The sequence below is a fragment of the Microcebus murinus genome, chromosome 1 (assembly GCF_040939455.1).
Source record: "Microcebus murinus isolate Inina chromosome 1, M.murinus_Inina_mat1.0, whole genome shotgun sequence".
Taxonomy (NCBI): Eukaryota; Metazoa; Chordata; class Mammalia; order Primates; family Cheirogaleidae; genus Microcebus; species Microcebus murinus.
In genome coordinates this window covers 160321083-160384672 of record NC_134104.1, presented here as the reverse complement: position 1 = coordinate 160384672, position 63590 = coordinate 160321083, and the positions used below count along the sequence as shown (strand labels likewise).

The 63590-nt window shown below is 46.3% G+C and overlaps 2 protein-coding genes and 1 long non-coding RNA gene across 5 annotated transcripts; 2 read left to right on the top strand and 1 right to left on the bottom strand.

The window, feature by feature from the left end:
* Nucleotides 1–7582: 7582 nt before the first annotated feature.
* On the bottom strand, nt 7583–18657 carry LOC142874280 (uncharacterized). Its single transcript, XR_012922095.1, has 2 exons — nt 18230–18657; nt 7583–7788 (listed from the first exon to the last, which is right to left on the bottom strand). It is a non-coding gene; the product is annotated as an uncharacterized LOC142874280 (long non-coding RNA).
* Nucleotides 12595–33993, top strand: WNT5A (Wnt family member 5A). 3 transcript variants are annotated; one of them, XM_012753028.2, is made up of 5 exons: nt 12595–14004; nt 19652–19785; nt 20990–21240; nt 25593–25885; nt 29174–33993. In XM_012753028.2, exons 1-5 carry the CDS (start codon nt 13999–14001, stop codon nt 29630–29632), a joined length of 1143 nt encoding a protein of 380 aa, XP_012608482.1. In that variant the 5' UTR covers nt 12595–13998; the 3' UTR covers nt 29633–33993. The 3 variants fall into 3 exon arrangements, with proteins under 3 accessions (XP_012608482.1, XP_012608483.1, XP_075864778.1); XM_012753029.2 differs by lacking the exon at nt 12595–14004 and adding an exon at nt 15398–15945; XM_076008663.1 differs by lacking the exon at nt 12595–14004 and adding an exon at nt 18687–19463.
* Nucleotides 33994–43520: 9527 nt separating this feature from the next.
* On the top strand, nt 43521–44063 carry LOC105861123 (large ribosomal subunit protein eL32). The gene has a single exon (XM_012746454.2). The coding sequence runs from the start codon at nt 43596–43598 to the stop codon at nt 44001–44003; it is 408 nt and encodes a 135-aa protein (XP_012601908.2). The 5' UTR covers nt 43521–43595; the 3' UTR covers nt 44004–44063.
* The last annotated feature ends 19527 nt before the right edge of the window (nt 44064–63590 follow it).

Genomic DNA, 63590 nt, shown 5'->3' with positions numbered 1-63590 from the left:
GGCTTTGGTTTTTAATGCTCCTTTTGTAACGCAGTTGCCTTTCTTGGTTGATTTTATGGCATGATACTATTCAACATCCTTCAAACAAGGTAGCTTAGTGGCTTCTGTGGAAATATCTCAAGCAACATACTAGGACTTTTGGAAATATTAATACACCATAATTCCATCTGGAGATACTCAAGCTAGTCCTTTGCAAGGTGTTAGATTTGGGCCCCAAACCCTAGTTGATTATGCTCTGGTTTCTGAGCATAATGTTTTCAGTTTACAAGAAAGGAGGTGGAAGAAGGTTGCAGGAAAGGAATTGTCTTGCCTTTGGATTCCTCCAAAGTGTTTGATTTTTAGAAAGAAGAAAATCAATAAGCTTTTATTTATTTTTTTCCCCTCGTAGGGTCAGTGCGTTGGCAAGATATCATTCCTGCAGTAGGTTTGGTGCTTCTGGAAGAAGCTGACCACATCAGAACTGGACCAAAGGGGGTGGAGAACAGGTTGAGCAGATTGAGCAGTGATATGGGATAGAACTGGAATTTCTTAGGGCAACCAGTCCTAAATCTCCTGTTCTTCCAGAAATTATGAAGTCATGGGAAAAGAATTTCTCCAAGAGTCTGATTTGGCTGTTCAAAGAAACTGAAATTCAATAAATCCAGAAGTGGCCACTGTGAATTCTTAAAGAACAAGCTCATAGCATGACATGTGGCCATTTGTAAAAGTGTGGATGTCCTCCCACCAAGCTAATGAAATGGGGCATTATTTTCCTTCTGAGAATAAAAGTTTCACCAAAATCTTACTTTGCCCCAAACCAGTCAAAATAGATAACAGAGTAGTTGATTTTAAATCACCAAAGACTGAAGTATGTAGAAAGGAATAAAAATTTGCTCCAGGTATTTGGAGGGGCAGGGCCTTTTGCAAAATTGGACAAGAGAGATCATTAGCAGAATTTTCTCCAGTAGACCAATTTTCTGTGCATATGCCCTTGGAATTGTTAGCTCAAAGCATAGATTTCTTCTGGCTCACCTAGAAGTCTTCTCTTTTCCTAACCTATGATTTTAGATCATGCAATTTTACCTACTGTCAAAAGTATACAGCTGAAACGAGTAAAGAATATTTGACTAAAGAGTGATGGTGAGCTCAAAGGTGAGTAATTGGATTCCAGATTTTGTACAATTCAAAGAGAGTTTATGTTCATCTTTTCTCAGTCTCAACATCAGAGAAATTGCAAGATGCTCCCTAAATCTTTTTATGTTCTACAAATTATCTGAAGAAAAGAACACATAAGCAGCACTTCTTCTTAGAACAATCCTCCCTTTATCCCCCAAAACTGTGTCTGTAGGCATGATTAAATGTAACAGAGCTAGGTAAAATGGATACCACATTTGGAGCAAGAAACAAGGAGCTTTATTTTTTTCAGCCAGCACTTTGGAAAAATCTAATGCCGGTTTGGACATTGATATTAAACCAATGCGTATAAATCTACTCAAATGCAACTGCAGAAATTTCATTCAAGGCTGGTTGCTTCATGCTAAGGACATATAATTGGATATTAGCACATGGTGTTAGCTGGCCAATCAGTTTGTGCATTTGATTGGAATTTCAGAAGATAACTATTTCATTCCCAGGTCTGTCTGTGGCTCACCATTTGACCTCTGACTAATTGCTTAATCTCTCTTGGCTTCAGATTTTCTATCTCAAAAATGAGAATAATAATAACTTCCAACTACCTGTCTCATCCGGGTATTGAGTGCATTAATGGGGTCATGTTTGTAAAGTCCTGGAAAATTCTCAAGAGAGAAAACGTTCCACCTCCTTTGTGATTCTGGTTGGTAATGTTTTAGGGCCATAGGTGGGTAGGGCTGCCTTTAATGGAGGCATTATTACAGAAGAATGTTCTCTGCTTCCTTATAACCAAGGAATGGCTCCTTTCAAAAGCAGAGTTTTTCATCACTGTGAAATCTCTAATTCTCTTTGTTGGTGCAACAATCTGGAACTCCTGTGATAAACCAAGCTTTCTCTTCTGTCTAAACACACGTGGAGCTCTGAGGAAGTAACTACGATTTCAGGGCCACAGGGAATTAATTCAGTAATTCATAGACTTTTGGGGTCAAACAGACTTGAGTTGAGCCCTGTCTCTGCCACTTCCTGGCTGGGTGACCCTGAGCAAACCGCTCAACATTCCTGCACTACCTTTATACTTAGCACAATGTCCGACACATGAAAAGCTGCCGGGAAATATTATCCACTTGAATAGTACGTGTCGTGGTAACGGCATTTATTCTCTAGTGACATGAAGAATTATAATGAGTACTTGTTCTTAGTTAACCCAAACTTAACTCACTAGTGCTTGTGCTTAACCAGAACCTAGCACAGCCATCCATTCATGATAACTTCATTTTGTGAGCACTTTGGATTTAGGACAATGGCAAATCAAAGGAGACAACTTTGTGTCAGGGACTTATGCAAATTCCCAGAGTGCATTTTTCCATCATCACTGATTTAGCCCAGTCTTCTGGCTTTCCAGGTGTAGCACTGCAGAGCAGCTCCGAAGAGTGACATTTACTGAGAACAAATTACATGCCAAGCATTATGCTAAACACTGAATATCTTCTCATCTTGTAGTCCCAACAGCTCAGTGAAGTGGGTACTATTGGCGATCCCTTTTACAGAAGGGAAAACCAAAGTTTGGTGACTTTAAGTCATTTATGCAGTGCCACATGGTTATTAGACAGAGAAACTGGGTTTTAATCCTCACTCTGGCTCCAGTGTTCTGTCCTAACCCAGTGCTGTCCAGTAGAAAATAATGCATGCCATGGATGTAATTTTACATTTGCTAGTAGTCATAGTTTTCAAGAAAGGAAAAAGAAGCAGGAGAAATTAATTACGATAATATATTTCCTTTTATATATCCAAAATATTGTCATTTCCACACATATTCAGTATAGAAATTGTTAGTGAGATACTCGATTTTGGTGCCATCTTTGAAAGCTGGTTTATGTTTACACGGTGGCCCACCTAGACGTGGACTAGCCGCACGCTTCTGGTGCTCGCAGTCGTGTGCGGATCGCGATCACTGCGCTGGGCAGCACAGCTCTGACCCAGGTGCCATTTCTGAAGACTGTGGCAACTGGGTTTACCAGACTCTATTTACTGAGGGAAAACCACTAGATTTTCCATTTTCCACAGAAATGATACAAAGAGGATGTTTAGATACGTAATAGGAGTTTAACGTGTTAATTTTTACATTCTGGAGTTACCGAACAATTCACTGTCTAAGGATAGCTCTTTCCTAGAACATGCTGCTGCTGAGCTCTTACTTTGTCGTATGTCCTATGTCTATTTGTACAAGTTTTTGCCTGTGACAATTGAATGAATGAATATATTTGCTACTGTGGGGGAGGAAGATCTGTCAGGCAGGGAAGATGTGGAAGCTCCAGAAGGGCAGGAATTTTATTTAGTTTTTGCACAGCCCTGTAGCCCTGCCTGGTACATCGGAGGCCTGCAATAAGTATATTTTTGTGAAATAAATTGCTGAATCCACATAGAGAAATTAGCTATTTTAGATTTTATTGCTAACAAGCATAGGGAATCTCAAACCCTTCTTTCTCCCCTGTGAGAATTTAGAGAATTTAGATTTTAAGACCCAAAGTGAAACCCTAATGGATTTAGTTTACTTAAACCATTTAATTTATGTTTCCAAATGAAATAGCATCAGAAAGACCACAAAATTCAGGTCTATTTTTAAAAGCCAGTTGCTGGCTTGCCCACTTGCAGTCCCCAGTGTTGAAGCCAGCTGTCCTGTCGAGGCGGGCATGTCACAGACTAGATCACTCATCTCTCGGGCCAGAGTGCCTGTCTCAAGAGAGAACCTTCACAGACGGTCTTCCCGGCCTGGACTAGCTGCGTTAGTCTGTGTCACATGACTCTTTTCAGATGGCCAGACCTGAGTCACATGCCCTTACCATGAGTCAGCGGGTAGAGCTGGCCCCACCAAATCCCCTAACCTGGAAGGAGAGTATAGGTGAGTCCTCAATGGAGAATCAGATGTTCTGACAGGGGAAGGAGGAATTGGTGTTGGACAGGTGTCCAGACTGGATGTCCTGTCTCCGCAGCTGACGTGATCCTTTGCCTTCTTTCTTTAGTAGTGGGTCTGCTTTTCCTCCTTGCTGTGTCTCACATACCTCATTGTGTAGCATTAACAGTGTTACTCTTATCATCTTTATTGCACGTGCTTGGATACCCTGCTTTATCGTAAGCCCTCGAGAGCAGAGCTATCGCTCATTTATTTCTGCGTCCCCAATGCTTAGCATAACTCCCAGCACATGGCAGAAAATCTGGGGAAGTTTGCCAAAAAGGAAGAAATGGATGAGCTACTTGGGAATCAAGTCCCTGGCGTGGGTGACACTGTTCAAAGGTATGGACATGGCGCCGAGGCCCAAATAAAAACTCCATCCTGAATAGCGACAAATGTCACATGAGGAATATGCCTGAAAGCACAGTGAAGAATGCACCATTGTGAAACTGCACATCCGGGTTCAAAACAAGACAAAGAAGCAATCTAATTTTGGCCTTGTGAACACTTCATCAAGTGCACGGCAACATGCAAACGATTATAATTTTGATTTAAACACGAGTATGGTATTTGATATCCTACAGACTCAATCTCTGTAGACCAAGAGTAGAGAGCAAATGCAATTCTTTGTCAGTACTCTTCTGGGAGAGTTGTCCCGGCACCTTTCTTTCTCCCTGATTCCCTTCTCCACCCCTTCCTCTGTCCTTCCCACCTCTCTGCTATCATCTCTCCCATCTCTCTCCTCTGCTTTCTTCCCCTTGTTTCTCCTCCTCTTTTTCTACATCTTCTCTCTGCTTTTGTTGTTAGAAATCAGCATTGATTTACAGAGCTCATTTAAATTCTGCCTATGTGACCTTGTTTCACATTTTTGAGCTTACTTTTCTTACCTGTAACATTGGGATAATAATATCCCTTACTAATATTCCAGTCAGATTCAGTGATATCATCTATATAAAATGCTCAGCACAGACTAAAGTGAACTCTTTGGGAGAGAAGTGGGGGAAATTTTTATTTTCTTTAGGGTAGTCAAGACTGTAAAAGAGAGACTATTTTGGTTATAAATTCCCCCCCTTTCAAATCAGAGTCCAAAGTTCTTCTGTCCCCGGAGCGTCACATTCGATGTCAGTGCTTGGAAGCCCCAGCAGTGACTGCGGCGTGTTTGTCTTCTAACGCTGACTGACCCACTCTGCTGCTGGACCCCCTTTGGACAGACATCTAGAGTTAGCCAGCAGCACAGGCGGTATCCCCACTGTGGCACTTGGGCTTTAAGCCCTGTCAGCTCTGTTCCAGAACTACTTGGGTAAGAGGCCACAGATCCAATGACTTTGTGCACACAGCTATAACATCCAGCATATGCTTACAGTCACATTTTGGGAGCTCCCACCTCACATGTACCTTTGAGAATTTCTTCTAGAGCCTGTTCAAGTCTGGCACTTAGCAAGTGTTCAACAAGTATCTATCTATTGACTAAAAACAATGGACATACCAAAATGATCTGGCATGTCGAATACTAATTTGATGGGTGAATGAATGAGTGTGCCATAAATGCTTGTGAAATGAATGGTTGATGATCCACAGTAGGTGATTATAAATACTTGTTGAATGAACAGACGAGTGAATGAATGAATAGCGTATCAGTCATGTCTGTGGCCATTCTTTCCATACGTTTTTAACTGCCCTTTGATTTATTTTTTGCAGTTATAATTTAGTCCCAATAAACTGACTCTCTAAATTTATGATTTGTTTTTATTTTCTGTTGGTGAATTTTGAAATAGATTCTGATGTCCTCTGGATTAAGTCCCATTTTCAAATAGCCAAGAGATATTTCCAAACTTCCTTGAATTGAGCATGCCTGCAGAACAAGGGCGGGCGGCGCTTATGTGCCAACTAATCTCTGTTATGACATGTCTGCATGACTGAGGGCCGAGGGCTGTGGGGGAAGACCGCACTCCTGGGTTGAGCAGAAGAGGGTTGTCCACAAATGACTCGTGAGCGGAGCCATCGTGTTCCTGTATATACTCAGTAGATATATGTACCTGCTGGAATAGGTGAATTTAATCCTTTGCCATTATTCATTTCACTTTTCTGAATTCTGTGGTATTTCCAAAGAGTGACTGCTTTTCTTCTGGGTTAAGTAGAAATCTTTGCTTAAGTCAAAATCACTTACTTTAAATACATTCAGTGACATTGAGATCTTTTACCCTGGGAGTGTTTCTCATATTTTTTCAAAGTCAATGAATTGTTATTTGACCTTAATGAACACTTATAGATCACTGAATTGAGGATTAAACTGAGTAGAGAAAAAAAAAAGCTTTTATCTGAAATTCACTGATTTACTGAGAAATATTTGGGAAGTCATAACAGAGTCCTTTTATTTGGCATTGATGATGACAGCAGCAAAGTATACAAAATTAAAAGGGCTTGGGATTTAATTCTGCTATTTAGAATTATTTGAGGTCCTTTTAAGGAGTTTTGGAATATTTGCATAGGAGAAAAAATCATATTAGGGTAGCTCAAGTTAAAATTGAATAAGATGTAAAATTGCTATGTTAAGTGAGAATATTCTCAAAAATTTAAAAAATGAAGTAAGCTTCCTGGGTGTTTTGTGTACAGCTTGGTGTCAGTAATACCAAGTAATTTAATGAATGGCTGAACTCTGTCCTTTCCATTTAGAAAGGTTGCTATTGTGTTGCTCTCTTAAAATTTTTCTCCATCATTGGTTTGTTATTAAAAATCGTGTCACATCTATTGGTGGGAATGTAAATTAATATATCCATTAAGGAAAACAGTATGGTAGTTTCTCAAAAAACTAAAATATGGAACTACCATATGATCCAGTGATTCCACTTCTAGGTATATATCCAAAAGAAATCAGTATATCAAAGAGATAGCTACACTCCCATGTTCACTGAAGCGTTATTTACATAGTAAATATTGAGATCAATTTAAAAGTGTCCATGAATGGGTGAATTGATAAAGAAAATGCGTTATATTAATATATACACAATGGAATACTATTCAGCCTTAACAAAGAAGAAAATCTTGTCATTTGGGACAACATGGATGAACCTAGAGAACATTAAGTTAAGCGAAATAAGCCAGCCACAGAAAGACGAATGCATGGATGAATCTAGAGAACATTAAGTCAAATAAGCCAGCCACAGAAAGACAAATACTACATGATCTCATTTATATGTGAGATGTAAAAAGGTCGGACTTATAGAAAGAGAGAGTAGAATGGTGGTCAGCAAGGCCGGGGGGAGTTTGAGGTGATGTTGGTCAAATGATAAAAAATTTCAGTTAGGAGGAATAAGTTCAAGAGATCTATTGTGTAATATGGTGACTATAGTTAGTAACAAGGTATTGTATACTCAAAGATTGCTAAGAGAACAGATTTTAAATGTTCTCATAGCAAAAATATGTTAACTATGTGAGGAAATGGATATGTTAATTAGCTTAATTTAGCTTTTCCAAAATGTATACATATATCAAAACATCATGTTGTACACCACAAGTATGGGCAATTTTTGTCAATTCAAAACAAATTTTATTTATAAAAGTTGTTTTACATGGGTGAAATTGACAAAGAGATGTTTATATTCTTAGGTAGTCTTGAGATTCAAGGATGCACTTTTCTTTGGGAAAGTCTCTTTTAACACTCATCCAGATGTGTGCCCAGGTCAGCTTTCCGGGTGGCCATAAAAGGAGGACTGCTCATTGTTTCTTATCTGGAAGGGACAGATTTGATCTGTGTTAGGATCTAGTTAGAATCAAGTCTGAGCTTTAGCCAGCTGCTTTTTAATGAGCCCTTATACTTCGCCAGCTGGTTTCACAGCATGCTTAAACCCGAAAAATTAGAAAAATATTCTAATTTTCTAGATTTCCCTTCCAGAAAATGAAACTAAGCTGAACAGCTTAAAAGTTTGTTATTACATACCTAAGAGTATGGCTGTGTAATGAGTTGTTTGAGAACAAAAGTTATCATTGAGAATAGTACAATCAGATTTCCAAAGCCCTAATACACAGATTTAGACACACAATATTGACAAATGAGAGCAGGGAATTTCAATGACACTGCCCAATACGAGGTAAGATTCAAGGTGAATCACTGAGTATGCATGCTGTCATTCTTGCTGGTGGTGGTGGTGGGGGCTAGGGCAGGGAACTCATGGCTTCAAAGCCAGCTAATTAACGAAGTAAGAGCAACTCTGAGAGCTGTGTTGCACTGGACTTGAATCCCGGCTTTCCTGGTGGTATGCAGGTTTGGTGCTTAGTGGAGTGAATCAGAAGCTGTCAGGATTCACAACTCCTGCCCTGCTAGAACAGCTTGGGTTTATCAAAATTGTGACCTCTTTGAACCTTTCCTTTTCTCCATATAGTGCAGGTAATAATAGGATCTAGCTTCTGAAGTGGTGAGGACAAAACAAGGCAGTAGATGCATGTAAAGAGTTAGGAAGAGCTCAGAAAATGTCGGCAGCAATTATTATTATTATTATTTATTAGCCATTATTATCTCAGCACTTATCTGTCTCTTCCTTATTGAATTCTATCGTGTAGACATGACGATAAATCATATAATCGCCTCTCACATTTTTCTCTTCTTCCATGCCCTGCCCCTACCCTCCTCAGCCTCCTTCTTTTTCTCAGGATTTTACCTGGGGCCCCAGGGACTGACATTTCTGGTGCAGAAACAATCACAGTAGCTGCCTTTCATTGAGCTACCCCACGGGTGGCACTGAACCAAGGTCTTTGGTACATTATCTCAATTGTTAGAACAACCTTACTATGTTTTTTTCATATCTTCACTTTACAGGTGAGGAAATTGAGGCTCAAAAGGGTAAGTGACTGCTGTAGGGTCACTCGGTCAGCAACAGGCAGAGCTGGGATTCAAACTCACATCTGTCTGACGCTCATCTCCCTGAAAGCAAAACAAAACAAAACAAAACAAAACAAAATCCAAGCATCCATTCAGCACCCCCAAGCACCATGAACTGTGGAAGAGAGGGAGTGTCTGAGTCGGAGGCCCAGAGAGCAGGCCTGGGGCAGGGAGAGCTGGAGGTTCTCAAGGGGCCTCCTTGGATCAGCACAGAGTCCAGAAATGTCCTGGGAGCTCAAGGGAGCCTTTGCCCCCACAGCGCAGCGCAGCACAGTGTGACCCGTTACTTTGACTGTGGCCATGTGGTGGCGAGGAAGCCCCGGACCCCTTTCCGGCCTCTTTGTCCTGTTTAGTGCTCCTTTTGTGGCCCCACTCTCCCATGCAGCCCTGCTGGTCTTGACTCTGAGGCGAAGAAGTAAACATCTTGGGGCTCTTTATTAGTTTATTTCAGAAGATGGAGCCTGTTTGTCCCTGGGGCCCGCCCCTCTTTTATGGCCTCCAGCCCTCCTTGACAAATTCTAGTGGCTGGAGAGAAAACCCGCTTTCTACAGCAGATCATTAAAACACCACCATAAACCCAGGGCCATAAAATATTATTTGCTGGGCATAAAGGGGGGGTAGATTTTCCCAGAATAACAACACAGGGCCTGCTTTCTCCCGCTGGGAAAGGCGGCACACGGATGCAATCGTTCATGAATTCCTTATCTTGCACTCTGCTTTGTGAAATAACCCTGTTGGGAGAGCAGCCAAAAATATTGATTTATTTGTTCCGCAGAATCAAAGGCATTTTTAATGAGCAGAGCACAGCGATGCCTTGCCAGTGTGCCTTCGGATGACTCAATCTGAGCACACCCAGGTGCTCACACGTGAGCAAGGGGGAGTGGTGCTCCACAAAGCGGAGGTCTGTGGAGCACACACCTTAGCAGATGGACAGGCATTGGTCTCTCTCCTTCCAACTGCTCATTTTCCAGCCAAACCGATCAACACCGCAATGAGACTAGTTCTTACAACTGAGCCTGGCTTTCCATGGCAGCCCCCACCCCTACCTCCCGTTGAAAGCTCAAAGGGGGTTTCTAGTTGGTCCCCCTTGACCCTGTCCTCTGAATTAATTCTTTCACCCATTCACTTGGTTTTCGCTGAGCACCTACTAAGTGCTGGGCACTGTTCTGAGGACTGGGGTTACAGCTGTGAAAAACACAGATGAGGTCTTGCTGACATAGAGTTTAATGATCATGGGGCATAATCTCAGCACATCCATTTTTGAAATCAGATAAAATGTACAACCCTTTATCTGAAATCCTTAGGACTAGATGGATTTGTTGAAAATTGTGAAAGTTTTTGGAAAAATAAAATGGAATGTATGACTATTAGTTCTCAAGCAGCCCTGGTGAGATCTGGGGAATTACCCAGTAATCAAATGCATTTATATTTCTTCAGTGAAAAGTGTTTGCCCCAAGTGGAATGAACCAAGACTATATACATGGTCTTGTCATGTGAGATCCAGTTTTGCCACCACAGGAGTTTGGAAACCTCTGCTTTCAGAGCTGTTTTCTCAAGAAGAGCAGGTATTGAGTGCCAGGTAAATGCCTGACCCAAGTGAGTTCCTGGATATCATGGTTTGGTGTCACCACTTCCCTAATTTCCAAGGTCATCCCACTTCATTCTCCTTGCAAGTCTACGGGATCCATCATGCTATTCCTGTTAAGAGGATTCTGAGGTGCTGAGAGGCTAAATGACTTGTCCAAGGTTTCACAGCTAGAAAGTGGCAGGGCAGGGACTGGAACTCCAGACTCCAGAGCTGGCACTCTCAACCCGGGCCTGACAACGCCTGCCACTCAGGGAGAGACTGCAAAACAGGAAGCAGAAATGCTGGGGCTGTGTCTACAAGCAAAGGCAATTGGAGAGAAGCCGGAGATTATCCAGATAACTCAGAAAATAGCAATTAAAAAAAACGTTTTGTAGTTAGGTAAGCCAGTGTTTCTAGACTGGCCGTATGGGTGGAGAAAATTCTCAGGTTAATGCCCCTTCTCTTCATGGAATATGATCCTCTATGCAAACTCCCTCTGGATCCTGGGACACTCTGGGTGGGAGCTCTTCCTTCCTTTGGGAGCGCCCCTTGGGAGCTCCATTCATAGTCAACTTATATCTTGGCTCTTCTCAGTGCTGCTGTACTTGGGCCGGATCCCTGAGATCCACAAAGCCCATGGGCAGGGCTGGGGTGCCTGCTCGGCAGACAGTGCTCTCCCGTGGGCCAGGGGAGTCTGTCTGCAGCCACGGGGCAGAACAGCAGATCACAGAAGGAAGCACCGAGGGACGCTGCCCAGGGCGATTCGCCCGAGACCCCTCTTTTAAAGCCCCCTAACCCCTCCGCGCGAGCAGAGCTCAGGCTAGTTTAGAAAATTGTAAATGCCCACTGCTCCATACGTAGTCCAGGCCTAAAGAGAGTTAGAGGAAAGGGTCCTCAGGGGGTGAAGGGGAGACGTCTGTCCCAAGGGGAGCTTCCTTGGAGAACCTTGGGCTACTCCCTCCTTAAGGCCGCCTTTGCCCTTGATGAAAGAAAGCCAGGCGAGGCCAGACTGAGCAGGGCACCCATCTCCCGGAGTTTGTGGGAGCTCGCCCCGCCGTCTGTGCGCGCCGGAAAGGCCGGGCAGGGAAGGGTCCGGCCCGCTAGGACAAGTAAGGACTGGGAAGGAGGTGTGGAGGACGGGACAGCGTCGCTGAAGCCTCTGCCTCTGCTTCCTGTGGTGGTCAGCTGAGGGTGGGGGTGGGGAAGGAAGGAACAAAACACAGCTATCACCTCAGAGTACCTAGGCCACGGATTTGCCACGTTAAGGTCAAGTGTATGCCAGTGCACGGCGGAAATGGAAACGTACGTGTGTGTGTGTGTGTGTGTGTGTGTGTGTGTGTGTGTGTGTGTGTGTGTGTGTGTGTTCAACCTTTGCCGGCCGGGGAAGGGGACGACGGAAAACAAGGACAACATTCCTGCGTGAGGCACTGTTTGGGGGTGGCGCCGGGAGTGCCGGAGGTGGAGGGGGCGCATATCCACCGAACCCTGCCCCGCCCATGCTCCCCAAACCACAGGCATCTACAAGTGTATGCAACTTTGGGCGCTCCGAACCCGGCTGTGCCGAACCTCACGGCCTTTTCACCGCAGGCTGCTGCCGAGAGCCGCGCGCAGGGCCTCGCAGGGCGCCCGGAGCCGGGTCCGAGCCAGGCCGGGCAGTCGCGTACCCCGGTACTGGAGCCCCTAACACGCGGGGCGCTGCAGGGCGCGCGGCTGCCTACCCTCCAGCCTCCGGGCTTAAGTGCTCCCCCCGTAAGAATGAAGAGGGGGACCCCACGGGGTTCGATGTCAGGGCTGCAGTCCCCCCAGAGCCCCAGCGGAGCCGTCTGGGGCGAGCGAGCCAGGCCTCCTGCGACCCGCGGCTTTCGGAGGAGCGCAGACACCCGGCGGCGGGCGGGCAGCGCCGCGAGCGGGCCTCTCTTTTTCAGCAGATGCCTGGGGTGCGGGGAGGTGTACCCCGCCTCCCCCGGCACCCCAGCCCGTAGTACTGCTTTAAAATCCTGCGGAGTTTGTCATAGGCCGGCTTCAACACGCATGCGCACAGGCAAAGTTGAGGTTTTTTTTCTTTCTTCCCCCCCACCCCCCTTTCCAGCCGCCTTTGGTTCTGAAACTTTAAAGATTTTCTTTTCTTTTCTTCTTCTTTTTTATTTCCTGAGAACGCCAGGGGAAAGAGGAGTCCGGAGAGAGGGAGGGGGAGAGTCAGGCAGTTGGCCCGAGGGCCGGGTGGGGACGCGGTCCCGGCGGCCGGCCGCCGCGTCTGCGGGCAAGGGTCGCGGGGACCTCTGCGGCGAGCTCGGCGGCGCCGCCTCGGTCGCCGGAGCCGGTTCGGGGCGGCAGCTGCCCGGCAAGCCCTTCCGCCGCCGCCGCGCTGGGGCCGCCGGCTCTCCCGCCCCTCGGACCCGGGCGCCAAACGAGGAGGCGGGCAGCCCGGCTGGCCGCGGACCCCGAGTCTCGCCTTGCCCAGCCCCGCGTCCGCGGCGCCCTCTCTTTTTCGCCCTTCGCCCAGGATAGAAGGGGAAAGAGGGAGATTAACCCGGAGGACAAGAAGGGGGCAAAGAGAGGGGGAGCTGGCATCTCCCCTGGGACAGTCGCCCATCGCCACCTCAACCTACCACACAGCAAAAAGTTCGGGGGCGACTTTCACCCTTTTAGCGCCCCATTTTTGCCAAACCCTAAAATGAAAGGACAAAATTTGGCGCTGACTCTTGCAACTCAGATGGCGACTCGTGCGTTTCCAGCGGCATCTCCCGGAGAAAAACGCATGTGCGCCTGATTGTTCTGTGGCCCCACGGCTGCAGTGTGTGGGGGGTGTCTGGGTGTGTGTCTGTGTGTACACAGACGTCCACACTAACTCGCGGCTGCAAGATCGGCGGCTGGAAGCAGACGTTTCGGCCACAGACCCGGAGAGGAGGAGCTGGAGATCAGAAGGCGTGAGCCGTCCAGAGTTTGCAGGATCTGCGGTGTGAATGAACTGGGGGCACCTGGGCTCACGGATCGCCCCCCTTCCTCCGCCCCAGGCCAGAGTTGAGTAGTGGGCCTTTTTTTTTTTCACCCTCTTGTGAAGAATTTTTTTATTATTTGTTGTAAAGTCTTTTGCACAATCACGCCCACATTTGGGGTTGGAAAGCCCTAATTACCGCCGTCGCTGATGGACGTTGGAAAGGGAGCGCCTCGCCGTGGAATAGTCGCCTGCGCGCCTTCGCTGGACCCGCGGTTCCCCAATTGCGCCCTGGCCGGGCCCTGCTCTTGCTGCCAGTCTGCGTGCTCCGGAGCCCCCTCGGTTCCTGGGCGCATCCCAGCGCTGCCCCAACTCGGGAGCCCAGGCCCGGGCGCCAGAGCCTGCTGCGGCTCCGGTTCCCTGCGCCCGCCCGACGCGCCCCGGAGGACTTCGCAGCCCTGCTCCCGATCGTCCCCGCAGGCTTCGCCCGCCGCTCCGCTCGGATTCCTAGGCTGCCCTCGCAGGGGTGGCGACTTCCTCCCCTGCCCCTCCCCCTCGCCATGAAGGTAGGTGTTCAGAGCGCTACCGCCGCTCGCCACTTTTTTTCTTTACATTTTTTTTCTTTTGGAAGTTAACTGAGTTCCCTCCACTTCTTCCTATCCCTCCCTCCATTTCTCCGGCCGCCTCAAGAGGCTGGAACTCCAGCGTCGCCGGCAGGGACCCCTACCCATTCGCCCCCACCCCCGATGCTCTGCCTCTGCGTCCCAGGAGGTCTATTCTCGTCTCACAGACCGTTCTGCACCTTTTAGACTTTGGAGAAAAGTCGGGAAGAGTGATGGCAGAAAACCGAGTGGGGTCCACGGACGACTTTCCTTTTACCCCGAGAACTTCGAGTGTAATTTACTATGTATATTTCAGTAACAGGATAATGATTCAATTCAACAAATATTTACCAAGCGCCCACTGCGCAGGCACCAGGAGGGTGTGTGGCCAGGCCTCGGAAAGGGGAAAGAGACTCCTTGGTTGGAAGAACTGGCAGAGGAACTAGGGGCCAACCACCACAGAGCAACGCACTTTCCCCTCGCTCCTCGGCCGAGGCCAGGTTGCAGGCTAGTCCGGGCCGGGCGAACCGAGCGCTGCAGGCCCCTGTGCCTTTAAGAGTGCCTGGCGGGGGGCCAGCGCGCACCCCGGCGCGGGGAGCGGGCCGCGCGATTAGCATTATTAGCGGGCGCTGGGCGAGCGCGGGCCCTGCGCGGCGGCGGGGCGGCGGGGCGGCAATCCTGCCCGGGAGAGCGCGGGCCCGAGCGCAGCCGCCGGGTCCTGCGAGACGCTGGGCCTCCGCGTGCGGAGAGCGGGCGGGGGCCGCCGTGCGGACTCGTGTTTGTTTTAATTGTCAGTTGCATGTTAAAGCCGAGTCACACACTCCGAGGGTCACCGAGAGTTCACTTTTACGGAAAGTTAACGTTTCTTTCTGCCTTATAACTCACTGTTTTCTAAACAACTTTTCTTCTCTGTCCTCCAAACTCCGATCCTTATTTCATTTTTCTTGGTCTTTCCCATTTTCAGTTTACTAGAGAACATGTTTCTGAAGAGCAAACAACCCCTCTTCCCTCCCCCGAAAAGTTTTTTTTTAACCCAAATCTGGAGACTCCACGGAAACTCGCCGAGCCCGTCTGGCACGGGGCCTCCTCTCTCGCCGCTCGGGGCGGCCCGGGCCGGCGGGGGTCGCGGCCGCAGCCCCGGCCTCCCGCCGCGTGCGCGCTCGCCGCCCTGCCGGCCGGCGCGGAGACGCGTCCCGGGCAGCCTCGGCGGCGCTCCCCGGCGGCGCGGGAGTGCGCGCCAGCCGGCTGCGGCGTGCGCCGAGTGCGCGGCTCCTCGCCCCGCGTGCGCCAGGGGCCGGCGTTCCGGTCTCGTGCCTGCCGGCCTCAGTCTCCCGCCCCGCCCCACCCGCGACCTTCCCGGCGTAGGGCCCTCCCCCGGGGGCGCAGCCCAAGAGCGCCCCAGGGATGGTCCGCTCCCGCCCCGCCCGAGCTCCGGCGCACAAGGGGTTAGCCCGTGCGCGCACGGCTCCGCGCCCGTGCGCCTCCCGGCCCGGGGTGCGGCGCCGGCTGCCCCCTGTTGGCCGCCTCGAGGGAGGACGCCTGTGAGCCGCCGTCCTGGGGCGGGCGGGCGGCGGCCCCTCTCCCTCCCACCTCTGCGCGGGTCGTCCCTCGGGCCCGCCAGACCCCACGCTCCCAGCAGGCCCGCCGAGGCCCCAGAGGACGGGCGACACCGCTGCGATGCGGAAGGGGCCGCGGGCCGGACCCGACACCGGCCCGGCTGACCGGACGCAGGGTTGGAACCTCTCCTGCGCGCGGGAGGGGAGTGTCGCCGCAGGGGCCTCGGTCGGCCTCCTGCCTCACCAGTTCTCTGCGGTTGAGGACTACGTTGCTTTCTCTCTCGGCTTCAGTTTCTTTGTCTATTAAAAATTGGGGGTGGAACTACCTTTGAGGAGCGGAGGTTGGACTGTAAGTGTCTTGCTCGGTTCAGCAGCACTGCTCCGTCTCTGGACAAAGTCGAGCCTGTGCCAAGAGAGTTAGACGTCCCGTGTGCAAAGGTGTGCGTGCGTGTGCGTGTGTGCGTGTTGGTGTCTGCAGAGCCCCGTGTCGGGGCTCGATGGGGGCAGGAAGCAGACGGGAGCCAGGCCAGACCCTTCCTCCCTCGGAGCCTCTCTGTTCGAGGACCGGCCGTCGGTGGCGAGGCCGCGCGGTCAGAGGCAGCCTTCGTCTTAGCTCCCCGGCCACCCCTGCACCCCAGCCCTGCTCCGCGCGCCCGCACAGCCCAGGCGCTTGCAGTGGGGAGCTGCGGTCCTCCGTCTGCTCCCCAGCCGACCTCCTGCCGCCTCGGCCGGCCCTTCTCCTCCTCCTGCCGCTCCCTGCGTGCGCCGGCGAAGGACGTCGGAGTTTGTGGCTGCAACAGTTTCTCCCGCTAGTTTCTCCATCTCTTTCCTTGCTTTAGGGTGAGATCCACGCGGGAAAATCAGTTTATTTTCCACCAAGAGCGGAGGAGATTTTTCTTGGAGTTTCCTATTCTCTTTTTCGCCGCCGCGAGTCTGGGTCAAACTCTTCTTCCGCCTAGTTGGCGTCCCTCGTCATTTCCCTCCCAGAGACCCGGGCCCTAGACGAAGAGAGTCTAGCAGAAGGGATGCCTATGCTGAGTGGTCGAGGGCCCGGGATCTCCGCCCGGCCTTCTCGTCGTGTCTCCTAAGTGGCCGCCGGCCAAGGACCCGGGGCTGCTCAGGCTTGCGTGCGCGCCCCTGAGGCTCCCCGCGGCCCCAAACGTGCGGTTTCCTCTCTCTCACCCTCATCACCCACCGCCAGGCTGCCCCGGTACAGGATTAGGAGCACCTTCGACCCAGCGCGAAGGCTCCGCGGGGAGAGAGACAATGAAGCTAGCCTCGGTGGCGCTGAGCTGCTCGGGATGGAAAACCGGGGCGAGAGAGCGCCCTCCCCACTGCACCCCTCCCCTGCGCCGAACCTCTCCGATGCCCCAGCCTCCTCCCTGGGGCAGGAGGGGAATAGACCCCCAGGTCCTTAAAGAGCTGGCTTCCCTGGGCCCCGAAAGTGTTGGAAAACATTTAGCTCGCTCTTCGGGAAATTCGGCTTCTGACCAGAACTTTCGTGTTGCCCCTGGTGTGACTGTCTCCCGAGAGGTCTCATCTCGCACTGTCTTTCGGATCGGATCTCTTGGTGAACAGACGGGGACGTTTCACGCTAGAGTCGATGTGTTTATCAGTGAGTGCGCTGTGGGTCCCTTTAGTCTCTCAAACTTAGGAGGCCTTTTCTGGGTTGCACCAGGATGGAAGAAGGCCAAGGTGTTTCCGGGCAAGCGCGCGAGGTTAAGTGGAGACGCGACTCGTGGGGCTCTCCTAGCCCATCGCTTGGGGACACCTCTGCCTACCTCTGCCCTGGAGCCAGGGAGACCCGAGTCGCAGAGACCGGTTGGCCCCACTCCCAGTTGGCCCCGGGCTCTGGGAAGTGGTAGACTCTCCCTGGGGGCGTCGGGCCGGGAATGGGTTCGGTTTGTGTGGTTTCGGCTCTAACAAAGAGATCCGCTGTAATCCGCCGAATCTGTTATCAATTTCTCCGCAGCCGGCGCCCCGCCCCGCGCGCCCCGCCCGCAGCCAAGCTCCGAAAGTGCGCGCGGCGGCTGCGATCTGGGCCGGCGACTCGGAAGCACGTCGGAGCGTGTGTGTCTGTGCACGCATGTGAGTGTGCAAATGCGCACGGTGTGAGTGTGTGTGAATGCGTGCGCGCGGCGTCCGCCGCCGTTGGGGAGAGTTGCCTTTGCTGCCTGGGCCGTGCGCGAAGGCAGATCTTGCAGCCCACCCCTCCCCTGGAGGAAACTTGACACTTAAGGGCGGGGGTGGGGAGAGAGACAGCCTTTTCGCTCCGAAGTTGGGGAAACCCCAGATTTCCATTCTCTGGGGTGCACCCCCAGCTTTGCAGAGCTTTGGGGACAGCTGGGCCAAGGGCGCGGAGCCCTGATTAGCCGGCGCTGGGGACCACATAAGCATTTCCTCTCCGAGAAGCCCTGTCAGGGCCAAAGGGGCGGCTCGCAGGGAAACGCCGTGGCATGCTCCTGAGCCCCTCAGCCTTTCCACGGCTGCCTGGGTTCCCTCTGTCCCTTTTACGGCGCAGGGTCCAGGCCTGGTCCTGCTGCCCGCTGGAGGAGGTTCACCTTCCTTTCCTTTTCTGAGGAAGGGACTCCCCTATGGGCTAAAGGAGAGGGGCGCGGCAGGGTTACACTTACCAGAGATGGGAAGGGGGATTTTGGAAACGCGCTCCTCCCACGCGCACCCGCCACCGCCCGGCTCCGCGGCTGCCTGCAGGTGGAGAAGTCACCAGTGGGGAGGAACGGCAGCGGAAGCGTCCAGGCCAACTCCTGCCCCCGAAATACTTCAGGAAGGGAACTTTCGCCGCCCGGGGCCCCCTGCTCTCTGGAGTCCAGGGGCCCAGCTGGGCTCGGGAGCCAGCGCATCGCTGACTTCGCCCGGGACTCTTCCGCGCCCCCGGCGGTGGCCTCGCCCGGCACCCCAACCTTTCAGAACTGATGGAACCGAGTCTGAGCTGGGCTGGAGAGGCCGGGCTGGAGGCGGGGTGGCGGTACTCCAGAGCCAAGCTCGCAGTGCGGCGATGGCGAAGTGGCTGACAACTCCAGACCGGGACGGGGAAACTGGAGTCCCGCTCCGCTTCCCGTCTCCTCCCTCCGAGACAGCTGCCAGGCGTGGGGGCGGGAGCGAGAGTGAAAATCAGAATTTGGGAGAAAGCTGAAGGGAGGACAGGGAAGGGATCCTCTCCCGGTCAGTGGACCCAGACTCCCTTCCTTCCTCTGGGATTCGACAGGCCGCAGGCGGAACAGGGGGACACTCTTTTCCGGCTCTTTGGGTTTGGAGAGCAGACCTCTCTTTCCAGTATCCGCTAGGCCCCCATCCCCGTCTCCCCGCCCCATTCTGGCTGAAGAGCGTCCTGAAGGAAACCCGGCTGCTCTTCCCCATCTGGAAATGGCTTTCCCCAAATCGGCCCGTAAACTGATTATGAAACATACGATGTTAATTCGGAGTTGCATTTCCCAGCTGGGCACTCTCCCGCGCGTTGGTCCCCCGGGCCTCGCCCCCATCCCCTGCCCTTCCCTCCTGCGTCCTGCCCCCACCCTCCACCCCCGCGCTGGCCACCCCGCCTCCTCCGCAGCCGCCGGCGGCGCGCTCCCCTCGCCTCGCGCTCCTCTCGCCCTGGAATTAATTCCGGCTCCACTTGTTGCTCGGCCCAGGTCCGGGAGAGGACGAGGGTGGCGGCGGGTTCCCGAGTGGATTACCGAGGAGGGACCCGGCGCGGCGCTGACTAGAGGGGAGCCAGGGGGTGCGGGACTCCAGCAAGCAGGAAGGAGGCAGCGCCTGGCACCAGGGCTTTGACTCGACAGCATCGAGACATGTTTGTAATCGCTGGCGCGCCCCGCGCACAGGATCCCAGCGAAATCAGATTTCCTGGTGAGGTTGCGTGGGTGGATTAATTTGGAAAAAGCAACTGCCTATATCTTGCCATCAAAAACTCGGAGGAGAAGCGCAGTCAATCAACAGTAAACTTGAGAGACCTCGGATGCTTCCGTTGTTTAAACTTGTATGCTTGAAAATTATCTGAGAGGCAATAAACATCTGCTCCTTTCTTCCTTCTCCAGAAGTCCATTGGAATATTAAGCCCAGGAGTTGCTTTGGGGATGGCTGGAAGCACAATGTCTTCCAAGTTCTTCCTAATGGCTTTGGCCATATTTTTCTCCTTCGCCCAAGTTGTAATAGAAGCCAATTCTTGGTGGTAAGTTCATTCTATGTGCATATTCTTTTTTTTGGGGGGGGAGGGCAGATTCGTTTGTGTGCTGCTGCAATATTTAAAGCTTAACAGTGAATGTGGGTCCATTTATCTAATACATATGTATGCAAAATATTTTATGTATCTTTTTAAGTCAAAATTTTCTTTTATAAAAATTTGCTAGTATTGTAAAGCTTATCTTCAGCTCCATAGGAAATGGGTACCTATAAATCTAGGCCTTTTTCTATGAGGCCCTTGTTCGGATGTGTGCTTGTAGTACATCATGTAATAAAAGGAACAGAAATTCACTTCTATAATAATTGTAAGCCCATCTATAAAATTTACTTTTTGCCACCTCTAGGTAGTAAAAGTGAGTTTCAATTTTTATTTTCTGTCACTTGAGGTTATTAACCTACAGAGTCTGAAGTAGGCAGAGTTCTAAGAGGACAGCTAAACTCCAAGTGGAGAAGTATTTGGGCTTGAAATTTGATCAAAAGGGAGTTAACTTAAATGTCTCTAAATAGGGGTTTCTCTCTGGTGGGCCTTGTAGATAGACTGCAATATATCCAGAGGATTATTTTTGACGGTGTTCTGGGCATTTTTTCCCTGCAGATGAACAGCATTTTTCTGACTGTCAAACATGACTTCTGTTCACTGGATAGCCTGTCTTGGGTCCCTCACAATTACAGAAGGAGCCCTTTTAAGATGTCCAGAAACATGGTCAATTTTCTTCAGTCTGTATACTTGTCCCTGTGTTCTTCCACCAGTCAAAAGGAACTGCTATCTGCTACCCGTGTCTAATTGTGTCTACTTTCAGCATTCATATGGTTTCCAAGCAGATCGGTCTAATTTGTGGGGCAAAGTGAGTCACTTTCTCTAATGTCAGAGGCCCATCCCCAAAACCACTGTTTCCCCCTTTTCTGAGTGGGTTTTGGAAATAATTGCTTCAGGTATATGGCAGCAACAGGGGCAAGGGAGTGAAAAGGCTAACTGAGGAGCCAGATGGCAGGAGGGGGACTGCACAATACCTCCGTTTTCTGAGTGGAGTTTAAACAGAGGAGTTTTATGAAGCCCTTCTCATACTTTGTCGTGAGGAAAGCAGGAGAGAAAAAGCATCTGTGTGCTGAAAACTATGTATTGCTGACATGCTTTCTGGGGGCCCACCTCGAGAGTCCGCGTAAATCTTGAATGCACATCTCCCCCCTTGCAGGTCGCTAGGCATGAATAACCCTGTTCAGATGTCAGAAGTATATATCATAGGAGCACAGCCTCTCTGCAGCCAACTGGCAGGACTTTCTCAAGGACAGAAGAAACTGTGCCACTTGTATCAGGACCACATGCAGTACATCGGAGAAGGCGCGAAGACAGGCATCAAAGAATGCCAGTATCAATTCCGACATCGAAGGTGGAACTGCAGTACCGTGGATAACACCTCTGTTTTTGGCAGGGTTATGCAGATAGGTAGGAAATCATTTAACATACTTTAAAATATGTATTAACTTTTTTCCTAGAAAAAGTCTTTAGTGTTTGCTGACATGCTTGATAAGGAGGGCACCTTCCAGCTTGGGTGATGGCTTAGGGATTTTTGTCATTATAGCAGTTAATCCCTGTCCCCTCACCTGATTACAAATTTTAGACTTCTTTAATCAAATCAGGAGGGGCATATCATAGATACCTTCATTTTTCTGAACACTTAATTCTTCCAGAAAGCATTTTGTTTAAAATAGAAGCAGAACACTTATTTTGGTTTCTCGTGAGTAGGCGGGGGAAGCCAAGTCATTTATACCCTTTACTCTTCAAAACTCTTGTCTGTTAAAAGTTTTCTAAGCCACAATTCAAATGGCCCAAGTATCAAACTAAAAATTATCATCTTTCAGAACCCTGGATATGTTAGAAGTGAACAGGTTTTAATTTTCCTAATGTAGATATTTCCTGAGACTATAAAGATATATATGTTAAAAGCATCATCTTTAGTTCCAGAAAGAATTTTAATTAAAAGTGATCCTATTTATGTTTGTGATTTTGGCAATTGATAAAAAAGCACATACTTGGGGTTTCAACCTAGAAACTTAAAAAAATTGAGTATTGCTCGTAGGTAGTCCAATTCTTAAATTTTAAATATGTCATTGAACTTGTTACTCTATTCAAGGAGGAGATGACATTTAAACTGGGCTATAGTCAAAGATTTTGAAAAATCTGTTTACCTCTTGTTTGGTTTAAATAATGTAGGATATTTGACAGATATGCTCCTATGTCTGTTTTCTAGTGTGAATATTTTAGGTTTATTTATTTTTATGCAAACAAGTCCTTATAATTAATATGCCTGTAGTGACTTCTAAAATAAGAAGCAATTTATCAAAGCAATTAACTGAAGATAAAAGTTGGCAAGGATGGATAAAAGACTTTTTTTAAAACACCCTGAAAATCGCATTCATTGAGAACAAAAAAAGAGTTGTTAGTGGATATTTCAGCCAAGTGGCTTCATAAACTAAAATAATACAAGACTAGAAGCCGTTCGTCTGATTGAATGGGAACGTGGCCTATAACCTCAGCCTGCAAAGTTTCATAGGGCTTTGTCCTTTCCGTTAATGATTAAAATGTGCTAATGTATAGACTGGGATCTGAATATAGGGGTTAAGCGTCAGGAACACAGGAATTTTCCCTGAATATGGGATGTCCTACGTAGTTAACTGGGGTGTATTAGAGATTTAATTCTCCTGCATTTTGCTATGGGGAATGATCTAAAGCTTTTTAAAAACTGTATCAGAATGGTATGTTGTCAGCTTTTACCCCTCCTTATGTGTTCCTTCTAAACTGCCTTCCTCTCAAACTGTGGGTCTGCTTTTTCACATGTATATGAGTTAGCAAAAGTCATACACCTGTGATGGTAACTAGGAAGGAAAACAGCAGTTGGAATGTTTTTCTGTGTAGTCACTCGCACACAGCTTTGATTTAAGATCCTCTTCCCATCTTCATACATAGCCTGTTTGGGGCCAAAATGTTCAGAATAAGCTATCATTTGCTAAGTGAATTTGAGTACTGCTGGAGATTTATTTTAAATGTGGTCCAAAAGTCAAAGAGCCTGCTTCCTCAGAGAATAAGCAGAGCCCTTGGTACAGAAGCCCATGTTTAATTGTCCTCTGAAAGCACACGCTCCGCTCCTCAGTGGTGTGGTTCTACCGTCCAGGTTGGGGGGGAGTGGTCGGGAGTGGCACCTCCCGTCAGCCTCTGGTGGAGCCCTCGTAGGTACTGTCATCAAGTCAGCTGGTGTCCTGGGGGTCTGAGTGCACATGCCTGGTCCTCTCTGCCAAAGGTCCCCCAAGTGCTTGGTGTCTCAGAGCAGAAAGCGAGTGCTGGGTGGCTTGTGGTGGGATGCTGATGTGGTCTTCCATTTTGTACTTATTTTCAAAAGAGAAGGAGGGAAGGAAAAACAGAATAGAATTTTATGAAGAGGAAAATGGACCCAACTATAATATAGGGATAGTTACTTTGCTTTCACTTTTCTACTTATGGGTATGTTTGAAAAGAATGAGCTAAGGGAAAATTTGTGCCACCTTTGGTGCCAAAAGGCGTATGTGTGCCCACCCCAGAGCTCTTAGAACACCAGGGACATTGAGAGTCATTCTTGTCTGTGAGAATCTGACCCTGTGATGGGGCCAGTGTCTTGAGAAACTCAGGCTGCCACCTCCGACCCCTCCTCAACTCATTTTTCTAAGGTGCTGACTGCCTTGGAGTCCATGCACAATTGCCTCATGGAGGGCCCACTCTTCATTTTGGAAACTTTCTCATTTTTCATTATGCTACTCTTTCCTTCCAGCTTTTGTCTCTGTCTGTCTCTTCTTTGTTTCCATGCTGTGAAAAGATATGTAAGGAAGGCACCATTTTAAGGGGTGTGGGGATCCCAGTGGATGTGATTTTTCACAGAGGGAAACCTAACTGAACCAGCGATATTCCAACCCAAAAGGCTGTATCCTCAGGCTATCAGCCAAAGAATACTTTTCAAACTGACATTTTCCCTGCAGTGACCAATTAACTTAGAGAGTTCTACAAGGTTTGTATTCTGGGGCAAAAAAGGAAATGCTCAAGATAGACTTATGAAAACAGCAGCATTATTTGTGTCTTGTATGAAAGCCCTTTTATGATCTGTATACGCAAAGGACAGGTCTTACTTTCCTCTGTCCAGAGGATCGTTTTATCTCTTCTTCCTCTAGCTACAACCTTTTTACTCTACAAGTCTCCCATCCAGGGCCACAGCATTTTCTATGTTGTCAGTGTTAATCCTCACGTGACCCCCGGGAAGCTCTGTGTCCTCCTCCTTCCTTCCCCCCCCTGACCTCTGCCTCTCCAGTGAGAGCTGGGTAGCTGTGAGGCGCCACAGGGGTTCCCCGGACGCTCCTGCCAGCCACCAGCACCCTTCTCCAGTCATTCATTCTTAAAATCCAGGAAAGAGAGGACGTATGTTAAATCAGAACCATTGCAGTTCCTGGAAGGGGGTACTGCAAATGGGTGCGTGTAGCAGAAATCTAAGACGGGTGGCTTGCTGGATGCCTAAGTTGGCACTTCCATCCTCCTGCAGAATGACCCTCTGGCTGGGGCCCAGTCCTGCCGCCGTCAGCTGTTCTTGTGCTCCTCCAGTACCCCCCAAAAAGATTGTTAGCAAGCTCTCAAAGTAAGCATAGCAAAAACTGATTCTGGTATAAGGATTTCAGCACCAGAAGGGGCCTTTTTTTGTAGGCATCTAGTTCAATACCCTTATTTTACAGTTGAGGAAAGTGAGGGCCCCCTCATCCCAGCCCCACACCCAGTTTCCACTGGCATGGGCTTAACCCTTTCTTTCTCATAGTACAACACTTCTATTAAGTGGCTTCTTGTTATATGAAGAAACGTCTCCATGTACAAGTAGAGTCAGGGTAATCCATAATTGCTTGTTTTTCTCCTTACAAATATGGCTCCTATGTTTTACAGGGAGATACTCTTTACAAGTTTTGGGGACCGAGAAAAATATTTTTTTCCTTTTTCCTAGGTTATGCCTTTTTCCTTCTTGCTATCATTCTAACATTTTGAGGCAAAGGATCATTTTATCTCAGGGGGAGTGGGCATGGGGTGGTTGCAGGAGTGGCATTAAAGAACAACAGGCTGTTTTCGAAGTAGCCACTCATTCATGAATGAGAAGTATCAGGGCAATCAGCTTGGAATTTAAGAAGAGGCGAGTTTCATTTATAACCCTATGAACTAGTTTAGAATTGACCTCTGGGAAAGTGAAGAGCCTCAGACAGACTTTGTGTGCATGATGGAAGAGGGAGGAGAGGTTACAACTGCCAAGGGAGAAGCGGCTGCAAGGCAAAACTGGTGCGGCAGAAACTGGTGCGGCTGCTGGCAGCGTCTTGCTTAGATTCGGGGCCCAAGAGTTGCAGAGGCTCTAAGCCTAGCAAATCCTATGCTCCTGCCCTACATGTAATTGAACGAAAATAATACCAAACATTAAAATAAGTGCAAGGAAATCTACCCAGATTCTGAGTTTTCCTTCAATGACTTCTTTCTTGTGCATTTTTGGAAATTCGGAGTTCTGGCTATTTTCAAAAGAGTTGTGGAGAAAATCAATCCTGCACTGCTTAGAATCCTGCCTTAGGCTCCGAACGTCAGAGCACTGACACCAGGACACCGCCTCTCCTTTGTTATTTGTTGCTTCTGTGTGTTTGGGGGATCTCGGGCTTCCCCTGGGGGGCGGGTGCGTGCTGGGGAGGCCGGGCGGGCGGGGAGGGGCGCGGCCTGGCGTGGGGCCGGCGCCCGGTGACCCGCGTCCTCGCCCGCAGGCAGCCGCGAGACGGCCTTCACGTACGCCGTGAGCGCCGCGGGCGTGGTGAACGCCATGAGCCGCGCGTGCCGCGAGGGCGAGCTGTCCACCTGCGGCTGCAGCCGCGCCGCGCGCCCCAAGGACCTGCCGCGGGACTGGCTGTGGGGCGGCTGCGGCGACAACATCGACTACGGCTACCGCTTCGCCAAGGAGTTCGTGGACGCACGGGAGCGCGAGCGCATCCACGCCAAGGGCTCGTACGAGAGCGCGCGCATCCTCATGAACCTGCACAACAACGAGGCGGGCCGAAGGGTGAGTGCCACCGCCCCGCCCTCCCCGCGGCCCCACCGCCTCGTGGGGCTCCCGTTGCTTTGTGTGGTGCTGTCTTTTGCTCTGTCTTTTATTTCTGTCTGTCCCTGTCTTCCTGTCTTTGCCATCTCTGTCCCTGTTTCTCTTCCTTTTTCTCTCTTCCCTTCCTTTCTTCCTCCCCAGTCTGTCTCTTCTCTGTCCCTCTGTCTGTCACTCTCCCCATCGTCTCTTTCTCTCGACAGTAGTCCTGCCTACATGCAGGCCTTCCTGGGGAGGGCCTGAGAAGATCTTCCCCTGCCTTTTTAATCAGCCACCAGGCCAGTGGCTAGCGGAGCCAGTGAGATGAAAACGTTAATACCTTTCTCGCTCCTCCCTGGAACATGTCTGTGGCTGGGTTTCAATCTGGGAGACAGAGCTGTTTGTGCAGTAGGTGCCCAGCTGAGAAAGCCCTCACTCACCCCAGCCTTCAGGCCTTCTCTTTCCCTCCTTTCTTTCGCCCTGCCCTCTTTGTCATTAGATAGCAAGCCTGATGGACTGAGGATTGTTTTTTTTTTTTTAAAGGGCTTTTCTAGGAAAACTACAGCACTTTTAGTGGTGTGGAATTTTATAGGTCTGACCGCCAGGCTCTGGAGAGAAGGGAGAGCAACAGGGGTGCCCAGAGAGGACCGTCTTTGCAGACCTCTAGAGTCTCCCATTCCCGCGTTTTCCTTCCCCTAGTAGGGATATGAAAAGCTACTTCTCAATAGTTAAAAAGACCTTTTTTTTCCTGCGGTTAAACACATGGCACTTTATGGCTGCTTTAAAATGAAGGGGTGAAAACTTTTCTTAACTTTGGCAGCATTGAAAACCAGGGCCATTATTTTTTCACAGAACCCAAGGTAGATGCCAGGAACTTTCTGGTCAGAGATTTCACTCTTCTGTATTTTGGGGTGAAGAAGAAGGAAGATAATCACAGAGTAAACCATAGAGGGTGGGAAAGAGCCTTAGAACATCAGGCCCCACACTCTCATTTTAAAGATTGGGAAACTGAGGACTAGAGGTCCACTTTGTGATCATGGAACAAAATTAATAGATTGAAATATAAACCTAGGTGCATTTTATTAAACTCGTGCATCACAGTTTAGGGGCGAACGAAGAGCTGGAGGTTTTGGAATTAGAGAAATCTAGGTTAGAATCCAGTGCTGTCTGTTGTTTTCTGTTTTGGAGCCTCAGTTCCCAGATTTCCATGTCTATTAAATGGCCGTGGCATAACTACCACTTGGGGTTATTGTGATGACTAAATGAGATTGTATAGTAAGTTGAACCATATGAAGTTGCCAACACTTGATTCTTTTTGACCTACAAAATAGCAATTTCATTTAGTGTAAGGTCTTAGTTTAGTGTAGGCTGTAGTAAATGCTTGATAAATACCTACTAAACATTATAAGCAGAGGATATAGAGAAGTCAAAGACTGTGTAGATAATTCAAACTAACTTATCTTCTTCTCAAATTTGCTGTTAAATCTTTGGGGGTATCCAGGAAGGACTAAACTCTGTAGAATTTTGCCTGTGCTATCCTGAGGGGTCAGATAATTGCTCCCAAGGGAGTGGGACCGTCCCTTTCTCAGGCCTCCCACTACCCTGGTGCCTGCAGTAGTGGGTGACTCTCTCTCCTGACTGGCAGACCCAGAGCCACGGGCTGGGGGTTCAGCCACATTCTCTCTGGAAGCCATGAGACCTTGCGCCCACCCTCATCAGGGACACATCACTTGACTCTGTGCACATGTTGTGTCCAGCGCCCTAGACCAGAAGTGCCTGCAGCACAGAGAGATGTGGCTGGGTCCGGCCCGGGGATATGTTCGTGCTTGGGACTGTCCTCATCTTTGAGACTTTCTTAGGCTTCTCTCAGATTGAGAAATCATCAGGGGCTTGGCTACCAAGGAAAGAGGCTCAAGGGACTTCCAAGTGGCAAGAGGAGATTTTGGGGAGTTTGAAAAGCACCTTTCATATTACAATTTCATTTAAAACCTGCATTTTTTTTAATAGTGAGATTTTTTGGGGGTACATTTTATCATTGGAGCAGTGAGCCGAGTTTGGATCCTGGTGGCTGAGATTACATAGAAGGAAGTTTTTGTCTAGGATGGTGGGAATTAAGGGTGGAAAGTTGGGCACCGCAACAGGAAATTTTGTTAGAATTTCCTCAGGGTATTAGCTTTTTAATTTTTCTCAAAGGGGAGCAAAGGTTAAATATGTTTGCAAAACCCTTCCTCAGACTAGCCTAGTGCCTGAAACTTTTCATGCTAAGAGGGTATACTTTGCCCCCATATAAAATAAATTCCCTTATGGATCCCTGGAGGAGGAAGGTAGCCGTTCTGGGTGGAAGTGCCTCCAGGTTCCTGACAGGCAGGCGCTACTAGCATGCCACAGTATGTGGACTCTGGAAGGTCACTGGCATAAGGAACTGTGGGCAGGAAGGTCTATAAATAGGCAACCACCACCTCCCAGACTGCTGGGCACAGTGCTCTGGGGCCAGACCCGTGGGCATTGCAACTGGGAGGTGGCTGGGCAAGGGCCCAGTCACCAAGCCTTCGTAACCCTGGAGAAAGACCAGATTTGCTGAGTGTGTGCCGGGCGCCAAGTGCTTTCTATGTCTCCCTTAATTTTATCTTTATAAGAGTGCTGGGAGGTTGGTTCCATCACAGTCCACTCCACAGATAGAAAACAGAAGGAACAGCAAAGTCAGGAACAGAATCCACGTTGCTTGGCTCCAGGGTGAGTGCACTTGGCCTAGAGTGGGAGACCAAGGGTGTAAGGGCTCTTGTGACAGTTCTCGGTGCACAGCATTATAGTGTTAATGGCAGTGGGCTAAGATTGAACCCCATGCCTCCGGGGCTAGACCCCTCCCCGTGCCACTCTTACCAGCTGTGTGCCCAGGGCAAGTCTCTGGAGTCCTACTGCCTGGGTTCAAATCCCGACAGCCCTACTTCCCAGTGGCGGTTGGGCTGACCGCCTCTGTGGGCCGCATCTCCGCTCGTGAGGTGGGAAGGTCGTAGCGCCCCCTCACGGCTGACCCGAGGACAGTTCAGGTGCTGCCTTGTGAGCAGCTCATGTTCCCCTGCAAAAAGGCAGCGCCGGGACGATGTGTTTCCTGTTGCGGTTCAGAACTGTGCGGTCGTTGTTGGCGGTGGTGTAGTGTGAGGGCTCGGAGTGTGTTTATTTGGAAGAGTTTCTAAAAGAGACACTCGAGACTCCGGTGGTGGAGAACGAGGGAGCGCCGCCCCGGCCCGCGCTCACCGCCCCGTTTCCCCGCAGACGGTGTACAACCTGGCAGACGTGGCCTGCAAGTGCCACGGCGTGTCCGGCTCCTGCAGCCTCAAGACGTGCTGGCTGCAGCTGGCGGACTTCCGCAAGGTGGGCGACGCCCTGAAGGAGAAGTACGACAGCGCCGCGGCCATGCGGCTCAACAGCCGCGGCAAGCTGGTGCAGGTCAACAGCCGCTTCAACTCGCCCACCACGCAGGACCTGGTCTACATCGACCCCAGCCCCGACTACTGCGTGCGCAACGAGAGCACGGGCTCGCTGGGCACGCAGGGCCGCCTGTGCAACAAGACGTCCGAGGGCATGGACGGCTGCGAGCTCATGTGCTGCGGCCGCGGCTACGACCAGTTCAAGACCGTGCAGACCGAGCGCTGCCACTGCAAGTTCCACTGGTGCTGCTATGTCAAGTGCAAGAAGTGCACCGAGATCGTGGACCAGTTCGTGTGCAAATAGCGGGCGCGTCGGGCACCCCGCCCGGCGCGCAGGACCCACTTATTTATAGAAAGTACAGTGCTTCTGGTTTCCTTTTTTTTTAATGTTTTATTTTACCCCCACGCTTGCAACTGGAACCATTTGTTCTGTTACCATTTAAGAACTCTGGTTTATTATTAATATTATAATTATTATTTGGCAGTAATGGAGGGTGGGAACCAAGAAAAATATTTATTGTGTGGGTCTTTGAAAAGATAATACAAGCCTTCTTTTGATAGTGTAGGATGAGGGGGAAACAACACATACCCTAACTTAGCTGTGTGGACATAGTACACATCCAGAAGGTAAAGAAATACATTTTCTTTCTCTCAAATGTGGGGTCATACGGGTGGGTAGGATCGAGTTGAAAGCGTGTAGTGAGATCTATGCATGATTCGGTTTCTGTGTCCAAAATGAATTGTAAATGCTGTGGTGCAAGATAAAAAGGTCTCAAGAAAAACAGCCAAAACACAAGACATTTCCCAGGGACTGTTGGCCTGCTTTTTACATTTTCAAAATGATAAAATGTGAGGGTAAGAATCTCATATTTTCAAAGAAAAAAGGTGAATCTTGTGTCTCATTCTTTTCAAATATTCCATCTGCAGATGGTCCTATTCTAGTAGAAACCTGGAGAACAGGGTGAAAAATCCCCAGAAATTAAAAAATTTAGAACTCCTATAATTAAGATAATGGTGATTTGAAGCTGTTACAGAAATTAGGATTTCAGATTGGAAAGGGCCCCCCCGATGATTCTGGACATGTTTGGGAGTGGGGAGATGGCTTGAATACAAAGGAAAATATCCTGTGATTTTCTTAGGGATACTTGGTTAGTTAATAAATGATAATAATGAAAATAATACAAGAATTCCATTCACTGATTCTCAGCCTAAATGACAAGGTAATTGCATGCAGTTCAGCACTGCACCAAAGCAGAAAAGCTATTTGAGGAAAAACAGTGAAATCCACCTTCCTCCTTGACCCCGAGCCCTCTCTGACTCCTCGGTGCTGGGATGTGATGCTGGCCACGTTTCCAAACGGCAGCTCCCTGCGTCCCCTTTGGTTGTAGGACAGGAAATGAAACATTAGGAGCTCTGCTTGGAAAACAGTTCACTACTTAGGGAATTTTTTTTCTCAAACTTTTATTTTGAGGAGCAGTAGTTTTGTGTGTTTTAATGACACTACTTGGCTAATGGAGTTCACAGAGGTGTTACAGCGTTTCACTATTATGATCCTGTGTTTAGACTATTCACTCAAGCTTTCCTTATTGTACTGCAGGTGTACCCTAAAACTGTTCCCAGTGTACGTGAACAGTTGCATTTATAAGGGGGGGAAATGTGGTTTAATGGTGCCTGATAGCTCAAAGTATTTTGTACATAACATATATATATATATACATATATAAATATAAATATAATAGTATCTCAGTGCAGCCAGTGATTTAGATTTACAGTTTACTCTGGGGTTATTTCTCTGTCTGGAGCATTGTCGTCCTTCACTGCAATCCAATTGGGAGTTTTCCAAGAATTTTTTGAGTCTTGAGCTTGGGCTGCGGCCTTGCTGTGATCATACCTTGAGCATGATGAAGCAACCTTGTTTCTGAGGAAGCTGGAAGTTGTGACTCACTGAAATGCATGTTGGTTTGAAGATTTCTTTATCTCTTCCACCTTCCCCCCTTTTCTCTAATCTCCATTTCTGTACACTTTGTGGAGAGGGCATTACTTGTTCGTCATAGACATGGACATTAAGAGATATTCAAAACTCAGAAGCATCAGCAATGTTTCCCTTTTCTTAGTTCATTCTGCAGAATGGAAACTTGTGCATATTAGATTTGGTAGTACTTATTTGCGTCCCTAAGGAAAATCTAGCCCACTAAATAGCTAGCTAGTTTAAAAAGTTTTGTTTTTTTTTTTTAAAACAGGGACACCTCTTTCCAAAATGTGCCATCAAATATGTTCTTATCTCAGACTTACATTGTTTTAAAAGTTCAGAAAGATACACATCTCCTGTACCTTTCATAGGCTTGGTGACCTTCATATCACCTCAGCCAACTGTGGCTCTTAATTTATTGCACAAGGATATTCACTTCATCTCAGTTACAGTAATTGCAAGCAAAAGATCTAGAAAGTAAAAAGCACTAATTAGTTAAAAATGTCACTTTTTTGGTTTTTATTATACAAAAACCATGAAGTACTTTTTTTATTTGCTAAATCTGATTTTGTTCCCTTTTAGTGATTCATGTTTATGAAGAGAGTTGAGTTTAACAATCCTAGCTTTTAAAAGAAACTATTTAATGTAAAATATTCTACATGTCATTCAGATATTATGTATATCTTCTATGGCCTTTATTCTGTACTTTTAATGTACATATTTCTGTCTTGTGTGATTTGTATATTTCACTGGTTTTAAAAAACAAACATTGAAAGGCTTATGCCAAATGGAAGATAGAATATAAAATAAAATATTACTTGTATATTGGTAAGTGGTTTCAGTTGTCCTTTAGATAATTCATGTGGAGATTTTTGAAGAAACCATGAGGGATAGTTTAGGATGACTACATGTCAAAATAATAGAAGAGTGGAGAATTTTACCAAAACCAAACTATTTGGAAGCTTCAAAAGGTTTCGATACATAACGGAACAAAGGGGGAATTCTCTTTTCTTATAGATGTTCCTCAAAAAGAGAAATCAAGCAGATGGCTTAAAGCTGGTTATAGGATTGCTCACATTCTTTCAGCATTATGCATGTAACTTAATTGTTTTAGAGCGTGTTGCTGTTGTAACAGCCCAGAGGAGAACGAAAAGGCACATGCTTTTATCCATGACCAGATTTTTAGTTCCCAAAAATGTATTTTTGTGTTTACCACTTCAACTATTGCACCTCTTTATTTGAATTTACTGTGGACCACGTGTGGTGTCTCTGTGCCCTTTGAAAGCAGTTTTTATAAAAAGAAAGCCTCAGTCCGCAGAGAATGAAAACTCATTGGAAACTAAAGGTTGGTTGTGTTCAATGCAATTAATACAAGTTCTTGTGCTTTACAAAAATGTGCACAGAATTCTGGACAGTGCTGCACAGATCGATACGTTAGCCCTTTGCTTTCTTTCTTTCCGGATAACCTTGTAACATATTGAAACCTTTTAAAGATGCCAAGAATGCATTATTCCACAAAAAAACAGTAGACCAACATATAGAGTGTTTAAAATAGCATTTCTGGGCAAATTCAAACGCTTGTGGTTCTAGGACTCACATCTGTTTCAGTTTTTCCTCAGTTGTATATTGACCAGTGTTCTTTATTGCAAAAACATATACTCGATTTAGCAATGTCAGCATATTTTTCCCTCTCATCCTGGAGTGCATTCAAGATCTTCCCAATACAGGAAAATTAACAAAAAATTTATATATAGACAGTGGCAAACATAGCCATGTTCAAAATACTCATTATGGGCTCAACTAAACAGATTGTTTGAAGTTTTAGTCCAGTTAATCTGTTCATTTCTTTGAATTTCTGACCTCCCAAGACTGGCACTGCATATGTGCTGGTAGCTTACCCAAATTCTTTTTTGAGGCAATTTTGCAAATACCAGTTTTCAATTTGTTTTTATAAAACATTATTCAAACCACTGGAATTATCAAATATGATGCTGTAGCAGGATAAGTATCCGAATAGGAAACTAGTACTAGCTAACTCCAAGAGATGATTAACAAAAACAGTACCCAAAGACTGAGTGGTCCACAATATAAATATATAGAGAGAGATAGATAGAAAAGGTACTTATAACTTGAAGCATATATTTAATGCAAATACACACCAAGGCATAAGTCTAAAATACTGCAATTATCACTGTAAACTATACTTCTAAAATATTTATTTTTTTAAGAAATATTTTCTAGTCTTCTCTCTCTTTGGAATGGTGAAAACGAGATGCCATGTTTTAAAAGTAAGATGATGAAATGAATTTTCAATTCAGGAAACATTCAGTAATATAGGAATTAAAACTTAGAAAAGGGATCTTCTAATTTACTTGTTTAGGCAAACTTTACACTTAAATCTGATGATTGGATAATATTTTATTTTAGTGAAACATTATCTTGTTAGAAAACTTTTTAAAAAATGGATATAGAATAATTAAAGGTTGGTATGAATTTTTAAAAATTGTATCAGTTTGAATCTAGAAGATTGAACTAAAATGCTGTCTCAGTATTTTGAAAGCAAAAAAGAATGGAGGAAAATTGCATCTTAGACAATTTTTATATGCAGTGTACAATTTGCTGGGCTAGAAATGAGATAAAGATTATTTATTTTTGTTCATATCTTGTACTTTTCTATTAAAATCATTTTATGAAATTCAGTGCAGTCACGTGTGTGTGTTTAGCAGAGAGAGTGTTCATCAAAGTTTAATGTGAACATGGATTATGGTTAGGGCATCTGGAAAAACACATACATTTCAGGTATGTAGATGATATTATGGTTTAATCTCAATGATTTATTTTGTACTTTAATGCTCGTTTTTCTTTTGCCTATTGCTAATTTTTCCATTTCTTATCTGCTCTGTTGTTGCTAATATGTAAGAGCTGTACTAAGAGATTAGGCATTTAGCACAGTAGGATGGGATTACCATGAAATTTCAGGGCAAGGGAAGAAAGACAGAATGATTTTAAGAGAGAAATAAAACAATGTTCAAGATGAAGAACAGGCTGAATTACCCAGAATATTTTGCTGGTTGCTTTTTTTTTTTGAAATCTTACAACAATTGCCAGTGAGGTCTTTAGAGTTTTTCAACCTTGGCACTATTAATATTTTGGGCTGGTAATTCTTTGTTTTGAGAATTTGTCCTATGTGATGTGTCACAGTGTCCCTGGCCTTTACCCACTAGAAACCAATAACATCCTTCCATTTATGAGAACCATAATGTCTCCAGACATTGTTGAATGTGCCCTGGGGAGCAAAGTCACCCCTCTTGGAAAATCACAGCTGTAATTTCCAAGTGGGAGTTACAGGCTGACCACAGAGGTGGACTGTTACTTGTTGGGCTGACTGATGAGTGACAGTCGCTCCTTGTGAGGTTCACTGTGTAGAGTGTGAAGATGTGGCATCTTCTACAGCAGTGGTCCCCAACCTTTTTGGCACCAGGTACTGGTTTCATGGAGACAAGTTTTGCACGGGCAGGGTGAGGAGTGGGGCAAGGGTGGGCTGGGAGGTGGAGCTTGGGTGGCGATGCATGGCCAGGTTCCTAACAGGCAATTTGTCTTTAAAATGAGAGAGAATATTACTACCTACTTCTTAGGGTTGTTGTGAAGATAAAATGAACTAACATTTATGGAGTACCTAAAGTAGCTTCTGCTACATAATAAAAGCTCAATAAATGTTAGCTAGGAGAGAAAGGTTTTGCAGGAAGGGATACCAGAATAAGTCTGAGGGCTAATCCAAATCAGTGTGGGATGGGTACATTTAACATCTCTTTTAAAGACAAAAGGCTCAAAGGCAGAGAGAGATTGTGCAACTTTCCCAAGGTGAAAGGGATAGATTTCAACCCAAGCAGTCTGGCTCCAAAACCTATGTTCTTAATACCTAGTACTATTGGCTCAGTGCTGGGAAGTCACCCTCAGTGTTTTAGGGAGGTTGTAAACTTACGGCCTGCTGTCTACGTCATACTACAAGATGTGTCTTGTTTGGTATAGCATTAAAAAAAATAATAATAAAATTAGTAGCTGACATTTAAAAAATGAGTATTTTCACATTAAAATTTGGAGTTTTGGTTTGAAAAAGAAGAGCGGGCCACCTAGGTGCATATGTCACAAGTCCCAACGTAGCAACAGTCCACTGGATCCAAGCAGCTGCTGCTCCCTCTTAGACAGGACTGGGCGTGTGCGGTTAGCCAGTTACTTATGTCACCTAACTGGCCCCTGCAGGCTTTTGCATTTGTAATTTTTTTTAAAATATTCTCCTTCTAGGTCAGAGTTTCTCAACTTTATCGTTAGAATAGGAGATTAGGAGACAGGGCTGAGACCAGATGCAGGGGCCTGAAGACTGGGTGCAGGTATTAAAGTACACGACAAACTACAGGGGCTGAGAATTGGCTTCAACCGGCTTGTCAGTTACCCCTGTCACCTTACATGAACTTTGGCTAATTACAATATCATTTACATCATGGTTTTAAAATTCCTCCACTCTTGAAATCACCATGATAGTTCTGAGACAACCATATAAAGTTTGAACATGGCAGAGAACCCAATTCTGGGAATTACTACCCAAATTCTTAGTAAAAACCAACCTCTTTTCCTTGAATATTCCTCCCTTCAGTTAGTAAAACTAGAAAAGATCTAAAACCACTTCCTCCCAGTGCAGCTGCTTTCTTTCCAGCCTGCCTGCTCTTTCCTGAGAGTGTACCTTTGCTTTCAATAAAATCTGTCAGTTGCTTGGCTTACATGGTATGTCCTGAAATTCTTTTCCCGACGAACACCAAGAACTTGGAAAAACCTCCACTCTGAGGGTGGTAACATTATCACTATTGACATTTTGGGTGAGCTAATAGTCTGGTATGGGGCTGTCCTGTGCACTATAGGATGCTTAGCACCATCCCTAGCCTGTGCCCACAAGATGCCAATAGCACCTACCCATTCATGACAAAATGAACCCATTCATGACCAAAAATGTCTCCAGACATTGCTAAATGTCTTCTGGAGGGGCACACTCTCCCCAGGTGAAAACCACTGGTCTAAACCGAAAAGGTCTGTACATATTTATAAGCTAGCCAATGAGGCTAAAAAAAGGAAATAAAACAGAAAAGAAGATTAATCTCTAGGTATAAAGAAATGCCTGGCATATCACAAGAACCCAATATAAATTTAATGAGTGAAGGATAAACACAACCATTCCCAGGTTTCAGTCCTACTACTCATTTGCATGGTGACCTTGAGCAGTTTCTTGAATCTCTCTGATCTTAGTGTCCTCAGCTGGAACACAGGGACAAATTGCTCAATGAGGCTTGATATTTAAATTACATGATATACTTCACCAGCAAATTGGTATTAACTGATCAATACCTAAGCGGACATACAGGAATAACATTTATCGGGTGTCGGGGCAGGTGGGGGGAGGGGTGGGTATATACATAAACAATGAGTGCGATGCACACCAACTGAGGGATACACACGCTTGAAGCTCTGACTCGAGGGGGGGCGCAGGGGCAATATACCTAACCTTAACATTTGTATCCCCATAATATGCTGAAAAAAATAAATTACATGATATAATCTGCCAAAGGCCAGCTCCAAAGCCTAACAATAATAGCAGCTTAAAAAGAGGTGGAATTAGTTTTAAAAACAAAGATAAATTATCAGCTAAATTTTCCTAGCCTGTCTGCCCCTGCATAGCCAAATGGGCTTGGTTCTTTCATACTTGTTATTGAGTTGCAATTTCTAAATAGCACTTCATCAGCACTCATAGGCTCAGGGGATGCTCAACAGGAAGTGTTTCATGGCCAAGCAAATTTAGGAAATGAAGAACAATGGATCATTGCACACCGAGAGAGGTGATGTTCATTAGTATATACACTGTTAAAATCGAAGGGCTGCTGCGAGGAACCCTGCTATCTAACTCTGTGTTTTGTTGAATGTTTTTGTCTTCTGTTCCTTGAACACCTGTTACTGTTACCATCCTCTGGGCAGGTTGGGAAGCCCTGGTATGGAGCACCCCGTCTCTGGTAGGTTTTGTGGGCACGTGCTCTCTTGAGGGCGAGAGCTGTGTGGCTGCAAAGGTAGGGAGTGCTGCCTGGGGACATGACCGTCTGTTCTTCAACAGAGAGGCTGGCTCTGAGCTGGGTTAATCTGCTTCACGCCTGGGTGATTAGAAAGGGGGAGAGGGTGCTCTGGGGGCAACAAGGAAGAGTCCTGAGACTTAGCTAGACCAAAGACCAAAGGCAGGAGAGAGAAGAAAGAGGGGAAAACAGAAAGGAGGCAGGAAGGGGAAAAAGAAAGGTGTAAAATGCAGAGGCGGTAAATGAAAGACTGAGAAGATACAGCTGTTCTCTGACCATCCCCTTCAGACAGATCTCATTTCTACTAATTAAAAAAACAAAAGTGGTTTAGGAAGGTAATATTTGACGAGCATTTATTCTGTGCCAGGCACTTGCTAAGGGTTTTATCTTTCATCTCATTTCAGTTAGAGTCCCAAGAACCTTCTGAGGTAATACTGTTACCCTCATTTTATAGATGAAGTTTGGAGAGCTTAAGTCTGACTCGGGAGCCTCTTTGTCCACCAGAAATGCATGCTGTCCCTTTAGCAGTGTGGCCTTAATCCTGGGAAAGTGGCTGCCCACCCAAAGACTCCATTCCCAGGCCCCCTTGCCTGGGGCTAGAGGACTAAGTCCCACCGACGGAAGGTGAGTCGACGCACTGCGTGGCAGTTTGGAGCCCAGGTTTTGACAAGCTAGTGCGAGTTCCCCACTGCATCTTGCCTTCCACCAGCTGTGAGCAGAAGACTCTGAAGTCTGAACAGTCGAAGGAGCCACAACATGGGTCCAGAAACCTGGGTCCTTGAGCCACCACGTGGAGGAAAGCCAAGTGCTGACCAGGAACTGTCTCTTAGACTGTTGTGTGACTCCACTGTAAAATTCTGTGGTGTTAGGTCAGTGGCATTTTGGAGTTTGATGTAGAAATGAGTAATTCTATCAACACATTGCCTCTCCTGGTACTTCCCAAGGTGATCACTAAGTCCCCAAACTCAATGGGGGTTCCCAAGCCGGAAGATTCATAGATTGGGAATGTTCCCCATAGGCCGTCCCACTCCACCTGCAGTGCCCAGGCCCTGGAGAAGGATGCCATTTCACCCGGACAGCTCTATGCCCGGGGACACGCAGGTGTGTCCTGACTGGTCCACACCCCTTATCAAGAGGGCTCCTCGCTGCATCAACAGGATGCCTCCTGCTGCATAGCAAGACGGGCCCCATTTCAGTAAGGCAGGCCCTAGTCCTGATTCTAACAACTCCTGTGTGACACCCTCTCCGAGTCTCCGATTTCCTTTTGTTGCTGTCATTTTTTCTCAAAGGACCCAGCCAACTCATGTGTCTATTTATCATTTACACAGTAGGAAGGAGTATTTAATGAACACCTACTGTGCCTGGGCACTGATTCAAGGGATGGGGTTCCAGAGGTGAGCAAAGCAAACTCCGTCCCTGTCCTCCAAGAGCACATGCTCTGGTCATGAGTAGTCACTGTGACAGGCATTAGGGAAGGACAGGGGACTAGGGTGCTCAAGAAGGAGAGACCAATCCAGACTTGGAGAATCAAGGGTACTCCCTGGGGAAAGGACATTTTGGCTCAGCTTTTAAAGACAGGTAGGTGTCACCCAGGTTAGTGGGGGAGGGTATGTGGGAGCATTCAAGAAAGGGGCACAGTGTGTGCAGAGGCCTGGGGTGGGTGAGGATGGCGTCTGCCATGGAGCTGGCAGTCTGGAAGCACGTGGGGTGTGACGGGGAGGGAGTGTGGGCGCAGGCCAGGCAGGCAGGGCCTGTGGGCAGGAGCCTAGACGTTCTCCTGAGGGTGAAGGGTGCTCAGCAGGCGTGGGCCACTTTCAAGGCTGACCTTTAAAGACCACCTGTGGAGACACTTCACCTCTGCAATTCCTCAGTTACTGAACTCTCATTTTGGCCACAGAACCTCAAGGTCTTCATTGCAACATTTTGGTGTTGCATTGGTTTGGCTCAAACCTCCCCCACCCTGGGTTTCCAGCCAAGCTCGGGTGGCCACCGCTGTCCATCAGTGTGTTACATGATAAAGAAGAAGATCTTCTTCTTCTTTTTTAATAGAGACAGGGTCTCACTCTGTCACTCAGGCTGGAGTGAGTGGCACACCGTAACTTTGAACTCCTGGGCTCAAGCAATCCTCCCTCCTCAGCCTCCTGAGTTTCTGGGACTACAGGTGAGCCACCGTGCCTGGCCGTGCTGTAGGTTCCACCTCATACTCCTGTCCCATGGCTGCCCTCTGCATACATATTCCTCCTCCCACTGAAGGGCTCACCTCCTGTTCCTTGCCTGAGAGGCCCTAACCCCTCAGCACTGATGCTGCTGACTCTGTGCTGGGCTCAGCGCTCTGCAATTTGCAGGCTTAATCTCATTTATTTTTTATAATCAGAGTTTATCCAATATGGAATGAACATTATCCCCATTTTACAGATGAGGAAACTGAGGTTGGGAGAAATTAAGTCACTCACTTCATCTATTATCTATTGTCAAAGAACATACCATATCCATACAAAAACATAGTGGCTTAAAACAATAACCATTGTGTTTGCTTATGATTCTACGGGTCAACAGTCTGGGCTGGGTCAGTGGGGAGGGGCTTGCTTTTGCTGCTGCTATTACTCGGGGCCTGGCAGGTGGGCCAGGGGCAACTCACAAGTCAATAGTTACTTCTGGTTGTTGGGTGGGCCTTTCTCTTGATACGGTCTCCCATCTTTAGGAGGCCAGCCTGGGCTCTTTCACATTGTGGTATGACATTCCATGAAGGGGAGAATGGAAACTTCAAAGCTTTATGAGGCCCAGATTTGGAGTTACATTCTATAACTTCCACTGCATTCTATTGGTTAAAACAAACCCAAGGACAGTCCAGATTTGAAGAGGTGGAGAAAAAGACTCCACCTCTCAATGGGAGGAGTGACAAAGTCACATTAAAAAGGGGCATTCATACAGGAGGGGAACATTGCTGCAGCCATGTTTGCAGACATTCTCCCCAACTGGGCCAAGACTCCACAATGTGTAAGAGCCGCTCTACCTCTGCTCTCCAGTACAATAGGACCTACGCTGGGAAATGCTTTTCCCACCCCCACAAACCCACCATAAGCACTGTGCAGAATAAAGAATTTGCAGTCAAGAAAACCTGGCTCCAAGCTTGGCTTTTATTAGCTGTGTGTCCTTTGACCAGTTACTTAACCTCTCTGAATTTCAGTATTCTCATCCATAACACAAGGCTATTGTAATGTTATAGGGTGATGGTGAGGATTGCTCATCATGTAAGTAAAGGGCCTGACACAGAGTAGTCACTCAAGCAGTAGCAGGGATGATGATGGTGGCCATTACTGGCGTCGGGGAGGAACCAGCCACATTTCCATCACCGGCTTTCCATGACTCATGAGGCTCCCTGATTCAGCAAATTGCAGGGCACTCCCTTCAAGACACCAGGAGGGGGTTCCTGGAGGTTCTTGATGAGGTTCAGGCTGGAGAAGCAGAGGGTGGGGAGGCAGAGGATGGGCTCAGCCTCAGCTCAGACATGCCAATTCCTCCCCCCTCCATGGGAAACGCTACAGAATGCTTTCCCATGTCTCAGGAGAGACCTACCACATAAGCAGGGTGGGGACTTCCCTGTTCTTGACAGAGCAAGATTCTGAGGCTAAGAGGGAAATGGCCTTGCCCAGAAGGTGGAGGCCAGCACTGCAGCTTGGGCTCCCGAATCTCAGGCACACCCGTCGTTGGACCCCACATTGCTCCTGTGGGTAGCAAGCTGCGCCTCCTTGGGCAAGCCATTAAGCTTCCTCTGGGCCTCAGTTTTCTTACCTATATAATGGAAATAGTTACACCTGTGCAACTGCAACACAGGTGTATTAGTAACTGCTCCCATTCCCTAAGCACTTACATCTATTGGGCTTGTCATTGAGTAATTTTATTCACATTATTTTGTTTGATCTTGTGGCATATGCAGAAAGGGACAGTCTCCCCATTTTACAGATGAGGAAATAGAAGCCTCAGGAGATTACGTATCTTTTCTCGAACTACAGAACCGGTAAGAAGCAAAGCCAGGTCTCTGATTAGACCGCCCTTGCCATTTACCACCTCTAGGTGGCAGTGCCTTGGGAGTGGCGGGAAGAAGAAAATGGAAAGCTATAGTAGAAACGCTAGGAACCAGACATTTAATTCCCGACCCAGAGTCACCTGGCCTATTTTTCCAGTTGAGGCTACCTCAGAGTTCCTCCTCTGTGTTCTTGTTCTTGTGTCACTGGACTGTCGCAGGGCGTGTCAGCCAAGGAGGTCACCTCTTGTACAGGAGCCAAGGCTGAGAAAATCCTGGACTCGGACTTCATAATTGTCCCAAGGACTTTCACTGTCAGGATTCTGGTCCCACTCTGGCCACCACTTTGCTGTGTGACTCTGGGCAAACCCTTTCTCCTCTCTGGGCCTCATTCCTGGACATGTGCACAATGGTTTGAATGAGGTCACAGAGTGAGTTTGATTTCTTGTTCAGCAGGAAGTTGATGCTATATCACAGTGGAGAATAGGACCTTAAATCCTGACATTTGGGAATAAAATTAATGCAAATGAAATCTGGCCCACACTGCTCTGGCCCAGCAACAGAAAATGATGCAGCAAAAGCTTCTCTCTGGAGTGGCCGCCTCCTGTATACACTCACACACCCGCCACGTCCCGCCCCAGCGCCCCATCCAGCGTGGGGTGGGAGAACAGGAAAACTGCAAGCTTTGGAATCAGAAACACCTGCACAATCTTGAGCAAGTTTCTTGACCTTTCTGATATTTCATTTCCTCATCTGTAAAAGGGGCAAACCCTCTCCACTGTGCAGGGGTTTTGTGAGGGTTACACAGGAAGGGGTTTGTGCAGTGGCAGGCACAAGCAATCACTCCATAAATGGTAGCTATTATATTATTATCTTAATCCACAAGCCCTCACTTCTTCTGGGACCTCTTCTGCCCTGGAGAGAAGAGCTTGATAAATTATTTAGTGGCAGATAATTCATTAGTTAGCCTAGTACACTATTCAGCTCCCTGTCTCATGAGCCTGTGTTTGTTGAGAGAGTAGATGGACAGAGGGCAGTTCTCGCCCCTGCCTCCTCCTGCCCCCGCCAGCGTTCTGTCGTGGAGGGATTTCTGGCATCGAGGTGGATTTCCTTTCCCAGGGCCTCTTCTGACTTTCACCATTCAGGCCATGCATGGGGCTGTCTGGGTTTATTCTTTCATTCCACATTTCCCTAGTGCCTCTGTGTGCCAGGTCTTTTGCTGGGTGCAGAGATGAGTAAGACCTTCTCCTTCCTCGAGGAGCTCAATGTCTGGATCAAGGTCTATCCGTGCCGCAGTTCTGGGGGAACCAGGGATGAAGGCTCAACTGCGAATTCCCAGGGCGGCCTCCATGTGCTGGCAGAAAAACCGCACTCCAAGCACGTTTTCAACTAGCAGTTTAAACCACTTGATTTCGAGTCTCAGAAACCAAAAAACCAGTTCTAAGTGTTTTCACCTCTCCCACTGCTTCCTCCTAAATTTCATTAGGGCTGACAATTTGTATATCCACTTACAGTGTAATGTGATTTAAATGGCTGGCGTAACTGTTAGAAATGGAGTTTTCTCTGGGCGCAGGCGCCGCAGGGCGGCCGGAGTAGGCCTGTCCCCAGGGTGCGGGTCCTGCAGGCCCCAGGCCGCTCTCAGCCCCGTGGGGTCTGCCCTCGGAGACCGGAGGGAAGGACGGCCTCCTGGCTCCCTTCCCTCTTCACCCTGCAATCACTTTTGTTCTTGGAGGCTGAGCTATCTTGGAGTTTTCGGCGCGCAATAAAACATGCTCAACCACAAAGCCCATGTTGAGCCAGAAGGCTGGAAGAGAAAGCCAAGCCCGCCGGCTGGACAGTCTACGTGGTTAGGCGGAATTGATAGTGTGCGTCCTGCTTCGTGGCTTTCCTTTTTGTTTTGGCTTTGTAACTAAAACAGAGCTGATGCCTAAGAGATGGGAAGTTCAGTTTTATTTTATCCCCTGTCAAAGTTTTACACATACTGTGTGTGTGTGAAGCAGTTATCGTACCAGGGATTCAATTTGGGTTTGAATCCTCGACTTCTCATTTGGTGACCTCAGGGATGTCATTTTTCCTTCTCTCAGTCATTTTTTCTCATCTATAAAACTAAGCTGGCTCTCTTCTTGGCGGTGCCTACGGAGGTGGCAGCCATCTCCTATTCGGCATCATGGCCGCCCTCAGACCCCTTGTGAAGCCCAAGATCGTCAAAAAGAGGACCAAGAAGTTTATCAGGCACCAGTCAGACCGATATGTCAAAATTAAGCATAACTGGCGGAAACCCAGAGGTATTGACAACAGGGTTCGGAGAAGATTCAAGGGCCAGATCTTGATGCCCAACATTGGTTATGGGAGCAACAAGAAAACAAAGCACATGCTGCCCAGTGGTTTCCGCAAGTTCCTGGTCCACAATGTCAAGGAGCTGGAAGTGCTGCTGATGTGCAACAAATCTTACTGTGCGGAGATTGCTCACAACGTTTCCTCCAAGAACCGCAAAGCCATTGTGGAAAGAGCAGCCCAGCTGGCCATCAGAGTCACCAATCCCAATGCCAGGCTGCGCAGTGAAGAAAATGAATAGACAGCGCGTACGCACATTTTGTGTTTCAATAAAACCATAAAAATTAAAAAAAAAAAAAAACTAAGCTGGTGCTTCTTGCCTTGCAGAACCAATTAGGTAAAGTATCTAGAACTGCACTGTCCAATACAGAAGCCATTAGCCACCTGTGGCTATTTAAATTTAAATTAATTAAAATAAAATATTCCCCAGTTGAACTAGCCACATTTGAAGTGATCAGTAGCCACACCTGAAATGACAATGTAGCTATAAGATTTTCCCTCATTGTGGAAAGTTCTACTGGACAGCACCAGCCTAGAACCATGCTTACTTCCACTGGAGGCTCAACACAAATCTAAAAGAGAAATTGTGACTTTCACTGTCTTTAACTAGTACAAGCACCTGCAGTCAATAGTGGGTTGCACTAGGTCAGACATGCAGCATGCAGGGAGCAGTTTCCCCTGGAATTTACAAACCAAAATCTCAGGTCAAGTGTCTTGTTCTTGTGCACGCCTCTCCTTGAATGTGAAGCGCCCAAGCAAGGGAAATGCTCCGTGGGGAGGCAGATGGGCCACAGGAAGAGCAAGGACTGCAAAACCGAGGGCTGCACCGCTGTAGGTGTTCAGAGTGTCCGCTTCTGGACCATATTCGGTAAGGTTTTTTGGTTTTTTCTAAACTGAAATTACAGAATTCCATTCCAGCTCCAGTAAAGAAGACACAACCTAGCTGGAAGAATGTTGACGTGTCTCCTGGAATCCAAGGGAAGAAGAGGGGTGGCCCTGGGCATCTCAGGTCAGGAATTCATGAATTCCCACTTGCTGTAGTTTCCAAATTTGACAGAACTTCAGACAAGGATATTGGTAAAATGCAGACCCTACGGCCCTCCCTTAGATATTCAGACTGATACCTGTGTTTGGAGTGGGTCCTGGGAGCCCTTTTCCCAGGCTCCTCAGGTGAGACTGCAGCAGCCATTTAGAAACCTGCGCTCGCTTGGCAACTTGTTATCACGCACCGAAACCCCAGGATGTAACAGGAGCTGTCTAGGCTAGGTCCCGGATCAGACTGGGGACTCCCAGGGGATTTTCTCTGTGTACCTAGAACAGGTCCCTGACTCTCAGCTTGGGCACGCTGTTCCCAAAAGAGGGGATCTGATTGGCCCAGCTGTCTGCCCATTGTCAGCACAGTTTGGGGGTGGGTGGGAGTGGAGTCTCAGGGCTCAGGACTGACTGTGGGGGTTAATTCCTAGAAGTACCATGTGACCCAGCAGTCCCTCTCCCAGGCATACACCCACAAGAATCGGAATCAGGATGTCAAAGACATGTCTGCACTCTCATGTTCATTACAGTGCTATACACAATAGCTAAGATGTTGAAGCAACTTAAACGTCCATCGAGGGATGAATGGATAAAGAAAAACTGGTATGTACATACAATGGAATGAATATTATTCAGCTTTAAAAAGAAGAAAATCATTCCATGTGAGATAACGTGAATAAAGCTGGGGTACATTATGCCAAGTGCAATATGCCGGTCACAGAGGGTCAGATACTGCGTGATGCCATTTACATAAGGTATCTAAAATACTCAGACTCATAGAAACAGAGAATAGTAGTTACCAGGGGTTGGGAAGAGGCATAACCTGGGAGTTTTTAAAGTTTCAGTCGTGCAAAACGAATAAGTTCTGGGGATCAGCTGTACGTTGTGCCCATAGTTAACAACACTTTATTGGATGCTTAAAATTTTGTTAAGAGGGTAGACCTCATGTTAAGTGATCTTGTCACCAGAGAGGAGAATTTTAATGAGATATTCAGACATGCAAGCATGTCTCCTTTGGGGGTAATGCCATTTTCAATGCTTTATTTCGTGATGTCTAGGGGTGACTTTGTGATTTGCTATGTGATAATAGACAATAGCTAGAGTTTCTTTTCTTTTGGAAGTAATCATTTGAAAGTATTTAGTGTGCTGTTAATTTTGTAACATTTTAATATCAAAACGTAGTTAATCCTGGGAACAGCAAAGGTTGCAAAATAGAAGGCTGCTTCCTCTTCTTTTTGAATTCAGACTGAATGTCCTATCTCACAATGGAAATGAGCAGGTAAAATCATTCCTGTGTGTATATGAAAAGAAAAAAAGCAGTGCACCAAAATGTTCTCAGTAATTATCTTTAAGTGGCAGAATTAGTTTTCAATTTTATTAATCTTTTGTGCTAATAGTTTTTATGACAAATGTGAATTCTTTTTGCAATAATTAAAGGTTTTTAAAAATATAAAAATGTATAAATGAAATAATGATTGACATGTTCGTAATTACCCTCCTGAAAACTTGGGAATGGATCTCTGTTAATTAAGGGCTACCTTCGTGCCTGAAGCTGGGAAAAGTTTTAGCTTCCAAGGGTCCAGGATCACTCAGCAGTTTGGCAATTTGTTATCACACACCTCAACCCCCAGGATGTAATAGGATCGGTCTAGGCTAGCTCCCAGGAGTCAGACTGGGGACTCTCAGGGACTTTTCCCTGTGTACCTAGGACAGTGCCCAGCATCTAGTGAGTGTGCAAAAGTGTTAGCTGAATGAATGAATGAATAAAGAAATGAATGAAGAAAGAATCTAAGAGTCTAAAGAATCTCAATTGGACTCGTGGTTTCACATGGTGAAGCTCAGGGATGAGGGAGAATCTGAAGGTAGATATTTGGCACACAGCATTTAGGTTACTTTAGGTTTCTGACCTGGGACTGCAAGAACAAGGGACCAGTGACATTTGGGTAAACAGTTGGGGAATTAAGTGATGGTGCTTAAGGAACTGTGCCAAACAGTAGCAGAAGTCAGACTGCCTGGCTAGCAGCTGAGGGAAATGAAGCCACGCTGAGTGCAAGGAGGTCTTTCTGCCGGAGGAAAGAGGTCAAGGAGATCACATGCTCCTCGCATGGTGATGCAGCCTCAACCAAACTAAACAGGGCTTTCCCCTTTCTATGTATGTCTTTCCCAAGGACTCGAAGATGCAAATGAAGTGGTTGCAGTTCACTCATTTGTTCACTTGATATTTTTTGCTGAATGGAAACTTTCATTATTATATATTTAATAGTATCCCTCTTCATGTCTAATAATGTTTTACACCTCAAAATCTATTGGGTTTGGCATTAATATGGCTACTGTTGTCTTCTTTTGGTTGTTATTCATCTATTTCAATCTTTTTATCCAATTGCCCTGTGTCTGTAGGTTTTGAGCGTTTCTTTTAAACACCCAGAGTTTCAGTCTGACAATCTTTGTCTTTTAACTGAAGAGTTCAGTTCATTATATTGATTGTGATCATTGTTATTAATGTTTTGAGCTTTCTATTTGTCCTATTTTCATTTCTTTTGTTTATTTTTATTTTTTTTTGTCCTTTTGCATTGATTTTTGTTTTCTTTTTGTTATTCCATGCCCACCATTTTTGTTTTGGAGAGTATATTTCCTACATCTTTTTTATAATATGGCTACCCTAAGCATTTATGCTTAATATTAATCAGTATTTTGATCCTATTCTCAATGTGACATTCTTAGATCATTTTGTTATCCTTTTCCTAATGCATGTGCTCTTTTTTTTGACCAGTATGTTAGCTGTTGAATCTTCTAAAATAGACTTTGTAATTATTATTTTATATGGTCAGTATTTGTTTAGACTTTCCAACATATTTGCCAATATCTTGTGTCTCAGACCTTCTATGATCTGGACTCATTTTCATTAGTATCTGAAGTGTAGTCTTTAGGAGTTTCTTCAGTGAGTTGGTAAGAATTCTTTCAGTTTTTGCTTTATTAAAAATATTTTCATTTGACTATCAGTCTTGAACAAAAGTTTTCCTGGGGATAAAATGGAAAATTAATTATTCGTCCATTCCTTTTACTCACCAAATATTATGGTCACCAAATTCTGTGTTAGACACATAGGATTAATCATAGTATTAACCAGATGATTGGAAAAACAATCAAATCATCACACAAATAAATATGAAAGCACAATGGTAACTGACAGGAAGGACTCATGGTGCTCTGAGAAATTATAATAGGAAGCTTGATCCAACCTGGAAAAACAGGGAAGTTCTCCCCAAAGAAATGGAAATTCAGCTGGGGATTAAACTGAGGCTTCATAAATAAATAGGAGTTACCTTGATAAGAGAAGGGCTGAGAGGAATGGGGTTGGGGAGAGCATTCTCGGCATAAGAAGCAGCATGTGCAAAGGCCCTGTAGTAGATGGCATCTTTGAGAGCCTGGAAAATGGCCCATGTGACTAGATGACCAAAATGAAAGGAAATATTGGCCAATTAGGCCGGGAAAGTCAGTTGAAGGTCACCACAGCCTTATAAATTGTATTGAAGATTTTGGGCTTTATATTAAGATGATATGTTCCTACTTGTAATTCAAAGTAGAGCAGTTGAAGAAAGGAGAAAAGAAAGGCAGGCAGGTAGGCAGACAGGCTTGATTCCCAAGGAAGGAATAAGACCCAGCCTGACGTCCAAGGCACTTATTATCAAACTCTTCTCTTTCTGCTAACATTTTGCAGCCAACAATGTATCTAAGCTCCCTGTCCGGGGTAGTCTTGACAGGGATATAGCTTGCTACAGCTCACTTTATCAAGAGAGGAGAAAGATAAATAATCACCTTTTTTCTTAAGCAATTTTTCAGAATAGTTGGCAAAAAGCATTAAAGCCATGTCAGCAATCTCTTGGTCCACTTTTTACTTGGGTCTCTGCTTGGTCCCTTCCTAAATCATTACCAACAAGTCTCTCTTCCCAACAGTAGAATCAATGTTTCCCATCTTCTGAATATAACTTTAAATTATATGAGTGAAGTTCCAGATTTGCATCACCAAATTATTTCAGAGAATTATTTTTATTTTCTATGAGTCAGTATTTTATATGTTTTGATATATTGTAAATAATCATGTCCATGTTGTAGAGCAACTAGGCATTTCATAAACTACTTACAACCATAAAATATGGGATTTCTTTTGTTTTAGCTCTCTGTGAATAAAATTCCCCTTTAACACATATTTTTCATTTGGTGGAATTTTTTTGCATTTAATTTTTGTGTATGTTTTTAGAAAGTCAGTACATAAAAATGTACACCATTATTTTTGATTCATTGATGTTTTCAGCAGATGATAATTTAGGTGACTTCTAAATGAGGATTTCCCTCCTGTTCTATGGTGGAAAGTTCTGAAGATTGTAGATCTTCAGATTGTACATAAGCAGATTGTATGGGGCTATTTTATTCTGTACAAGAGAGCCTACCTGCAGACCACTTCACCTTTACTTCCATCCATTAGGTGCACTGCAGCCTGAGGTAATGGTGTTTGCTCTGGAGCAGACTTGGGTTTGACTCTTGGCTGCACAGCTACTACTTGAGTGACCTGGGTCAATTATGAGTTCTCTCTCAGCCTCAGTCTCAGTTTTCCTGTCTGCAGAGCTAGTAATAACATTATTTCATGGGATTAAAGAATAAATATGGTATTGCATGTTAAGAGCAGGTTCCTTTAACCTACTCAATAAATATTGGTATTTGCTGACCCTTTTGCTTCTCTATTCTATAAAGCTGGGCTGTTCAAACCTCTCCTTAATTTATTTTGCTAGCCACAAGTTAGTGTCACAAATTGCAGTTAAACATAATAGCATTTTACTTTGTGAAAACAAATATCTAATTCTGGCTGATATCAAAGTCAATAGAACATTTCTTCTACTTGTTTTTCTTCCAAAACCAGATCATCAAAACCCAATTATTCCTCATTAGGGTTTGAGGTAACTCTCAAAGAAGTATTATAATATATTATCAAAAGATTACAAAGACACAATACTTAGTGCTGGTGAGCATGTGGTGAGATGGGTATTCTTATACATATGCCACTTAGTATGGGTAATGAGCCCTAACATGGCTCATGTGCTCAATTCCACCAACCCTGCTTCTAGAAATCCATTTTAAGAAAATAATCAGGGGAAGATGGTGGATGAGAAAAACTGCCAGCCAGAGTGTCACTGCAAGAAAGACAAATTTTAGATGAAAAGGAAAAAACAACCAAGCAGACAAACACAGATCGAATGAGGGTCAGAAGGAAGGGTGCCTGAAACTACAGGAGATTGTATTAGAAATTGTAGAGCAGAACTGGAAGGGGAAAGGTATCGGCAGGGTTTAAACCCCAAGAGGCTTGGAAACCAGTGACAAGGGTGGGTGGAGCAGTTGAATTTCCCCTCCATTGCATCTAAGGACTGCTGGTGGGCTCCTGAGCTGCTAGACAGACCTGCTAACACAAGTCCAGAGATGCTGCCACCAGTGAGCAGTGAGCCTCTTGTGTACAGGGCGCCAGGCTCCCAGCTCCCTAAGGGCACCTCCTGGACTGCAGACCCGAGCACATAGGCAGGCACCATATTGCTTCATTCTCCATATTGCTTCACTCTCCCCTTCCCCTCCCCTACTCACAACTGCTGAGAGAGACAATTTAGCCACCACCCAGAGGCATCTTCAAGGAAAGGCACCTTTCCTTTTGGAGCCCTGCAGAGGACTGAGGGGGTACTCAGACTGTGAGCTCCCTTCCCGCAGCCCTCCCAGGTATTGCTTGCCTGGCGACTCCAGGAGAGTGGGGCAAATCCCAAGGTAGAAAGGCAGGTCTGATCCAGCTTGGGCACCCCATGGGTGACTTGAGACCAACACTCTTCTACCTGGTAGGGTCAAGGATTGATCTCTAGGCAGGAGACAGGCCTGCAGGCCAGATCTCGTACATCCAGGTTTCCATTGCATGGCCTGGGGGCACAGAAGGGATATTTATGAACTAATATACCAAGTGAGTATGCCTTCAGGGGCAGATCAGAGTGGGTCCTAGCTGCAGCATGCTTAAAGGGCAACCCTCCTCCCACGGGAGGGCCATGCTCCTCGCTCAGGCTGTAATCCCTGCCAAGGAACCTCCCACCTCACATCACAGTCAGGGGAGTGCCACTGGCTTGAGGTCCTGCCTGCTGGCATAGGCTGGGGATAAACCTCAGAATAGGAGAGGGTGGAAAGGAGCAAGGTCTTCTCCAGACTACAGGACTCAGCCCCACCTCCACACACAGACTTTTTGGCTGAGTGGGGCCATTCCAGCCCCTCCCTGGCAGCTTTGCACAGAAGCAGAGAACAGACCTTTGAGTCCTGCTAACAACATTTGTGGAGCTTGAGCACAGGCTTACCCAACCCAGCCCTGCCCAGCCTCACTCCCCTACCTACTCTCCACTGAAGTGGAGAATAAGGACACTTGGAAGTCCCAGGGCTCCACCCACCACCTGAGGCATTAGAGTGCCTCTCTAGAGGAACAAGAGTTGGTTACAGGACCCAAAAACAACATTGCAACTTGCTCCTCCCAGCAAGTGCCACCTACTATCAGGGAGGTCAATTTTCACACTCTTTTTACTGCATCTACTGACTCATCACACAGGATGTGGTCAAATCTCACCCACAAACACCACCTACTGACTCATAGATTAAATAGGGCGTGTCATTATCAAAATGAAAGTCTAAAGGTAAGAAGCAACAGCTACTCTAGATGGGAAGGAATCAGTGAAAGAACTCTGGAAGTATGAAGAATCAAACTGAAAGCACACCCCCAAAGGGGAACACCAGCTCTCTAGCAATGGATATCAACCAAATTCAGAACACTAAAATGACAGAAGAAAAATTTTGAACATGGATTGTAAGAAAACTCAATGATATGCAAGAGAATGGATAACCAACACAAAGAAACCACACAAAAAAATCTGGGACTTGGAAGAAAAATTCACTAAATTGAAATATTAAAGAAAAATCAAAGAGAATTCCTGGAAATGAAGAATTTATTCAAGAAATTACAAAACACAGTGGAAAGCCCTCAAGAATAGAGTAGATCAAACAGAAGAAAGAATCTCAGGGATTGAAGATAACACCTTTCAATTAAATAAGTCAGTTGCAGAGATAGAGCAGGGAAATAAGAGAAAAGAGCAAAGCTAACAAAAATGTGGGATTATGTGAAGAGGCCTAACATGAGAATAATAGGCATCCATGAGCGTGAAGAAGAAAATATACAAGGATTGGATAAATTATTTGAGGATATAATGGAGGAAAATTTCCCAGGCCTTGCTAAAAATCTAGATATCCAAGTACAAGAAGCTCAAAGGACTCCTGGGAGATTCATTGCTAACAAGAAGATACCACATTACATAGTCATCAGACTTGCTAAAATGACCACAAAAGAGGCCCTCCTAGGAGCTGTAAGGTGAAAGAGGCAGGTAACCTACAAAGAAAAACCTATTAGACTAACTTCAGACTTCTCAACTGAGACCTTACAAGCCAGAAGAGACTGGGACCCATTCTCACTCTTCTCAAACAGAATAATGCCCAGTCTAGAATCTTGTACCCTGCAAAATTAAGTTCCTTATATGAAGGAGAAATAAAGACCTTCTCAGACAAGCAAAGACTGAGGGAATTCACCAAGACAAGACCTGTCCTCCAGGAAGTACTCAGAACAGTGTTATACATGGATCAGCACAGTAAACATTCACCAATGTAAAATTATCCAAAAGCTAAAGGTCAAAGGCCAGATACCACAATAGATCAAGAAAGAGAACAAAACAACAAAGTTCAACTCAACAGGATGAACAGAAATCTCCCCCACTTATCAATTCTCTCAATAAATGTGAATGGCTTCAACTGCCAACTAAAGAGACATAGGCTGGCTGAATGGATAAATATACACAAGCCAAGTATCTGCTGTATTCAGGAAACACATGTAACCCACAAGGATGCATTCAGACTCAAGGAGAAAGGATTAAAAACGATATTTAATGCAAATGGAAGCCAAAAGAAAGCTGGTGTAGCAGTTCTGGTTTCAGATAACTTAGTCTTCAAATCAACAAAAGTAATGAAAGACAAAGATGGTTATATATAATGAGGAAGGTACCATACAGCAAGAACATATAACAATTCTAACTATATATGTACCTAACTCGGGTGCACCCAGATTCATAAAGCAAATCCTACTTAATCTAAACAAAATGATACATAGCAACACTATAAAAGCTGGAGACTTCAACACCCCTCTGACAGAACAGGACAGGTCTTCCAAACAGAAAATAAGCAAAGAAAAATGTACTTAAACAGAACTCTAGAACAAATGTGCCTGACTGATATTAAGAGAACATTCTACCCCAAAAACACTGAATATACAGTTTTCTCATCAGCTCATGGGACATTCTCTAAGATTGACTATATCCTACGCCACAAAGCATGTCTCAACAAATTTTTAAAAAAAGAAATTACACCATACATCTGCTCAGACCATAGTGGAATAAAATAAGAAATCAACTCCAACAAAACTCTCATCTCTACACAAAGTCATGGAAACTAAACAACCTTCTGCTGAATGATTATTGCATTAAGAAGGAAATTAGCTGGAACCCATACTACTAAGTGAAGTATCCCAAGAATGGAAAAACAAGCACCACATATACTCACCAGCAAATTGGTATTAACTGATCAGCTCCTAAGTGGACACATAGGGATTACATTTATTGGGAATTGGGCAGGTGGGAGGGGGCGGAGGGGGTATACACATACATAATGAGTGAGATGTGCACCATCTGGGGGATGGTCACACTTAAAGCTCAGACTTGTGGGGGGAGGGGGGACAAGGGCATTATTCAAAACCTTAAAATTTGTACCCCAATAATATGCTGAAATTTAAAAAAAGAAGGAAATTAATATGGAAACCAATTTGAACTAAATGATAAATGAGACACAAGTTATCAAAATCTGTGGGACACAGCTAAAGCAGACCTGAGAGGAAACCTTATATCCATAAATGTCTACATCCAAAAGACAGAAAGATCACAAATTAACAATCTAATGAATCCTCCCAAAGAACTGGAGAAGGATGAGCAAACCAACCCTAAACCCATTAGAAGAAAAAAAATAACAAAAACCAGAGCAAAACTAAATGAAATCAATAATAAACAAAACTACACAGAATATTAATAAAACCAAAGTTGGTTCTTTGAAAAAATAAAATTGACACACCTCTTGCTAGATTAACGAGAAGCAGAAAAGAAAGGACTCTAATACACTCCATCAGGAATGAAAAAGGAGAAATTACAACTGAAAACGCAGAAATACAAAATATCATCTATGAATATTATAAAAATCTGTATGCACATAAACTTGAAAATGTGGAGGAAATGGACAAATTCTTAGAAATGCACAGCCTCCTTAGGCCCAATCAGAAAGAAATAGAATTACTGAACAGACCACTATCAAGTACTGAAATCAAAGCAGCAATAAAAAAACCTTCCCAAAAATAAAAGACCCAGACCAGATGGTTTCACACCTGAATTTCACCAGACCTACAAAGGAGAACTGGTGCCTATCCTGCAGAAATTATTCCACGGCATTGAGAAGGAAAGAATCCTCTCCAACATGTTTCTCTCACATGTTGTGAGGCCAACATCACCCTGATACCAAAACCAGGAAACAATACAACATAAAAAGAAAACTACAGACCAATATCCCTTGTGAATATAGATGAAGAAATTCTCAATAAAATCCTAGCAAACCGAATTCAGGTGCTTATCAAAAATATTATTCATCACGACCAAGTGGGCTTCATCCCAGAGATGCAGGGATGGTTCAACTTATGCAAATCTATAAATGTAAGTTACCACATAAATAGAAGCAAAAACAAAAACCATATGATCCTCTCAATAGATGAAGAAAAAGCATTTGACAAAATTCAGCACCCTTTTATGATAAGAATACTTAACAAAATAGGCATAGATGGGACTTAACTACAAATGATACAAGCCATATATGATGAACCCACAGCCAACATCATACTGAATGGGGAAAATTGAAAGCATTCCCACTTAGAAATGGAACCAGACAAGGTTGCCCTCTATCACTGCTTCTATTGAACTTAGTGGTCCTAATCAGAGCAATCAGAAAAGAGAGGAAAATCAAGGGTATCCAAATGGGGGAAGAATAGGTCAAACTATTGCTCTTTGCTGATGATATGATCTTATATCCAGAAAACCCCAAAGATTCTGCCATGAGACTACTGGAATTGATAAACAAGTTCAGCAAAGTCTCAGGTTACAAAATCAATGTACAGAAATCAGTAGCATTTGTATACACCAACAAGAGTCAAACTAAGAACCAAATCAAAGATTTAATATTCTTCATAATAGCAACCAAGAAAATAAAATAACTAGAAATATTCTACTGGGAGAACTATGAAACACTGAGGAAGAAAGCAGCAGAGGATGTAAACAAGTGGAAAACCATACCATGGTCAGGGGTCGGCAGAATCAACATTGTTAAAATGTCTATGCTTCCCAAATTGATCTACAGATTCAATGCAATTCCTATTAAAATACCAACATCATTTTTCACAGATATAGAAAAAATAATTCTACATTTCATATGGAACCAGAGAAGACCTTGTATAGCAAAAGCAATCTTAAGCAAAAAGAACAATATGCGAGGTATCAATTTACCAGACTTCAATCTATATTACAAGGTGATAGTAACTGAAATAGCTTGGCACTGGCACAAGAACAGAGACATAGACCATAGACCAACTGAACAGAACTGAGAACCACCCTCATGCAACCATCTCATCTTTGACAAAGCAGACAAAACACTGGTGACAGACAAAAACACTGGGGAAAAGAATCCTTATTCAATATATGGTGCTGGGAAAATTGGATAGCCGCATGTGGAAGAGTGAAACAGGATCTGCACCTTTCACCCCTCACAAAAATCAACTCATAGTGGATAACAGACTTAAGTGTAAGGCATGAAACTATAAGAATTCTAGAAGAAAATGTTTGGAAAAACTCTCATAGACATTGGCCTAGCCAAAGAATTTATGAAGAAGACCCCAAAGGCAATCACAGCAACAACAAAAATAAATAAATGGGAAATAATCAAATTAAAAGCTTCTGTACAGCCAAAGAAACTATCATGAGAGCAAACAGACAACCTACAGAATGGGAGAAAATATTCACATGCTACATATCTGATAAAGGGCTGATAACTAGAATTATATAGAACTCAGGAAAATCATCAAGAAAAAAATCAACCCTATCAAAAAATGCATGCAAAAGACATGCACAGAAACTTTTCAAAAGCTGACAGATGAATGGCTAACAAACATGAAAAAATGCCCAACATCTCTAATCATCAGGGAAATGCAAATAGAAACCACAATCAGATATCACCTAATTCTAGTGAGAATGGCCTTTATCAAAAAGTCCCAAAACAATAAATGTTGGCGTGGATGTGGAGAGATAGGAACACTCATAGACTGCTGGCGGGTCTGCAAACTAGTACAATCTCTGTGGAAATCAATATGGAGATGCCTCAAAAAAGAGATACAAGTAGAACTACCATTTGATCCAGCAATCCCTTTACTGAGCATCTACCCAAAGGAAAAAAACACATTCTATAAAAAAGACATCTGCACTCGAATTTTTATAGCAGCACAATTCGCAATTGCAAAGATATGGAAACAACTCAAGTGCCCATCAACACGAGTGGATTAATAAATGTGGTATATGTATAGCATGGAGTTCCACTTAGCCACAAAAAACAATCTAGCACCTCTTGCATTATCCTGTACAGAACTGGAGCCCATTCTACTAAGTGGTGTGTCACAAGAATGGAAAACAAGCACCATGTGTACTCACCATCAAATTGCTATTAACTAATCAACACTTATATGTACATAAGTAACAGTAACATTCATCGGGTGTCGGGCAGGTGGGAGTGGGGAGGGACGGGTATATTCACACCTAATGGGTGTGGTGAGCACTGTCTGGGGATGGACACACTTGAAGCTCTGACTCCGGTGGGGCAAAGGCAATATATGTAATCTAAACATTTGTACCCCCATAATATGCTGAAATTTAAAAAAAATTTTAAATTTACAAAAGAGAAAAAATAAAATATTTATGGATATATAGGTAAATAAAAATTTATGTAGCAGCATTATTTATGGTAGTGTGACATTAGAAACTACTTAAATGTCTAACAATAGGAAATGATTAAATAAATTATAGTACAACCAGATGATAAAATATTATTCTGTCCTTAAAGTGTGGTTTACAAAGAATTTTTAATGACAAGAGAAGATAATTCAGCTGTAATATTGAAGGAGAAGGCAGACCACAGAAACATATCTGCAGCACGAGCTCCGCTAGAGGAGGAGCTGAAAGGCATTTCTCTGCATACAGGCCTTAAAAACACGGGAAACGCACAACATATTAATGGCATGTTGTCTCTGGATGGCAGGATTAACATGTGTTTTTCCCTTTATACTTAAGAATGTTTTCTACACTGTGCATTATTCCTTTTGTAATCAGGATAGGATTGTGCTGTGGTGGTCGTTTTTAAAGCATGCTCTGGTGATGCGTGAAGCCGTCAGGTGGAACACAGTATTTGGTCCGTGTCCAGGGTGCTGGGCCCCTGGACTTGTTTCTCATGCACAGACTGTTACCACCCACTCTTTTCTTGGTTAAGGGGTCCAGGAGAGGTGGTGAAAAGACTCTTCCTGCATTAACCATTAGGGCCTCCCTGCTGAGGAACTCTGAGGTTTGGAGACTCCTGTGAGGGCAGGAAGCCCATTCCTCACCTTCTGAACTTTTCTAAACAAGGACAAAAGCCGGCCAACTTACTGTCTTAGTCGGCTTGGGCTGCCGTAACAGAATGCCATAGACTGGGTGGCTTAAACAACAGAAACTTAATTTCTCATAATTTTGGAGGCTGGAAGTTTGAGAACAGCGTGCCAGCATTGTTTCTGGTGAGGGCTCTCTTCCTGGCTTCTAGACAGTTGCCTTCTTGCTGTTTCTTCACATGGGGCGGAGAAAGAGTGAGCAAACTCACTGGCGTCTATGCTTCTAAGAGCACTAACCCCAGCATGAGAGGCCCACCCTCACAACCTCATCTAACCCTAATTGCTTCTTAAAGGCCCCGTCTCCAAATACCATCATGGCAGGGGTTAGGGCTTCAATTCAGTATGAATTTTGGGAAAACAGAAACATTCAGTTTATAACACCCACATCCACTCAAATCCCTCTGACACACGGTCGTGGGCACAGCACCTTCATGACCATCGCTGGAGACTTGGGCAGGGAGACTCCCCGAGCACGTCCCTCACGCCCCAGGAGCTGACAGCGCGTGGAGAGCAAGGCTGAGCACTCGTTAATATCAGTAGCTGCTGCTGATGGGGCACTTACTACATGGCGCTGCAGGCACTGTTTCAATGCAATCCCTGCACAAATTCACTAACCCTCACAACAACTCTGAGATAATTACTCCCTCTTACAAATGAGGAAACTGAGGCACAGAGGGATTCAGAAGTTTGCACAAAGTCAAAGACCTTGAAAATGGTAGAGTTGGAATTCAAACCATTCCTCCGTGCACTTCCCATGACACTAACTAGCAGGGAAATGTAGATGCCGGAATAAGTTCCTCCATTGCGCTGAGCCTCTTTGGTTTTTCCATCTGTAAAATGGGGATGCTTCTTACCACATGGCTTTGCAACAAGGATTAAATGCTGCAGATGGAAGTGCTAGGGGATTATCAAATGACCTTGGACACTAGGGCGTCCTTCTGCCCCAGTGGTAAGGGCCTTTGGAGCTCCTAAGGGTGAAAGCATGGGCATGGTAGATCTGAAGGGAGGGAGAGGGCTTCCAGAGAAAGCAGAGCCTGAATTCTTGGAGGAAGAGCAGCCAGGGAGATAGATCTTCGCCAGCAAAGAAGTTCTTGGGAGAATTTGTAGGAGCCAGGAGCATCCAGCCCCATGGCTCTGCCAGTGTCAGTGCCTGACAGGTGTGCAGCTTGGGGTGAGAGGCTGGGCCCAGTGGGCCCACAGGTGCTGGGCACTGGCGCTAGGGCGAGGTGGGTGTGGCTGGCAGCAGCCGGCTCCAGACGGAGGGGCAAGTCTGGACCCATGTTCCCTACCCCGGGAGCCAGGCGCTCATTAAAGAGGAGGGGAATGAACAATTATGTGCAAACTTCTGAAGGTAAAGTCCAGGAAGAGTGGGGGCAAGAGGGAGGCTGTTCTCTACCTGGGGCCCTGGCTTGCCAGGAAAGTGAAAGGGATGAAAGGAGGTTGGAGACAGCTTCCAGGGGTCATTCGCTGAGGGCAAGGGTGGGGCCCAGGGATCACCAGGGTGGCCTGGAAGGCTGGGGAGAGTGGCGCAGGGTTGACATGACTTGTAATGGGAGCCCCGGGGAGCTCTGGAGCAAGGCAGGGCCAGGCTTCAAAGAGGAGGAAGGTGGGGCTGGTGACTAAACCGGCTGCATTTGAGGGGGTGGAGGAAGAAACCCCACGTGTGGCTGTGCCCAGAGCCTGGAATTTACAGGGGACCATACACTTTACTCAGGGCGGCACTGTCAAGGAGAAATATATTGCTACCCATATATATAATTTAAAAATTTTCCAATAGCCCATTAAAAACGCAGTAAGAAATGGCTGAAATTAAAATTAGAATATATTTTATTTAACCCAATATATCAAAAATACATACCATTTCAACATGTAGGTCATGTGAGAATTGTTAAGATAGTTCATATTTTCCTTGTGCTGAATCTTCCAGATGCGGGTCTGTTTCGTGCAGCACATCTCAACAGGGACTCACCACACAGGGGGCACGGGTGGCTTGCGACTGCTGTTTGGATAGCCCAGCGCCAGACCCGAGGAAGCCTGTGTGAAGCTCGCTGCAGTCCTGCCCTTTCCCCAAGTTTCCACTTGGTCCCCTCCTTACTGCCCTGGAGGGGGGACACCGGCTAGAGAGTCGCCCCTGCCCGACTATGAGACCTGAGCCCCGGGAACCCCCTTGGCCGGCTCTGTCCTCCCTGCTCTGCTGAGCCTGGGCTGCGCTGGTCTCCACTGCACGCCCGGAGCTGAGCAGTGACCCTGGATTTCTCAGGGATAGTTCAAAGGAAAAGAGTTGTTTTAAAAAACATTAACTTCTTTCTATTCAGGACACCTGTCTTCTGGGGAGTGGGGTGAGCTGAGCGAGGAGGGCTTTAATCACTGTAGCTGCTCATGTTAACTTGTGTGGAGAGTGTTGGAAATTTGATTTGAAAACTAGGTTTGGGAGCTACAGCTTCGAGTAGGGGGCTTAATTTAAAACATGTCAGCTAGTTGTCACAGGTAACCAGGTGCCATGGGTAGGAACTTCCCCTACGCTCTAGTTTCTGGAACTCTCTGATGTGGGAGGGAAGGGACTGCCGTCTAGACTGATCATTGCGCGGGCCTGGGATATGAGTGTGCTGAGGAGTCACGAAGCAAACTTTGGTGCCAGACAATTTTGGGTTTAAGTTTTGGCTTTGCGACCCTGTGGAAATCAGGTCACTCTGCAACCCCTCAGTTTCCTTATCCCCGAAGTAAGAATGCGAAGAAGACTTAGGATTTGAGGATTTATTCAAAAGATAAAGTGGAAGAGTGTGGGTGAAGCTCTTCACCTGGCACCCGAGGGCTCGGTAGGTGGAATACTAACTATGGGTTCCGGTTGTTGCCATCGTTTATTCATGGAGCAGGGCATGGGCTGCGCTTGTGGCCGGGTCAGCAGAGAGGGTGGAGGTGGGCCGAGCAGAGGTGTCTCCTCGCCGCAGCCAGCGTGAAGGGGGCGGCGGTGAGGGCGGAGGCCCCAGGCGGGTAGAGCCAGCGTGGGCGGCCGGGGCTGGGCCTGGGCTGGCGTGGGGCAGCACCCCCGCCGCAGCCGGGAGCCCGGCCGGGCTGCGCTCTTCTCCACAGGTTTCTAGCTCCACCTCCCAAGTCCGGAGTTACCCAAGCATTTCCCAAACCAATCTAACCCTTTCTAATGCATTTCAGATGCCTTTTTGAGATATTGGAAAATGCAGAGCCAAGTGGGAAGCTGCACATTTTAGCACCATCTTGGGCTGGACAGTTTTGCCCTGTGGGCGCCCCATTCCAGGGAGAGGTCGTCTCTGCTCCTTCTCCTCCCTTCTCTCTCCAAGGAGAGGCCTTGCGCAGCTGTTCCCCAAGATGGCATTTACAGAGGGGGCTGTCTGAGGCACGCAGGTTGGCCCTCATGTCCACCAGAGGGACTTCCGTTCACTCATTCTCTGAACATCTATTGAGCACCTACCATGTCAATCTGTATTTCCCTAATAGCTAGTAATTTATGAAGATGGTCTTGATCTTGTGGCCTCCCTGAAGGGCTCGTGGGGAACCTCCCAGCGGCCCAGGGACCACACTCTGGGAACTGCTGTTTTTAGGAAAAGTACGTACGTGGCACGATGAGAGCTTGCATTGTCTCCTTGCATGTCCCCACAGCTTTGCTTTGAAGGACAACCTTCCTATGGTAAAAGGGATGCCAACCATGCCCTCCTGAGGCCAGGAGTTTGAGATCAGCCTGGGCAACATAGCAAGACCCCGTCTGTACAAAAAATAAAAATAAAAAAAACTAGCTGAGCATAGTGGCATGTGCCACTTGGGAGGCTGAGGTAGGGGGATCACCTAAGGTCAGGAGTTGGAGGCTGCAGTGAGCTGTGATCATGGCACTGCACTCCAGCCTGAGAAATGTAGTAGAGAAGAATGAGACCATAAGGTTGGACTTCTACTGATGTGGCTCTCCTGCTAATTCTTGAGACTTTGGTCAGGCCATTCCATTGCTCCCCATCTTGGTTTCCCCATCTGTAAGAATGAGAGGATTTGCCTGATGGCTTCTGAGCATCCTCCCATATTAGACACCCCATCCCGAGCTGTTCCCGGGGAAGTGAGGTCGTCCTGGAGGGGCTGAAAACGTGGCACAGCACATACTCATCAGACCTTGCAAAGCACGGAAAGGCCTCTAGTTATGGGCTTGCTGGACGTTGGTGCTGGAATCACAGGCCGTACCCTCTCTGGAAAGCTGTGTCTGACTGAGCAGCCCTGCAGGTGTGGAGAGCAAGGGCACCAGGAGTCAGCCTTCCTAGGACTGAGCCCTTGCTTTGCCTCTTACTTGCTTGCCTGTGACCTCACTGGAAAAGTCACTTTCTCTAAGCCTTAGTTTCCCCATCTGTTAAAATGGGGTAGTGAAAGTGCCCTTTCCATAGGATTGCTAAGTGAAATAAGTTCACTCATATAATGTGCTTGGCCGAGCCTGCCAAGAGCATGTGACCTCTGCCTGTGCCACCCTGAGAAAAGACCCAACTTCAACTCCAGTCTCCTAGAGAGCAGGGGCCTGTCTACCAATGTCTGTGTCCCGGACCTAGCTCACACCTGTTGTGCTCGTCAAATGCCTTCCGAAATAGAGAATAAGCTCCTTTGCACTGCGGATGAAGCTACAGAGACAGGATGCTTGTACCAAACAGACAGCTGATAGGAGAACCAGTACATGAACCCCAGCTTCTATATTTGAACTAACGGTGTTTCCAAGGCAGCACACAAAGCCTTGAATTTTGTCAAGATAGTCACTTGATGGTTTCCTGTTACTTGGGATGTCTCTACTCAGTGCCATGGGGTGGGGTTTAATACCTTTGGGTCTGCACTGGACCTTGGGAACTGACAAACACGTCTATAAAACCGGTCTTGCAGCTTGAAAGATGTAGAGGGGATCTCTGGGGTAAAAACTGGATAATTTTATGCTTATATACTTGCAGAGTGGGGTTTACCAGGAAGATGGGGAGCTGGTGCAAGTGTTGCCTGCGAGGTAACTTTCCTAATAGTTTTTCAGTGACCCAAATAAGTCAAAATGCTCACAGAGGTCTATGGAACCCTCTTGTCTACCTAACCACCCTGACATTTCCAAGTTGAGCTCTCCTGCTAAAAGTAGGAGGTAGGTTTTCACAGGCCCCGGGTTGCTTCAAGTTGGGCAGGAAACATTTTTCATGAGCCCTGAATAATGAGGTGTGGTGACCTCCTCTAACACAAACTCATCCCCCTCCAGGACCCCTGCCTATGTAATGGCTTCACACCTAGGGACACAGGCAGTGACTGACATGTGTGACTGAAGATAATGGGACTCAAAAGATGCTCATAAATGTCTGTCAGGCGGCCAGATGGGTGTGCACCAGGCACCCCTCTGGCTGGAAGGCGGGGCATACTTACAGCGTCTGGTTGCTGCTCCCCATGGAAGCCCCATGGGCTATGGACAGGGAAGCAGCCGGTTCACGGGCAGGGTCTCCGGATGAGTCCTTTTAAATTCACAGCCTCAGGAGGTAGGCTTGTTAGATTTCCTGTCTCTGTCCCCAACCTCTCCCCTGAGTTCCAGACCCCAAGCCCACTATTTGACATCTTTCCTTGAGCACCCTAAAGACAAAGTTCTTGATTTCTCCCCCTACCCTTACTCCCACGCAAAACGTAACTCCCCAGTCCTTCCCATGTCTGCAGGGTGCCACCAGCCTAGCTTAAGCTAGAAATCTGTCCCTTACCCTTGACTCTTCCTTTTCCCCACATCCAATCCAGCACCACCTTTTGTGGACTCTACCTCCAAAATGCATCTGGTCTCTATTTAGTATCTGCTTTTCCACACTGTCACTTTAGTCTAAGCTGCCTTCGTTTCGCTCCTGGACTACAGGACTAGACAGGTGCCCTCTGCCTTTGGTCCTGTTCCTGCAGGTCGTGTTACCAGAACTT

What these genes read in the sequence shown, in the direction of transcription:
- WNT5A (XM_012753028.2), top strand. An exon ending in TGGCAGGGTTATGCAGATAG is followed by an intron (nt 21,241 to 25,592) that starts GTAGGAAATCAT and finishes CCTCGCCCGCAG; the next exon opens with GCAGCCGCGAGACGGCCTTC. An exon ending in ACAACGAGGCGGGCCGAAGG is followed by an intron (nt 25,886 to 29,173) that starts GTGAGTGCCACC and finishes GTTTCCCCGCAG; the next exon opens with ACGGTGTACAACCTGGCAGA.
- LOC105861123 (XM_012746454.2), top strand. Translation starts at nt 43,596, where the DNA reads ATGGCCGCCCTCAGACCCCTTGTGAAGCCCAAGATCGTCAAAAAGAGG.